The sequence below is a fragment of the Micrasema longulum genome, unplaced genomic scaffold (genome assembly GCF_059751315.1).
Source record: "Micrasema longulum isolate JH-2025_06_02 unplaced genomic scaffold, ASM5975131v1 h1tg003074l, whole genome shotgun sequence".
In the NCBI taxonomy this organism is placed as follows: domain Eukaryota; kingdom Metazoa; phylum Arthropoda; class Insecta; order Trichoptera; family Brachycentridae; genus Micrasema; species Micrasema longulum.
Window position 1 is genome coordinate 19,681 of NW_028280175.1, and position 72,089 is coordinate 91,769.

The 72,089-nt window shown below is 30.2% G+C and overlaps 5 protein-coding genes across 5 annotated transcripts; 3 read left to right on the forward strand and 2 right to left on the reverse strand.

Moving 5' to 3' along the window:
• The first annotated feature begins 6,914 nt into the window (after positions 1-6,914).
• On the forward strand, positions 6,915-12,288 carry LOC148271144 (uncharacterized). Its single transcript, XM_088241781.1, has 5 exons — positions 6,915-7,037; positions 7,995-8,421; positions 9,374-9,426; positions 9,600-9,772; positions 11,141-12,288. The coding sequence occupies exons 1-5, from the start codon at positions 7,026-7,028 to the stop codon at positions 11,220-11,222; spliced, it is 747 nt and encodes a 248-aa protein (XP_088097907.1). The 5' UTR covers positions 6,915-7,025; the 3' UTR covers positions 11,223-12,288.
• A 20,922-nt stretch (positions 12,289-33,210) lies between these two features.
• On the forward strand, positions 33,211-37,546 carry LOC148271145 (uncharacterized). Its single transcript, XM_088241779.1, has 4 exons — positions 33,211-33,284; positions 35,131-35,382; positions 36,300-36,466; positions 37,377-37,546. Exons 1-4 carry the CDS (start codon positions 33,273-33,275, stop codon positions 37,423-37,425), a joined length of 480 nt encoding a protein of 159 aa, XP_088097905.1. The 5' UTR covers positions 33,211-33,272; the 3' UTR covers positions 37,426-37,546.
• Positions 37,547-46,719: 9,173 nt separating this feature from the next.
• LOC148271146 (uncharacterized) lies at positions 46,720-54,212 on the forward strand. The gene is made up of 4 exons (XM_088241780.1): positions 46,720-46,782; positions 48,792-49,043; positions 51,060-51,226; positions 54,078-54,212. Exons 1-4 carry the CDS (start codon positions 46,771-46,773, stop codon positions 54,127-54,129), a joined length of 483 nt encoding a protein of 160 aa, XP_088097906.1. The 5' UTR covers positions 46,720-46,770; the 3' UTR covers positions 54,130-54,212.
• Positions 54,213-54,620: 408 nt separating this feature from the next.
• On the reverse strand, positions 54,621-59,133 carry LOC148271147 (cuticle protein 7-like). Its single transcript, XM_088241782.1, has 4 exons — positions 59,088-59,133; positions 57,791-57,946; positions 56,082-56,248; positions 54,621-54,831 (listed from the first exon to the last, which is right to left on the reverse strand). Exons 1-4 carry the CDS (start codon positions 59,094-59,096, stop codon positions 54,768-54,770), a joined length of 396 nt encoding a protein of 131 aa, XP_088097908.1. The 5' UTR covers positions 59,097-59,133; the 3' UTR covers positions 54,621-54,767.
• A 6,462-nt stretch (positions 59,134-65,595) lies between these two features.
• Positions 65,596-69,357, reverse strand: LOC148271148 (uncharacterized). The gene is made up of 4 exons (XM_088241778.1): positions 69,325-69,357; positions 68,690-68,857; positions 66,520-66,686; positions 65,596-65,747 (listed from the first exon to the last, which is right to left on the reverse strand). The coding sequence occupies exons 1-4, from the start codon at positions 69,334-69,336 to the stop codon at positions 65,627-65,629; spliced, it is 468 nt and encodes a 155-aa protein (XP_088097904.1). The 5' UTR covers positions 69,337-69,357; the 3' UTR covers positions 65,596-65,626.
• Positions 69,358-72,089: the final 2,732 nt, after the last annotated feature.

The window sequence follows — 72,089 nt, forward strand, 5'->3', positions numbered from 1 at the left end:
TATATTTCCTTTTAAATTTAAAAATAAATAAATAAAATGTCATAATAAAATAAAAAAACATATTAATTAAGAATAAAATGTATTTTAATGATCTTAATACGAGTGCAATTAAAAGTTTTTTTCTTGACCTACCGTTTATTGTTTTGACTGGGAAAGTGTTTGATAAAATTGACTACTTTAGTAAAAGAGTAATATTATTGACTTCAGTGTTGTCAGAAAAAGTGTAAAGAATCTCTTGGCAAATTTCCCCTTTGATACAATGCGGTAATAAATGTAATTAGCCGTTACTCGCTCATAAGGAAACTGGTCCACTATTGAACAAGACAAAATATTTGACATATTGGAGCAAAATATTGCCGGGCTTAGGTAATAATACAAACTTTATCCCTGCAAAAAACGTGCATTATAATATCCATTATATTTTATTAAAATTTTACACAGGAAAACCAACATAATTGACCATTAAGTTTAAAACAAAAACTACATGATAATTTATAGATAATCCTTAATTTATATTTATTATGTTAAGATTTAAAAAAATATTTCTATGATCAAAAAATTAATAAAATAATCGCATAAATTTTAAGTGTAAACAAACTAAGTCAACGTTGATAAAAGTTTAAGTTAGAAATATCAATAAAAATCACGCTATTTCTAAATATTAACTTGTAGGTAAAAAAAAAGATAATGCTACACTCGGTTTAGAAATGACTATTTTTAGCATAATAAATATTATTGAAAATGATCTAAAATTCCCTAAGAAACAATTGTTATGTAGGTATCATTAAAATGCTTAAAAAAAATGTAAAGTAACAATATTCTAGTACACGAATTTTTAATTATTTTATTATTATTTCCCTATTCGTACCCAATGGTGCACAGAGAAGTGCATTCGCGTATTCTAAATTGGCGTATTGCGATCATTTGACACACGAAAGTAAGACGATCCGACGTCAGTTAAAGACCAAAAACAATTAGAGTTCAAGATCACTTTTATACTTATGTTTTAAGCCAATCTCTCCAGAAATCAAACACAGGACCTCAGACGTGGTGAAAAAAGGCTCTAACAGTTATGAAGCCGACTAAGCTCGATTTATTTTTTCAATATTTTAGCAATATGTAACTACCGAGTCGAATAAAATTATATAGGGTTCTGGATGTAGTTCACATGTAATAATATTATGCTTAATCTGTACTAAAATGGAGTTATATAAATAACGATATACAAAAAGTAGTACTATTACTATAACTATTATCATCACGCTAAGTAGGGGTAGGATGAGAAGATGAACCACCACACACGTCTATCCTGTCAAATATTCCTAGTTTCTTCCAACATACATAGATACCTTCTAGCTACATATAACAGTAAAACATCTTACTTTAATGGAATAAAAAAGAGCTAGCAATAGAAATGTAATTATATCGAAAAAGATTGCAAATGAAGAGATAAAGAAAAAGTATTGATTGATTTGGTGTTTATTTTGTAGAACTCCATATTTAAACTTTTATAATATTAGAAATCAAACACTGATTTGAGTCTACTGAACACTTTAGTTTATTTTTACAATTGTAAACAATATAAAAACAAAAACTTCGTGACAATTGTTTCGCCTTGTTAGGGCATTTTCAAACGAATCTGAAGATTAGATGGATTGAATGTCCTTATATAGTTATATAATTTAAAGTACTTAAGTAGAAAATAAAAATAATCTTATGAACTATAGCAAGTACATTAATCGTAATTGAGGGAAAAACCAATAGTTAAGGGCGAGGGCGTGTTTAATAGGTAATGGGGAATTTAGGTATTTATATTTGAATTTCGGAAAAAATTAAACAAAGTATTTATTGACCTACATGAATGTATTGTGAGATAATTAATGAAGCTTTATAGTTTTATAACTTTAGATAATTGTTGTCGAAAATATATCAATAATATTATAACAGGTTGCTGTTCTTTTTAATTTAAAAATATGATCGAAATATTATGAAGAAATTTATATAAACATAAAAGTATTATTTTACAATATTTCTATTTTTAAGAATTTATATAAATGTAATTGTAACATGATTTATCTATTAATTACGCGCCATGTAAGCGTGTACATAAAGGGACAAAGTGAAGAATAACAGTCTATTAAAATATGTTTAATAGTGATAAAAATATTAGGATGGTTTGTTCATTTGTTATTTTAAAATTAGGGTTATTTAGATATATATTAATTTCTAATTGCTCAAGTATATTAAGTTTACGCCCCTTGCTGTAATGGAATTGGTTTATTTGAGATAGGAATTTTATGATTATTTTCAATAAAGTGATTGGAAAATTGAGAATCTTGTTTTTTATTTTTAAAGGATCTTATGTGTTCTGAATATCTAGTTTAGAAAGAGCGCCCAGTTTGCCCCACGTAAACTGCATTACAGTCGTTACATTCCAGTTTAGAAATTCCGTTGTTTTTCAAAATATTTAGCTTATGTTTTGAGTTTTTTAAAATAGCTCCGTTTTTATTATTTGTTTTGAAGGCTATGTTTATTTCATATTGTTTTGTTTTTATATTTTTTATGTTTGTAAAAATAAAATAAAACGTTCAGTAGACTCAAACCAGTGTTTGATTTCTAATATTATAGGTATAAAGAAAAAGTTTCAAAATAAATATATTGAGCAATTTGAAATTCACTTTTGATAATTTGAAATTTGAGGATCCTCACACATATTATAATACATGATATTAATTGTACGTTGACATCACTACATTATATTCAGTTTATAACCCTTTTTTGAAGCTACACAGTGTGACATAACAACTTAAATATATTAGTATTTACGTTTTTAATTAAAGGAAAAACACACAAACATTGTTTTTAGATCCCCGGACAGTGTTTATTACTGCAGTCGTAGTCTTGAATTGTTATTCACGATTTTATCTTTTTAAGTAACAAATGGCTTGGCCTCGGTATTCTTCTCAGTAAATCGCAATATTTTAATGCAATATTTTTTCTCGTTGAATGAATACGAATAACAACACAAGGCGTATAGGTTTGTGCGTACAACTTGATACAGTTGATGGCAAGGCGCTAAATACTCGCAGTTGATTCAGTTAGTTGTATAGTCCGTTTCGTTAGCTAGGGAGAATTTATAAAATCATTTATTTATACTTAATAAAGTTAGTTCATAACTTCTTAGGAACTAGAATTATCTTTAATATCTCGAAAACATATTTAAAATAATTAATTTGTAATATATAAAATACATAACATCGCTGCTGTTTTTATTATTATCCATATACATATATGTGTATATCATCACTGTCATACGTATTATTATATAACGCTTCAACATTCCATTTTTCGACATGTATAAATTTTCATTATTTATATTTTTCTATTATTATTTTGTATATTGTTTTCATTATTTTTTAGCATATTGTTTTAATTATTTTGCATATTGATTTGATTACCTGAATATTGTTTTAATATGTAAATAATTATTTTTGATTTATTTATCGAAGAGTCCCGACTAAACACGGAATTTTCTAACAAATCGAGACATAAAAAAAAATAATGGTGTCTATGTAAATTTGTGTATTTTGTGCATTAAATAAAAAAATTAAAAAAAAATAAATGCTTTCTATTTTTTTTTATTTCTTTAATCCCTAATAAAATTGGTTTTGAGACTCTGTTTTTCTGTTTATTGGTATTATATTTTTGTATTCCTGGTTTCATATGTATGACTTTAATGATATTTTTTATTTTATTTATCCCCTTAAATATTTTGTACAAAAATTGATACATTATATTGTATTTGTTACTTTACTGGGTGCAAGCCAATTTTTTTGTGCATTTTTTCTACATTAGAATAAACATTTCTTATGGTATAATCCTCATTGCCTTATTTTGAAGAATTTGTAAATCTTTAATTTTCTCCTCATTGCATAAAAAAATAAAAGAACAGTAATTTATGTGTGGAAATACGATTTTCTTTATAGATAAAAACACCACTCTTACATCTGTTTCTTAATCGTCCCATAAATGATTTTTAAAAGTATAAATTAAACAAAACCCATAAAGCACGATTACTAGTCCAGTTTATTTGTTTTACCTTTCTTTGGTCATATTAATATAAATTTTGGACTTAGGCAGAAATAACACAATGCGGAAAACGTAAAAATAGTATATAAATGGTATGTGATAAAGAAGATGGATGTCAATTTTGATGTGTGTAAAACTAACAATGGCGTCTGATGGCAGCAGTTTACATGATCTATATTTTCGTTTAGTAAAATTTGACAAAAAGGCTCTTCTTTCTGAGGCACTTCTTTCCCAGAACAGGAAAAAAAAGCGTACGTGGATGAAAAGTTGATGTAAGTTAAATACTAGAAATAAAACGATAATTTAGTAATTATAAAAAAATATTAAGATTATATAATAATATGTAAAATATTTTACACGAAGCAGGTTCCTTTATATTTAACAGGTTTTTTTAGTTCCACAAAGTTTGAAAACTTAAAAACGTTCCGTCTCAAAACGTTTTTTTCTTGACATTCATCTTTTATATCCTGTACCCTTCATAAAAATAATTCATTATCTTTTTCACACATTCATAAATATGTTTCATGAATAAAAATGCATAGATAGACGAAATCTCTTTTTTTGATTTGCTAGTGTTGCATAAGTTACTGCATTGGTATTCCGAATGCAGTGTATTTTGATAATTTTTGTTACGTGATTAGGCGTCTAGTCTGACGCTTTATGTTCAGTTTAGAAATAATGTAACCATAGAATAAGGAATAGTCCAGAAGGAGCGTAGAATCATATTTGAATACATTGGACTGTGTCCAATAATTCCCCCACTATGCCTCACTTTTGCCACGCGCATTTGTGATGCCGCCGTGTAATGTTGCGCGGTGGGAAAAATAAAATTTAGCACAAATGTAAGGTAAAAAAAAGCAATCTGTTAAAATACCTAAAATTTTATTGCGCACGCGGAAATGTTGATTGACACAACAGAGTAAATAAGTAAAGGGTCATTTAAAAGGCGTAATTGAATTAATGAACTTTGAACTTAAAATATAAAACAAATTTTATTTTACATAAAACGGATATTTTTATGTTATGTTAAATAACATTTTATGTTTTAAAGATAATTAATGTCTGTCAAATTTCAACGATAGAGTTCTTTAATCCGAGATCCAATTTTCATTAGTTCTCTCATTAAATAATCAAAGTAGGGTAAAAAAAATCTACCCTGGCAACACTAACGAAATGTTCATTTTGTTTCTTCGACAATCTGACAGATGAAAAAATAATTCAATTTGTAAGTAATGCATTTGTTCCATACACATTCATTTGCTAATTATACATGAAATGTGATTGCATGCTATTTTTTTACGATCCTAGCAGTATTTCTACACTTTAAAAGGACACAACACAGCATAGTTGAATTCAAATCAGGAGTTGCGTACTGAGCGACGTCTACAAAGAAAGTAATGAGTCAAAACGTAAACTTACTCATTTATGAGTAGTTTAATCGCCTTCTGTTTGATGTGCGTATGCGGTTTCTGGACTATTCTTAATTCTATGAATGTAACATTACTATGCAGAACTAACTTTAAAATCCAAATTTTATTTTTAATTCTTAATGCTTATGTGTTTAAAAAAGAATGTAATATCAATCAGAATGTTTTGCAAAACTGCAAGAAGATTTAAAAAGGATAAATATTATTTGTTTTGATACGTACTTAATGTTAAAGTTAGACCGGACGAGTGTTTTTAATTGTTTCTCTGAATAATACTGAAGAATATAAATTGTGTGGTAGTTATATAGTTCGTCTCGTGGACTACTAGTGAGTGTTTATTTATCGTGCCTGATGTCATTGGTTTGATCTCCAGCATACTCAATAAACACATTGATTACGAGTATATATGTGATTTTTCACTCCAATATTTAATGGCCCTCGGACTGGAGTAGTAAAATCGTTGATTAACTGCGATTGAAGAACCAATATATTTACCTTACGCATCATTGGTGCTGACTAGACAATGCTGATAAATTTAAAGTTTCTTATGGTAAAATAATGTAGGTATTATTATGAAGTATGATTGATATAAAACTATGGCTACGAATTTAATACAAATAGAAAAAAAGATGATCTTGCTGCAAAATTCCCTATGGGGCTGTATTGGTACACTAAACGAAGCGTATATTGATATATATTTTTTGGCTACACGAAGGTTAGATTATCAGTCTTACGCTTCAGGTCCGAGTTTAGAATTTATAAAATATTCTAGTTTTAAAAATATTGTTTTAAATAAATATTTCATATCGATTGTATTATAATTTGAACCCGAGTCCTAGACGCGAGGTCCGAGACCCGAGTAATTAACCACGATTCATACAATTTTTTTATAGTTAGGGTGAGTCAAGGACTTTTAACAAACCTCTGCATAAAGTTCACCCTTTTTTCATCTGATTCATAGGATAAAATAAATAATTGAAGCACTTAATTTATGATTTTCCATGTTTAATAACATAACTAAATCTACTTAATATCGAATTGAATGACGGATTAAATGGTTTGTCCTTTAAGGAACAGAAATACATCATTGATTTTACACAAATATTTATAGGGTAAATATTCCATGTGTAGATTTACGTTTTAAAAAAATAGATTCCGATTTAGATAACGACAATATGGTTTTCTAAATCAGAATTGAAAAGTAAAATGATTTCTTAACGAATAGACTATGATCACTAATATGGGAATAACAGAACTTTGATCTGTAACATGCAGTGAGAATTTGCACGTGTGTATTAGTTAACATTGTTCTAATACCTCCTCGTGTAGGCAGGCCGATAGGTACTTTTACAGATATTTTTTTTGCAGTATATAAGTTCATCTAGCCTGAAGCCAATCACAGTTCCACTCGATATATCAATCAAACATCGTCTTGTCATTGCTGTGGCATAACATATAGTTTAATGAATTTTTGTTGATTTCTCGTTTGCACTTAATTTATCAATTGACATGTCTTTTAAGGTGAGAAATACGTTTGCAAAAATCTGACTCATTTAAGAGAAATATAAACAAAAATAATAATGATATTTGTTTAATACTATTTTTTAAAACTGAATAACATCTGTGAATTGTATTGTTGAAATGTGTGACTTCAAATATTTTAATATTGATAGTATTTTTATACTCATTATTAAGTCACGAACATGTAGTTACTACTACAGTTTTTCTATGCTTAGAGAATAAATATAATAGAGTTTCAATTTTTTTTATTTATTTTCATCCTGATGTTGCAATGTCTTCAAATGAAATGTTATTTTTTAAAAAAACATCAGGTTTCCATATTACCACACTAATGCTTTCATATTCGCTTTCATAATAATTCCCTCGTCTTGAAACAGACAAAGCAATTGTACTTTAATAAAAGACTACTAAATGTATTTCTGGACTTTGCCACTTATGCATAGTTTACGTGACCATTTTTGATATTTCCGTGATCATATAATTTTTTTATTAAAAAATACAATAAATTAGTTAAAAATTCAAAGCGTTCAGAATTCATATCGTACACTGCACAAATATCACGAGTAGCTTTAAAAGCTCTATTACTTCTATTGAACGCGGAAAGAAGGGATGTATCGGAAATTCTCACTTTTGTCTACTTGGTATTCGATTTTGAAGGCTTGTAATCAAATAAAATAATTTATTTAACGTAAAAGCAAACACAATATCTTGAAGAACAGAAAATTTTCATTCATATAACGTATAACTTTTGCCAGTTTGTTTTACTTTTGGTGCTCATTTTAAAATTTGGCAAAAAATGGACACAGTTTATATACGAGTACTATTTTTTTTTAAAACGAAAATTTAGAACTGACCCCAATTATTTGTACTATTTGAAAAGAATAATATACAAAAAAAACAGTTTCTGGTTAAATAAATAAATCAGGTAGTTATTTTATTAAATACTTTCCCCTAAAGGTAATCGCTGTTTGCTCGGTTCTTGTGGTATCAAGGGCCACAGGGCAACTGTTTGGTGGCAATGGAGGCGGTTTCGGGAACGCGGGCGGAAGGTTCGGCGGAGGCTTAGGATCCGGATTTGGTATTGGAAATGGGGTTGGGAATGGATTTGATGGGGGGCTCGGAGGAGGAACCCGGAATACTTTTGGCCTCGGAAATACGGTCAATAGCTTCAGTGGAGACATCGGAGGAGATCTTGCCGATGATTTAGGAGGAAACCTGAATGCAGGGTTTGGAGGTCTGAACGAGGACCTAGGTGGAGGGCTGGGACAAGAGTTTGGCACAGGTGGTCGTGTAAGACTTGGTCAGAATGCCGTAGCTACTCAGAGCGTTGTTTTTGGGAATCAAAATACTCGCAGGTTCGGCACTCCAACTGGATTTGGTTTCGGTGAGTACATTATTTTATCTGTTTATTGATTATTGTAATTGATTAATTTACTATACGTATTTTATAAAATAATGTTAACCTTTAAGTCAAATAAAATATTAAATTAACTCACCTGTAGGTCTGAATTTAAAATGTAAATGCTAGATAGTTTATTTTATTTATTTAATAAATTGTCATACGAGTAAACATAAAATTATACATTTATTCAAATTTGCTTTGACTGTCTAACTAAGAACTCTGGTTATTTACCCGGTTTTAAGATAGTCAAAATATAAAAATAGTAATCAATACAAAAAAAAACATTTTTAGGAAAATAAAGTAAATATGTTGTTAAAAAAACCCTATTAAAATACAAATGAAAAAACATTGCTAAAAACAAAGTAATTACAGTAAAAAAACGTTGAAAAAAAAAATTAAAAACATAGGAAAACACGTCATTTAAACCAGCCAATTAAAGTTCATAAGCTCTGTTGATGCTGAGATTTACGTATTTTTTTCCATAAAATGTTCTCTAAATCGGTTGTGATATGTTTTTAGATGATGTTTTAGTGCAATATACATTTAAATTTCTAACAGTCTTAATGTAGGCATTTGAAGTTTAAAACTGATCATCTTACTTACTTTAAGTTGCAAATAGTCAAGACACACTGAAATTAGTATACCAATGCACTACTTTATTTACCATTAGTCACAAATAAGGGTAAAAAGTAAGAAAAATGTTACCGGAAAATAGGTTCTTCGTCTTTAGTCAATTTTCCACTGAGAAGACGATAAACTCAATAAAATACGATTTTTCTTAACTCAGGATGTTCAATAAAGTTCATCATTTTATTTGGAATTATTAATCTGTTGTGCAAATAAAGAACACATAAATTTAAATAAAGTGTAAAGAGCTAACCAATAACTCACATTATTGCGAATAATTCATGATGTATTATGCTTATCGTTTCAGGAGCAACTCCCATTGTTTCCAATCGTATATCTTCTTTCGATAATGATGATCAGGTAAGTTTTTTTCTTAAATTATTTTATTTATTTTCGGAACAATTACAGATTACCAGTAACACTTATATAAACACACAAAAACGTAGTATTACTGGGCCAATAATTAAACATAAAAAAACATACAATAAATGTAAAATAATTGGCAAAGTATTTATGTAAAATTATTTTTGCAGCATCACAGCCATCCATCCTACCACTTTAAATACTCTGTTCAGGACCGTCATACCGGAGACCAGAAGAGTCACCAGGAGGCAAGAGATGGAGACCAGGTGCGAGGAGTATACTCCCTGGTGGAGCCTGATGGCACAATCCGTCGCGTGGAATACACTGCTGATGACAGAAATGGGTGAGAACCGAAAATAATTTCGATTGTTATCATTTAAGAAAAAAACATGGGTTTTGTTTGAAAATAAAGTAATTCGCGTCTTCGTGGAAAAAGTCTGACATTTTGAATACTGTTTTATACTTCAAAATATGTTACAATGTCCACAACAAAGGGAAAAATTTTGAAAAATTAAAAACAATTGTCCGGCAAAGTGACCCATATTCTGGTTGAGAATCCGTTTTTTCTTTTGCTTATTTTTGATTTTTTAAAAATGAATAAACCTAATAATACAAAAAGGTACATGTATGACATTTCCATTAAAAAAGTACACGTAATATTCAAAAATATAAAAAACAACTTTTTTTTTCAATAAATAAAGAAATATCTGCGTTCTTATGATTTACCCAAATATTTAATTATTTTATTTATTTTGAGGGTCGTTTTCAACGAGTTGTAAATAACCCACTATTAAAAAATAAAATCAAGTTTGGGTAGAGTGAGAAGAGAAGTGATTCGAACCACAAACCTTTGGTGCGTGAGTCCAAGACACTAGCCACAGGACCATTAAACATGTTCTACATTATTTATTGTGTATGCAGATAATTGGTAGAATTCCATATTTAATTTGGTAATGTATCCAAAATAAAACAAGTTTATTGGATTGTAATTCTACTTTATTTTTTATTAAATATACAAAGGTATTGTGACGCGTTTCGTCTTGTTAGGACATTTTCAAACAAACTAACACAAACGCGTCACAATATACCCTTTGTATATTTTATAAAAAATAAAGTAGAATTACAATCCAATAAACTTGTTTTATTTTGGATACATTACCAAATTAAAAATGTTCTACATTATTTAAAATAAATATATAAATACAAAATATAAACCAAATAAATGTATCAATCATTTAGCAGTCACGGCCTTTGTTGTAGAGAAGAAGCAAGTTACCGAATATGCTTAGTATAATCATTTTTATGCTGAATATTTTGACGATGCCTAAATATAACTGAGTTTAACATTCACGAGTTTAAAAGACACAATCTATATAACATAGAACCTGTTCAAGAAAAGAATATGAAAGTCTATGCAGGGTTCATGATCTATGATATACTGATTCAACAACCACAACTCTTCAAAATTCATTTTAATTGTTGCTTTCTTTTACAAAAATCAAAGTACCAGCTGCATGTTAAGACAGGCAGAATGGTGAATGTTACATAATATGTAAAGTGATCGCTTAAACCAGTCAATAACAAGTTTTTGGCCCCGTAAATCTCTGAGAAAATTAACCGATAAACTTTCATACACCCTTTTCAAAGAGGTCCAATTCTATCTGTATTATTTATGTCTCAGTTTCGATATTACTTGTTTGTTTGCTGTTAGGTTTAATGCTGTAGTTACAAGGTCAGGTCGAGCATCCATAATCCCACCACAGCCAGCTGCACAGAGACTCCGGCTTCTCTAGTGCACATCTCAACCACTCACCGCCTGACATCGCCAGCTGCTACCATGTTTCACTTTCATAATGTCTATTGTCTCTCGATTCATTGCCCTTGAAAACAAAAGAAATTTGCTCACAATCGCGGATAACACTAACCTGGGAGATTCTTACAAGTTTTTCGCGTGAAACATTTTGCCAGTAAAATATCGCTACATCAATACAACAGTAAGTATCTACACCTTAAATTTTTTATCCGTTTTCTACTACAATAAAAACACAAAAATGGTCAATGAAGTGTATGTCATTATTATGTATTAGATTAAATGTTTTAAGAAGTACAATTAAATCGCAAATTTGACGATAACCTTCTACTGTATAAATGTAACAAACAATGTTTTCTAACTATGAATTGTAATAATTATATAAGTATCTTTTTTTCTATAAAACGTTGTGTAGAATTAATTGATTGTTAAGAAAACTTGTGTAATTCTCAAATTATGACCCATCAAATTTGACGCCGTGTCCCAGTTAAAAGCAAAATTGCAATATTTTATATTTTAACAATGAAGAAGTTGAGTGCCAATATTTTAAATGACAACGATCTTTGCTAGTATGTTCGAGTATTATGAAAGAGAATTAAAACTTATGTACAAATTACATAATAATATAGACTGAAAATTTACCAGTACAAAAGTTGCTTAAACTGTTTGATTCATAGGGAATAATACCATGTCATTTTAGTGATAATTTAATTTATGAAAAAACAACATTTTAAAAATACTATTTTTATGTATTTATTTAAAACTTATTTTTATCATCGCCATTTTTATACTAACGTAAAAAATGTTATTGTTTTTAATTACATAGTACAACGTTTATAAAAATATTTGTTTTATTATTATTATTTTTTAAATATTTTTGAACAAACAAATGATAAGTATTTTTTTTATCTAATTATATAAAGTTAAATGCAACACTGGTATCTCTATATAGTATAAGATAATGAAATATGTATATATGTTCAGCAGTGTATATATGACAAGCAAATATAAAAAAGAATAATGTAAATAAAGAATAATAAATAAGTAAAGATGTTTTTAATATTATATTTCTTATTTCTGCTGCACCTTACCTTTCCTAATAATTCCTTGATAAATATTTACGATACTTTAGAATGAAAAAAATGAACATCAAATCACTGCTCATACTTTCCCTCTCTCCTTCGAAATACTAAGATATATTTTTTTAAATATATCAGGTAAAAAGAGTACAGCGTCTTACTCCAACAACATGATTATTTCTTTATTTACACGCAAGAAAGATGATTAGTTTTTCGCTTCTGATTAAAAAGAGATTGTGATATATTTTAGCAAAAGCACTAAGTTTACTATTTCAGGTCGTTTTAGTGAGTTATTTTACCTTTGTTTTAATTTTTCAAAAATGTATAAAAGTAGGAGGGTTTCATTCTAATGTGGGTATCATTATTTTAATTGTCCAGTGATATTTGTATATGTCCAATAATATAAAATGGTATTTGAAAATAGCTTATGCACTAGAGTGCTAAATAAACAGACCGATTCAGTTTACATATCTGAGTATTATTACCCCAGGATTTACATAATATTACGGCTATACTGACAGAATGCATTAAATCAACAGCCTTTGTATATTTCAAATATTTTTAAATAAAGATGAAAGATGTTAAATTTTATGCTATGCCTAGAATAAAGATTACTCTTTCAAAGCTTAAAAAATCTAATAGAAGAAAATTGTGGGAGAAATAATGCGTTGAAAGAATAAAAAATCTTTATACTATGCGATTATTTTGGAACTTGTTTTACTGTCAGTAAAGGCTCGATATGATAAAGTTTGCGATTCATCTGGGTAGATGGCAGTAGTTTATTGTAATATGTTTGTAAACATAAGAACCCCTAATGGAATTAAATAAAACCTATTCTAATACAAATATTATAATTGACATGATTACAAAACACAAATTGAAAATGTTAATAAGTAGAATAAAATAAAAATGAGAACAATAATAAAACACAAGTGACAATTGAAATTGAGTACAAACACACATATTGAGGCCTAATTTATGCTTTAATTCAGTTTCGTTTGCTACAAAAAAATTTGATGTCCAGATCTTCTTCTTCTTCTTCTTCAGCTTTATTTACTCCACTGCTGGATAATGGCCTCTTCCAAACGTCTCCATTCCTTCCTATCACCCACTTTCATCATTCATGTTTTACCGGCAATAGAGGCAATGTCGTCGGCTCATCTTTTCTGTGTCCGGATCTAACTTAGTTAATTTCAGTCTTAGGTCCCCTCTATACCTCGATTAGTAATATCCAATCGATTTCGTTTTTCAATGAGTAAATCGCGGAGCTAAAACCACATTCCACCAAATAAGATGTGGGAAATGGTAATGATAATTTTCTGGCATGCAAAGTAATATTAGGATATTTTGTGTTAGTTTCTTCGCAAATCCATGCCATTATTCTTACATCCTGCACAGTTTCTGTGTTTTTAGATAATTATTGAAATTGTAACGGGTTTCATTCTATTTTAAGTACAATTTGGCGTGTATTTCAATTTCGTACGTCTCAGGCAGTTTTTCGTATGACCGATGAGTATTTCTCTTTATATGTGGAATGCCGACGTGTCTTATCTTTGAAGCGTGCCGCCCCACCTCTGAGGCGTTATGCCCCACCGATGGGGCGTACGCCCCACCTTGGAAAACACTGATGTAGAGGATAAGGAAGATAAGGGAGAGTAACAAATATACTAATTTAGTATTATAGTCACAATAAAACAAACTTCTACAGTACAATTGAATTTTCATTTATACGAGCTAAGTTATAGTTATGCATAGAAAAAAACTACTATACGCTTAATTTAGCTGCTAAACCCGGGCTTCTGAACGTTCTCGAGAAAACACGTTGTAAGCACGTAATTTATGTACCAATTACGTGCTAGCAACGCTTTTTCTCCCCTCAAGAGCGTACAGAATCGCATTGCTGTCTGATTGCGTTAGATTACTATTACTACTGCACACTTGAATTTTTAAAAATATTTTTTTATATATTTATTCTAGCTCTATTTACACTTTTCCGTGCATAGAGCCAATATCTTATTTAGTTCGCTGGTTGCAAAGGTATATAATTTTCTCATTTAGTTTTATATTATTATTGATTTATTTGCATGTATTTTTGGACCTGGAAAAAGTCCTTACTTTTTTAAATGTAAAATTGCATTTCTATGATTTACTTCGATAAATCATACTCAAGTAAATTAATAAATTCTGGCGTTCGCCAAATCAATATTATTAATTTGATTTAATTACTACAGAAATGTAAAAAAAAAAATCAGAAGTTTGATAATGCTTTTAACATAAAAATACGCGTATCAATTATATTAATAAATTGAAAGATGAATAATGAATTGCCATTGTAAAAACTACGCACGAGAAGTTTTGCACAATGTAAACCATAATATATGGGGAGAGACGCTAATATTTATGCATGATTTTAGTATTGCTACATTCTGATAGATGGTGCTTGCATGACGGAAAAAAAACCCAAATAAATTAGAAAGCTCAGTGCTACGGAAAGTTAGATTCAATAATTATTTTCTTAAACGTGTTAAAAATTAAAACATTTTATTGTATGGCGAAGTTTCTTGAAAGTATATGAAAAAAATATGAAAATGATTACTTTTAAAATGAACTAATTCGAACTACGCAACTAGTTCTTCCGGATCAACCAACGATGGACAATTGTGTTCTTCTTTTTAGTAAATTGGCATCCGGTTTCCGGGATGCCATTTCACTAAAAAGAAGAACTCACCGAAGAAAACTTGTAACGTCGTGGGAGGAGTAATTTCAAAATAACAAAGCTTTAAAAAACCATACAAAATAAAAAAAAACGATACGTTACAATATTTTTTTAAATTTTGGTTTATATTTGAAAATCTATTTAAAAAAAATGAATATTAAAAATCACCAAACTTCCTCATTGCATTATGTAGTTACATTAAAAAATTAACAATTACAAGAAATATAAATAAATTTACACATGGACATGGCAGTATTTCACTTTCAAGAGAACTATTAGGATATAAATTTATAGAGCTTGGATATGCTCAAAATATTTTTGATTCAATTAAATTTTCAGGTATTTTTATTATTTCAAAATATTTCAGTGGTTGAAATAGTTCAGCCGGATAATTCACCCACGTCAGAAATGGATTCCGGTCTTTAACTTTACAAATATCAACAAATGGAAGAGTTGAAATTATGTGGATGTTTAAGGATAGGCAGACAGAAATCGTCCTTCTAAAGATGGATTGCCTTTAAAAAAAACATAGACAGAATGGTGAATGTTATGCAGTGTTTTAAGTGGCCTTTCAAATCAATTATGGCGGACATCAATGAAGTGTGTTAGGATCAATATTATTTCCAATATGTACATGATGAATTTTCTGGAAAACAACATTTTAAAAATTAAGATTTAAAACGTATTTGTAAAAACGAAGCGCTACGCACCAGACTCGGACTAGGGAAGCGGCTTGGTAGGGAAGGGGTAGGAGTTTTTCCGAAGGAAGGTTAGTCTGAGACATTTGGGATTGTCTTCACTTTCAAATAATAATAATACATTTTTTAAATTAAAAAATAAGTTTCTGAAAACAAAATATTAGTGTGGTATATACATATATATGTATCTATTTAAGGATTTTTTTTATGATTCTACGGTTTACTAGGAGATAATAAAAAAGTTTTAAAACTCAATTGATCAAAATACACCCGAGTTCTAAGATTAAGTAACATTTTAAAACAACTTTATGAAATAAAAAATATATACGACAGAATTTTTAATTAAAAATAATAAATTAAACTTGTGATGTGCCTCAAATAAAACTAGTCTTTAAATAAATTATTTAAAAAAAAAATAGACGGGGGATATAAAACTTTTTTATCACCCGTCGATAGGAGGAGTGCTCTCCCAAAATTGTAGTAGTGTTCTTGTAATAGAAAAAAATTGTGTAACACTAATAACAAAGTTTTATTTTCATAACAGTTTATAATGAAGTGTTACGAAGTGAATGCTGATTCAATAAACTATATAAGTATTTGAATAAATGATTCACTTTTCAATTGTAACCATTAACTAAATCAAATATTTTTATGTTCATACTTATCGACTTTTCTACGTCTATCGGTTTTGATACGTATCCGTTTATTCGCCAAATCCATTATACACCTTTACCATAGTTGTTGCACAAAATTATAAAACCAAAAATGTGTTACCATTTAAATTGAAAAAAAAAACAAAGAAAAATTTATTGAATGCATAATTTTGAAACTGATTTACTCGTAATCAAATTGAAGAGAATGCTTTATATTTAATTTTCCGTTCAGAAATTTTGGACTTAAATTTATTGACATATTACAACAGAGATGAAGAACATTTAAGAAAAGGTAATATAGAAGTCTATTCATCTACAGGGCTTATGACCTGTCAATGGCTGGTTTAAGTGGCCACTTTACACACTGTGTAACATTAACCATTCTGCCTATATTTGAACATCTATATTCCTTCGATTCTTTCATCTGTTGATGTTTGTGAAGTTAAAGAGCTGTATGTAGTATGTAGATGAAATAATTCAATTAGATGAATCTCACCCGCATAAATAAAGGTTTCATGTTAATATAAACAGCTCCCCAGGGAGTTGAATCCAGTCCTTGTCTACAAAAATTTGGACAAACTCAAAATATTGTTGTTAAATCTATAGTCTTATAAATATCTAGCTATTATTGAATCCAAAACAAAGAAGTTCAAGTCTTAAACAAATTTGTGTAGTATTAAAAAACAAAGTATCTTAATTCAGATAGACACATATCTCGACAAAGTTGAGATATTCACCGAGTCGATCATATTTATTCAAGTCCAGAAATTTATAGGGTTTATAACACGTCATTTTATAGTTTAATCACTCAAATGACCACTCGTTTTACATATTGTAATATTTACAATTCTGCATGCCTTTAAGCATTTAACAAAATCCTTAAAGTTTTGGGAATATCAGAGATAAAGTTTAACGTTTCAGAAAAGACGGCGCTCTTCAACTATTTCTCAATGTTTGGATTTAAAAATTTCTTTCGTTCTTCTGAATTTTTGTAAATATAACATCTGGGCACCCATGCTAAAAAAAATACATGAGTATTCAATTAAAAATCATTAAGATAAAAATAATTTTAAAGACGATTTGAGATAACCCAGTTTACAAATTTCCCGGTCCTAAAAACGTTCTGGTGCGGTGCCGCGTGGTGAGATTGTTCCGAACTTTATTATCTATTTAAAAACTTAGAGTTATTTTTGACAAAACCAAACAATTGTACTCAAATTGTAAATTGAATCATGCAAAATTACCAATAATGCAACAATAAGCTTTATCATGTTTTATGTTAAGTTCACTTTATAATTTGGGGATTTTAAAAATAAATAAAATGCCAATGATATATTAATGCGTGGGATCAGTAGTGAGAGTGACTGATAAAGAAGTGGGTTGACTTTAAGTTCTTTCAACAAGCTTTAATATAATTATATTAATTTGTAGGTCAAAATATATAATATTGAACGGCCTTGTTAGTTTTTTAACCTCAGACTGGCACTCGCCGATCGTAGAAGGCATTACAAGTAACGATTACGTTAAAATATTATGCAATTGGTAAAATAATACTTGTGGGTGACTGTCTATTCGTCTATTTACCATAACAAAAACTATTGTAGGTTTTAAGTTATCCGATAGCCATAATAGGACTACTGCGGAGCTGACATATTTGTAATAATGAAAAATATATTCTTATATACTCTTGTAAAGTAATATTTTATTACTCTTGTAAAGTAATATTTTATGATTTTATTTATTAAATCATTTTGTGTTTATTGTGTTGTATTACATCCTAATTGTATCAAATATTATATGGAGGTTTTATCTGAATTCAACGAACACCCTATCTTTATTTTGAATTCATATTTCTTAACATGTAACAAGTGGAAAATTATTTTTTATTAGTAATTATGTTGAAATTTTTACGTAGCTGTTGTAACAAATAATACATTAACGTTTGAAATTTGATTGCCATTGTCAAAACCATCTTAATAATTACATCACAGCCAGCTATTTAAGTATACAATATTGAACTTTATCACGCTTTACAAGGCATCAGGTACTCTAGTCCTAGACGTCACAGATCATCACAGCTTATGTATGAACTAAGAGAAGCGGTCCTGACTCCTGACTCGTGAGGATAGTGTGCAGAAGTTGGCAGCACGTAATGGGTATAAAACAATAAGTCCAAGGCATACAAAAAAAATGCATGCATATTGGAAAATATAATTTGTCAGTAATCATTTACAATTGCTCTTCTGATTGTTATCATCATCATCATTCCCCCTTTTGTACCCAGTAGTGTATAGAGCACTGAATTGCAGCGTACCAAATGCAGCGTATTTTTACTATCGCACGAAGGTGGTCAGTCCTACGCTTCGGGTGCCAGTCCAGAAACAATGAAATATTGAATTTAAACAACCTTTAAAATCGTTATTTCACGTCCTCGAATGAGGCGAAATTATCTCCATTGGATTACCTTAAAAAAAAAAAGTATTTTAACCAATAAGAGGTGGATAAGGTCGTATGCAGAGAAAAAGTAAAAATTTCGGAAGAAGCAGTAAAAATGACTAAAAAATAAAGGTGCCGGTCACGGCAAAACCCAGTAGGTTTAATTGTGAAATTTATAAATAAAAGTGGAATGAAACTATGTACTTTTTTTATTATTATAATTAAAATGCAGATCCACCAAGAAACGTTAAAAGAAAAACTCAATATAGTAAAAGGTGCACTTGATTTTTAAAAAGAAGTTCGATTAAACATATTGACGTTTTGTTTCATGGATCGAAAGATTCGTCTACATAAACAAAGTTATTTTTAAATAAGAATATCTAATAAGATTACTGGTGGCCACTTTAAAATGTATAGTTTGTAGCTTGTATATTTTAACGTCCTTAAAGCGTTGATTACATGATTTTAGTGTTCACAGAAAATAAGAAACTTTGATTCAGTTACGACAAAAACAATAAAAACTTTTCGAATCATGTACGATAAATAAAAAATAAAATAAAAAGTACGCATTGTTGTTTGCAAACAACGTTATTTATTTTACGAAATACTTTTGTTCAAGTTTCTTTGTAAGTGTTTTGTTTATTGCGCAATGAAAAAAATCGATAGTAATCTGCGATTCTTAGGTCTTTGATAATAAAGGTACGTCTACGTGGTGGTCCATGAGAGCACGACTTGTCCGTACGTAATAAGCAGAACTGCAAGTCAATTGGTACACGCAATAAATGTGATAATAATTGAATATTTAGCTGTATTTATTACATATTTCACGGATGAATGTGCAACTTGTGACTGAAACTAGATCCTTATCAAACATTTCACAACTGGGGACCACATTGCCTAGTATTATCTATGCTGGCGCTGGCGGTGTGGTCTGAGGTTGATATTAAATTGAACAAAACAAGAATATAATCATATTTTCTTTTAAATATTTAACTTCCATTAACACGATATTTTGAAAGATGGGTGTAACGAACGAAATATCACTAATAATTTAACTACTTTGATTTTTAGTTCTTCTCACGAATTGGTGTTATTTGGGATAGAGCTTCCTGGATTTCTTCATCATTCTTGCAGTGTGCGATGTAGGTATTTCTTCATTTCTTCATCATTCATGCAGTGTGTGATGTAGGAGTATTGGTATGACTTAACTGAAATTCTTATACGGATCATGTTCTTTGATTATGAAAAGTTTGCATGTATTCTGGGTACCCATGTCTAAATCTTTGTACGCTTATTCGAGATTTTTCTCTAACGGAATTGATATCAATACTAATATTAGAATAAGAAAAAGAAAAAAGAAATATAAAAGGCTAACCTTTTTTTAAAACAAATATAAAACTGTCGAGATCAGTCATCGGCTGGGTCAACATTTACCAATTTGCCTAGGTATGTTGAAACATCCACATTTCTTCAATTATTCCAACCGTTGAAATTAATTTGTAAATTGAAAGAGCTGAAACCTTTTTACATGAGAGCGAGGTTCATCTGACTAAATTATTTCACCAACTAGGCAAATCAAAAGGTGATGTTGCCATAATTTATTTTCAAAATCAAAAATTTAAGTTTATTCTTTGATTGCTTTCCTGTTCAATTCATTACCTTCAAATCATTTTATTACTAAAATCATCATCATCATCATCATCAGCCGTCTCTTGTCCAATGTTGAACATAGGCCTCCCCTTTAGTCTCCATATTTCCCTATCCTGAGCCAACCGCATCCAACCACTTCCTGCAACTCGTCTTATGTCATCAGACCACCTTGTCTGAGGCCTGCCGACACTTCTTCTACCCGTTCTGGGTCGCCATTCCAGGACTTTTTTGGTCCATCTAGAGTCTGTGATTCTGGCTATATGACCAGCCCAGCTCCATTTCTGGTTGGCAGCCCTATGGACCACATCGGCGATCTTTGTTCTCGCTCTAATCCATGTATTGGTTTTTCTGTCTCTCAACGAAATACCCAGCATTCTCCTTTCCATGGCTCTCTGTGTCACTGATAATTTGTGTAAAATTTTTTTCGTGAACACAAAAGTTTCACAGCCATATGTCTAAAATACTTTGTCTTTATCAGTATATTCATAAATTCTCACTAAAACCATAATTTATCAATGTTTTTTTAATTTTTATATATTTATATTAATTAAGGTATTCGGTTAATGTTATTAATGTGTTTATTATATAAGTCCAGAGGGCTTTTACATTACAGATAAAAAATCAACTTCAAGCGTTGGCAAGTTAACATATAGTGAAACATACAGTAACTAAAAGTAGAAACAAAAAAAATAATACTAAGAAGCAAAGATAAATAAATGTATTGGACATAAATTATGCGATCCAGGTTGATTATAGATATAGTGAACAATGATATGTAATAGATTTGAGTGGAAAACTCCTTGATGATTTTCCGAATGTTTGCGTTTACTGTTTACCATATTGATGTGCCATATACGTTGTGTTTTTAAAAACTATTTTCATGTTTCTCATCTTATATAATATTTGTGATGATATACTTATGTGTCTGCGTCAACTAATTGCTCATCCCAACTCAACACAAGACTTATAGTCTCACGGAGTTGGGACTTATGTTTTAAATAATGTGTAATAAAAACCCATAAGCAAATAAATAACCAAAAAAACGGTCGAAAACCAAAAACATTTTGGCTGCATAAAACTTTAAAATATATTTTTCAACAATACATAAAAAAATGTTTTTTTAATTTTCTTATGGCGGGATTTTGAAAGTACGGCGTTTTGAAATTAAAAAATCTCGAGTATGATTTCCTTATTTTTTTTATCAGACTACAGCTTTAACAGAACGTTGTGGACTTTGACGCGCACAAATATATTACACGTGATTTAAAATTTATTAGAAATTATGGGAAGGATTTAAAATAATTAAGGCTTATGAATCATGCCCGTTTCACTTGTCTGTTAGTTCATATAACATTGTAAGTAGGTACAGTTTATTCAAATTTTAATTAATCTTGTCTAATATGTGCGTGAGAAGACGTCTATTTTTTGATCGACCTTAAATTAAATTCAAAAGTAATATAGATGCTCAAACGCAGGCAGAATGGTGAATGTTACATAGTTTGTAAAGTAGCCAATGACAGGCCATAAGCCCTGTTAAGGCCTAAAATTTTATATTACTTTCAATAAAATATTCTTCATTCCTCTTATTTATTTATTTTATTTCTTTTTAAATATATATTTAAAGTTTTTTTTTTAATAAGAGTTGCTTTATTATTGACCTTGCCTATAATATAAGGTTTATATTTCAAAAGTAGATTTTTCTGCAATTAAATTTCTTTAAATTTATCCAAACTGTTGGGATCAGGAGGGATATACACTAATGTGGGTCAATCAGGAACTTCTCAGCATTTGCTCACGTGGAGAGGAAACCACTTAAAACTCTTCAGGAGCCGGCCTATTGACAGTTTTCAACCGGCCTTACGTTCCACTAGAAGAGTGTTTGGCATTTTGTTCCCTACTTTGGTTTATTTTACCAATTTCCTGCACTATATTTATCATATATCATGTAAAATAAATAAATACATTAACACATTACAACAGGGATGGAGAATACCTTCCCGAGGGGGGGAAATCCAGTCTTTTGACTAAAAACATTTGGGCTAACTTAAATATTGTAAATGAATATATGTTTATAGCTAAACGTTACAACTGGGCCAGAAATTAAGATCGGCGGTGTCCGAAGTAAGTAGGAAACGATTTCACTAAAATGTCGTAACGCAAACGGCGAGTTATTTAAATCATAAGTATTTAATTAATAATTGCTTTAAACAGTTAATGTATTCGGTTGCAATACGGCACACTTGTTTATGAAACAACAGAAAGTCAAAAAGGTTTCATGTAATGTTAATAAGAGATATAGTTTGAGTAATACAAAGAGTTGGTGTTGTAGTATTTCTTAAGAAATGTAGTATAAAAGTAGTGTGTTTATATATATGTATATTTAATATTATAGTAAACATTTTCCAAATACACCGGAACCTCTTTCTATATTGTTTCGAAATAACGCAAAAAAAAAATAGAAAAAAAATAATGTACTTGAACATGTTTAATACAATGAAAGCATCCACCCCTTTCCCGAAACTGTTCATAAAGACTTGAGTCTTTCTTCAGTTTCGCATATCAATTTCTATTTTTTTAAAACTAATTAAGCGAAAATTTAATATTTCTTTACAATCAAACCGCGAAAATAACAAAACAAATAAACTTAAAAAACTTTCATTGTACCCCTTAGTACAGCATTGTCAGTTTGTGATCAATCAAATACACATGTTCAGTACAATCACCTTTTTCTAATTTTCCCGTATGACAGTGGAGGAATAGAGTGTTAGTTCCAAATTGAGACCGCGGCCGCACGCTCCAGATCCGCTTCGGAAAGGAAGAAGAACGCAGTAATACAAACAAATCAATCGACGACACGAAACCCAAATACATATAGGAAATATTAGAATAATTTGCTCTATACAACATGCACTCAAGCAACAGAAGAAAAACAATACGTATCTGTACCAAATCACAGAGGAACATCAAATTATCTAGACACTACCGGAAAAAACCTAACACAGATTCTAACATGATCCCTATCGAACTCAGGCGAAATTACTTTTCGTTATATTACTGAATTCCTCGCAAAAACCATTTTCCTAATACCAACAGTAGAAACAATTCTATGCAAAGACCTTAATCGTCCTAACAAACTCTCAGACCTTAACGCAGACGAAACGGGTCCTAGAGCATGGTCGTGGAACATGTTTAATAGTAAAATACTCTCAGATCAGTTATAATTCGTTTCCGCTTACATATATGCCCTTTCGCTCTAATGCAAGCAATATTGCGAACAATAGCGTTCCAAATTTTTGGTTTGGTTTTTATACGTTTATGATTCAAATCATTAATTGAAGAGCTTTCACACTTATAGATTACGCAGACAGGTTATAGTCTAAGCTGTCTTTTGGTTCAACAACAAACATGTAACAGACGGTTTTGGTTTGCGATTGCAATTCACGACCTGTGGTGATATTCTAAACGCTTTCGCGGCCGTAGAGAGAACTTTTGTCTTGCGTATTTTGTATGTAAATACGCGAGATAAAAGTTCTTTCTACTGCCGCGAGAGCGGTTCAGAATAGCAGCGCTGGGCCCGTATTCTAATGGGAAGTTAAGTTTATCTTCAATATCACTATATTTATTTTTATTTATATTCCCTTTACGAAAAATCTCTCATTCATTTTCAATTATTTTAAATTTTGTTTGCTATAAGTACCTAGGTAAATTATTTATAAAAATAGTTTTAATGCAAAAAATAATTTGGACTTTATTGACGTAATCAAGCATGCGTATCAATATCCCTACTTATAGGTCAAAACGAAACTCGGTTTCCAAGTTATGTTCAATTTGTTACCAAAAAATCTGAGAAATGGTACTACCAAAAGTGACAAGGGCAAAATAATAGACTGGCTATTCGATCAGGAGTTTATATATTAAAAAATGGAATATTTGTATATATAGATTTTTATAAAAGAGAATTTATAACTCAGTAATATTCTCATGGATGTTTATGTGTGTATATGTATGCTCATATGTATGTATGTGTATATATGTATGTATGGATATGTATGTGTGCATGTACGGGTATACATATGTATGGATATGGATGAGGATGTGATATAGATATTGACTTAGATATAGATATAGATTAAGATATAGATATGGATATTTTAATAAATAATGTTTTTAATAAAATGCTTTGTGCCTATTAAATATGTACACACTTCTGTTTTAAATTTTGGTACTCCGGTTCTGTATTTATTTATTTTTTATCTTAAAATTGCGTTATCATTCACTTATTTTTTGCTTTTTTTTACATCTTTCCAAATATTTTTTTGAAAGCATAAATTATATGTACTTTTTCTCTCCTTATATTTAAGTTAGTAGTAAATATTATTATACAGCTATGTAGGACTATCATATTATAAATTGTAAAGGATCTTTACCGACAAGCCATATTCATTGGCTTGGTGAGTCCTCTAAAAAACAAATAAATTTAAAAATGTTTTAAAAATAACTAAAATGTATGTAAATTATAAATAAATAAATAAAATTAAATAAATAAAAATAAAAATAGAAAAATGGTTTTATTAAAATAAAAGTGATGACAGATAGTGTTTTCTGGGTTATTATGCCGTGTTTGTGGGCTTTGTATTGCCGACGTTTCGGAGCACATTGCAGTGTCCATCTTCAGGGCTGAATGTATGAGTGTAGTTTTTAGTGTGTTTAATTGTGAGGAATTTGTACCGTGTCGCAGTCGGGCAATGTATGTGGTTAAGTGTGTGGAGTTTGTACCGTGGGCTTTGGAAGCACCGGGTACCATGAGGTTCGTAGTCGTAACCCATCATCCCTGTTTATGTTATTAGGATGCTTATATATTTCTATGGCTTCCTTTATTAAACGGGCTTGATGATTTTTGGGCTTTCCAAGGACATTTGGCTCAAATGAGAAATTATGCCCTGTTTCTATGTAGTGCTCTGCAAGAGCTGATTTATCCGGGTAGCCCAACTTGCATGCACTCTTGTGCTCTTTTATTCTTGTCATTATGTTTCTGGCAGTCTGCCCTATGTAGATTGTTTCACAGCTTTTGCAATTTAATTTATATACTCCATCTGTTTCAAGTGGGTCCCGATCTTTTACTGATTTTAGCCTACAAACACGGCATAATAACCCAGAAAAACACTATCTGTATTCTGAAGGCCGTGAAAATCTACGAACCTTAAAAGTGATGAGTTGGAAATGTGTTATGTGTTATTTTTTAAAATGATTTATTCATTCCAACTATCTCTAACTCTTCGAGACCAAACCTCCTGTGTTGAGTAGGGATACAACACAATCGAAAGTGGAAGTATTCATATTTAAAAATAAAAAAAACAAAAATTAAAGCAAAAATAAAAATTCCACGTCACTATCTGAAAACACGAAGCATTATGTGTCATACATCATATCATGTTATTCTTATTTTGCTATAAAAAAATATTCTGCATTCGATTTAAAAACATAATTTATAGTGAAACGTGCAATAAAATAATGTTTATAACAATGAAGAAGGAAGTATTCGAAGATAATGAGAAATAAATAAGTAATTTACGGTAGTAGTGTTTTCATGCAAGTACAATAAAGGAAACTGAAAGTAAAACTATTGGTGACTTTGTTTTTTCATTACAACTAGTAAACATTTAGAGCTTGAAATCATCGATACTTGGTATCCGTGAAAAACTACATAAAAACCATAAACTTTTTCTACTATTAAAGATGTTTCTACAATATTTCCGTTTAAATCATTCCAGAAAAAACATTTTCTTTCTCTTACTCAATCTTTCCTCTTTTCCTTTCTTTTTATTCCCCTTTCACATTGAAGACTATTATATTAACTAATTAATACGTATGCATGATTTTGTATCTACTTCGTATTGTTCATTATTTTTTCTCGCATACTTTTTAAAATTTCAATAATTAAACAATCAACAAACACCTTTTATTTTGTTGGTCGGTTGGAAGATGTTGCCATTTGGTAAAAAGCCCGCCAATGTGCCAAATATGTACGTACAAGAAGTTAAATATATAAATAAATATAACTGGGCCGTTACACCATGAAAATTTAACTTAAATAAGTGTTGCGTTTTAGTCAGCATGGTCAAAATGTGTTATTTCGGCATACTTTTTTCAAAAAAATTATTTCGTCCATTTTGACGAAAGCGCAACAAATAAAACTGTTAACTTCTTCAAACGGGCAAAAACGCACGTCATTATTAAAATATTGAATGGAAAATACTACTTGCTGCGCTTACGTTTTATGATTTTTATATTTTTCAAATATAATTGTATTCATTATTGCTTTAAAATTGACACTGAATCTTCTTAAAATGTGTACTTTTTTATATTTCCTTATTACGTTTAATTTTTGAGTGATTGGTAATGAATCAGATTTTTCTTCAAGCTTTGTTTAGTGAAATGCTGGGGTTTTCCTTAAAAATTGATCTCAATTATATCATAAATATTTACGTATTGAAATCAGTTTTGATTTCAAATGCGAGATTTACATAATATCACATTTGGAAGTTTCCATAAAACAGCGTTCAATATCAGGTACACTTCAATTATATCACTAAAGTACCTAGCTACATTTTGTCATTCTAAACTAAAGTAGCTGAGCTAATTTGAGAAATTAATGTATGGTAAGTATGTCTTATCGGAACCTTGTAATCGAGTTTTTTGGAACTTTGAAAGTAGGCCTTGCATATTTATTAATACTAAGGTGCATTATGATTTTCATCATAATTCAAGTTAAAAAAATTAGTTAATTTTCATATTCCACTATTCATTTATGTTTATTGATAATATTTACAGGACCTCGACTCACATGTTTTATACGTGTATGATTCATAACATTGATTTAAAAAAAATATACATATATTATTTACATGGAAATATAATTACAAAAATACACTTTAGAAAAAAACATCTTAAAATTATGCTATAAAATGAATTGGAAAAAATGCCCACAAAGACTACAGCACATATATAGCACATACAGGAAAAGAAAAGAAAAGAAAAGAAAAGAAAAGAAAAGAAAAGAAAAGAAAAGAAAAGAAAAGAAAAGAAAAGAAAAGAAAAGAAAAGAAAAGAAAAGAAAAGAAAAGAAAAGAAAAGAAAAGAAAAGAAAAGAAAAGAAAAGAAAAGAAAAGAAAAGAAAAACAAAAGAAAAACCAAATTAACATATGCTGAAATTACGAAAATATGATTTATTTGCAGTATGCATTTATTTTAAATTATATTTTTTTAATTTCGTCAAAAAATGTGTCTATCTGCTCCTTCCATGCTAATCCAAGACCTTAAAACCACTTTAAACTGTACCAGTGATTTAATGTTTTGTAATTCCTTGGTTAGAAGATTGAAGGATCTTGGACCAACATGTAAGGAGTGCCTCTGTGCAAACTTAGTTCTGCATCCTGGAACTGACTGTACACTATTAGATCTATTACTAATACGATTAAAATTATTACTAAACAATTCCATAGTATAGTGCTTTCACACTAATAGACTACGCAGACAGGGTATAGTCTAAGCTTATAACCGAGTTGCACAGTTTAAGCCCGAGCTGTGCCAGCGGGTGCCCTGCAAGACATTGGACCCTCCCAATTAATTAATAAATGTAATTAGACCGTTTCCAGCCTCCAGAAATAAAATGGAGATTTTATCATCATAATCATTCCCTTTCCACACTGAATGGTGCATAGGGCACTGCATTGGTACACCAATCGCAGCGTATCTTGATCATTTTTGTTACATGAAGGTAAGGTGATCATTCTTACGCTTCAGGTACTAGTCTAGGGACTATGAAATATTGGTAATTAGTGTAAAAACACGCTTTTAAATAATATTTCATTTCAACCATGTCGGGAATCGAACCCGAGACCTCTTGCGTAGTAGGAAAATGTGCTGATTATTACACTACGAGGTTGACTAATGTAGATTTAGCGATACACAAAAACAAAATTGAAAATCAAAAAAGATTCGAAGAATTACCTATCTTTAAAAGTCGGTTTCTTTTATTTTTGCTCTGGAATAATCTTAAAAATTCGCCGATAACTCCAAATTGCGTCGTACTAGTTTGTCTGTCAAAAACCGCCTGCGCGTTCAAAATGACCGAAAATTGACAGATTAATTAAAAAAAATAATCTAGGAAAAAAATAGGCGATTACAATAATTATGTATTTAAATTCTTATTTCAAATATTGCGCGTAATTTTCAAATCAAACTGGTGTTGTACGAAGATTTTTTTTAAATTATAGGAAACATTTATAGGTATGCCTTAAAAATACTTTAAATCGTCATCCACGTATTCTTGAGTTACATTCTTCATGGAATAAACATGTAAAATGTTCATTTCTGGTGGATTTTATTTAATGAAATTCTCAATATAGTGATGAAATATGTAAAAATTATAGATAAAATAGTATTTAATATTTATTATACTTTGTTAGTCGAGTTTTTCTACTGACATTTCTTGGTGGAACTGCATTTTAATTATAATAATAAAAATAAGTATATGGTTGTATTCCACTTTTATTTATACATTTTTACCTGTGACGGGGTTTCGTGGTGACCGACATCGACACCGAATAAAACTATATACGTATTTTTATTATTATACTTTGATTCCCTATCGATTTTTATTTAAAAAATGGAAACCGTACCGCATACACTTAGGGCCTTACTCATTAACTCGGCGTATAGTTGCGCCTAAGTATAGTGGTATAATTCGGATGGAAATACCATCCTTATTTTACCACTATAATAAGGATGGTATTCCTATCCAAATTATACCACTAGACTTCAGTGTAACTTTATGTCAAGTTTATGAGTAAGGCCCAATATTATCAAATTTTGAAGAATACATAATTTCTTATGTTGACCATATATCAGCCGTCATCAATTTCTCTAACAATTCACACCATAGATTTTATAATATAATCCCAATTTAGTATACCCATGCACACGCCGCCGCCGTGCCTATATTGCCTATATGGGAATTTTTTTGTTTTAATAAATAAAATGATATATTATGTCATAAGAAATGTACTAAAATACAAATAAAAAAAAAAAAAAAAAAATTCAATAATAATAAATACAGTCAGCATTTTCTTAAATTTGGCAATTGTTAAAAATTTCCATTGAATTCTATCATTTGCTGTATGTTTTATTGTGTTTGTTCTTTACTGTGCATCTTTTACAATTTTACATGCATTTTTCTCGATTAAACTATGTACTTTGGTAAAAAAAAATGTTACTTGCTTTGCATACTAACTTAATACAAATTCTCAATCGATCAATCACAAGTTAGAATACAAAAGTCGAATTAAATAATACCAATTATACTAGGTGATTTCGATAACTAAAATATTCAGATTTGGTATCTTATCTACTTTAAAATCGAAATATTTATTTAATTGTCCAGTATCTTTCCTCATTACCTCACCAGGCACTTAGGATTGTATTACGCTATCTAATTCGATACAGAATAAGATAGTGACATTCATGTTATTATTTTGATGTAAGTAAAGTTCCTAGGCCATATATACAAAATAAAAATAGTAGTTGTCAGAAGAAACATTAAGGCCCAATACATAAACTAGCAGACGGCTGACTCCAGATATTTTATTTATTTACATAGTCCCACATCCCGCAGTACGAATTTACAAAATGCAACTCAAACCGACGCGACGTACGGCGCCAGAACTGACAAATAAATGAACATATCGTTAGAATTATTTACATAAAAATTTATATGGATACAGGTGACTAGCGTGTCAAAATATTCCCAAAGGTTGATTGAATAAAGTGGAAATCGAATTATTTTGTAGTTATCCATTTAGAGTAGTATTTAACTTATTTTGTCAGGGATTATGAAATGATTTTTTGATAAAATGTCTGTAACAGGCGCACGGATTCTAATAAGATAAGGATAAGTTCTTGCAATTTTTTCTCATGGCATTTTTAGAAATTCAATTTGAAATTTCAATCACTTGATATTTTCTTAACTATCAGTATATGAATAATAGTTAAATCATCCGTACGTAATATTGCTTTTTATGAAATGATGGGAGGTAATTTTTTTGAACCCTAATTTATGTTTATGTTAAAATAAAAATTTATCTTCAACAACAAAGTTTTGAGTATAATAAAAAAATCAACATATACATGCAATGCAGAATGTAGAATTTTTTTATTTTAAATCACACCAATAAAGGTTTCGGCCACGTGGTGATCAAAAATCAACAGTGGAAACAGTAGAAAATATAGGTATTAAAACTATCAAATTCTATTTTGTTCGTATGATGGAATTTTTTTCAGCAGTATTATATTCCGATTTGAAAAAATAATTTAAGTCATAAATAAAATTATTTCATTAATGCTTTCTCAATTTCTAAACAATCTAGTATTGACGAACGTAGTATCTGCTAATAAAATAATGGAATTACGTTGGTGTTATTTATGTCACTTTCAACGAAAGTATAAAAATATTTTAACAATATTTTCTAAACATTTGAGAAAAATCTGATACGAAAGTGAATAAAAATAGTTGGCACTTTCATGTTAAAAAATTTCACCTGTGGAATGAGCTGTTGAGAGAAATGATTTAGTAACGACAGATATGGTAAAACTGGTTATGCTCAGAGCATGACTGACCAGTACAAATAGATCACAAATTAATTAATGCACTCATTACCACTGATTAGCACACACGCCCTCAAATTACATTTTTTGTGTTTTTAATGACCTAGTAAAATATTTTGTTGGTTATTTCGTATCACATTTGTCATTTTTTGTCTATTTGTTTTGAAACGAGAGTTGATATTGTTTTTGACTCATATTACTAAATCTTTTATTTAAAATTTAAAGAGTTATTTTTTAACTAGGCGGTTATGGGAATTTAGTTCCAGTTATGGTTATCACGTTAATCTAGTGCAATGCGCGTATTCCGGATTTTGCCTTGAGTTTTTTTTTTCATAGATTTTTTTTAAATTTTAAATTAATTAATTTAGTCCTTAAAAACAAAAGAAACAATAACAAAAAAAAACACCAGATTTTGACTAATATTTTAACTATTGCTAAACAAAGAATGTTTAATTTTCGTTTAAACCTAGTATCTATGTGTAATCAATTTTATTTAATTATTATGTACTATAAAACTTATGACTTTCACTAAATTACTAAGTACTTTAAGTCTTTAAGCTCAACATTATTCATCGTGCGCTTTATTGAAATTTGGTAAGGTATCCGAAATAAAATTATGTTATTGGATTTAATTCTACTTTTTAAAAAAAATAAACAAGCTTGTAAAATGTATTTCTTTATTTTTATTTGGGAAAAAAACAACCATTTTTACATATATTGTATACATAAAATAAGAATTTATATAAACGAAAATTGTGAAAACAGTCAATAAAAATTTCCACAGTGGTGTAAGCTATTGACTAAGTACATTATCGGTATCAAAATAAAAGCAATTAACAATTAAAAAATGTTATGCACTTAGAAGTTGCAAATAAAATAAAAATACATATATTTATATGCAGTTATAAAAATAAATTGAATAGAAACAACATAAATTTAAATTTAAAGAATAAGAAAAGAAAAAAGTTATTTAAAAATAATGTAAATGGTACAAAATATAATAATGAACATACTAGTACGTACATAGTTACTGACATCGTGATAACGGGACGTGTTTTGACGTGTTAGGACATTATCAAAAAAACGTTCTAACAAGACTAAACGCGTCGCATTATACACTCTTGTATATTTAAAAAACAAAAGTAGAATTATATCCAAAGAAAGTATTTTATTCTGGATACCTTACCAAATTTCAAAATGTAATTTTACCAATTATCTGCATACACAATAAATGCGCTCTTTATTTTTTTCGTAACCTAAAACCTACACGAGTAAGACTGTTTTTTTAGTAAATATGAGACATAAATAGTTGTCTACTTTACAAGGTATCAATCAGATTCTCCAGTTTTCTTTGTACTACAACAGGCCAGGAGGCCAAGTTACAGTGGTGAATTACAAAAATCACATTCTAATTTTTGTGTTTTCACCGGAAATCAAACTTGGAGCTTTCCGGATGGAATCGTTTTGGATGTTCATTACTGCCAGTTTTTCAGCAGTTCACATCACAAATATAGGAGGACAAATTTCAGTAACAAAGAACCCAGGGGAATATATTTTACACTTTATGCCCCGAAAAAGGGAGCGGTAGATTAACTTCGCAATAAAAATGTTTATTTAAACTTATCGATTTATTAAAATAAGGATTAAATGAAGTAGTGCCTGTCGGATGGAAATAAATATGAAACGTTTGATAGGTAAGTATTGCAAACTGCCACGCTTTGGCGTGAAACTGCAGAATCATTTATAAAGGTTAACGAAATCAGATGTTAAAAAAATACACTTCTTTGCTTGGTCAAAAAGATAAATAATTAAAAAAAATATAAAATATTTTCATATGTTGGTAGGAAATGGTTTTTTTTCCAAATTAATAAATTAAATCCCATTTTTTGTTATTAGTATTTTTTTTAATAGTTCACTCCGTAATTATTTTTTCAATTGTTCGGAATGTGATACGGTTTAAAACTTGTTATCAAGTAAGTGTCAAAAGCTTCTATAATTACATACCAATATATTACGCAAATCTCGGCTCAGTAACATGTGCCACTAGTATATAAGTTCAGATTCAGAGATATTTGTCACAGTTGATAAGAACACATACTCCAATAAACCTTGTCTTTTAACAACACATTAATAATCAAAATGTTTGGAAAGGTGAGAAATACATATTTATTTATTTTTTACTGCGCCTAAAAAAATCTGTGTATACGATTACTAAATAATCTAGAGAAATTAATATCTTACATAAGTCAATCTCCAAACCTAATACTGACTTGACTATTAAATAAAGTACTACTGTAATTTATAATCGTACAGATATGTGTAAAACAATTAAAAAATAACATGTATCATATATGTATTTATTATTGAAGGTTATCACAATAAATTCAATTTTTTTTTTTTAACTTTCCAATATTTTTAAACTTTTAAATAAATAAATTTTTAACTGAAATCTATATATCTCATTTATAAATCATATTTCTATATATGAAAATACATTTATGCGCTTTGTAGCTGCAAGACGTGTTGTAATCCTGCTTTTATTTGTAAACGATTTTAAATAAAAAAAACACCCCGTCTAAAAAAGAGCCATTACGTAAAATACGTGTAACTATGAATTAAATAGTCAATTTCGTTGTCTTATGGTAAACGCGTTCGCCTACCGTGCAACAGGTCTCGGGCCGTCACAATAGATCTTCACACTTCGCAGTGACGTCAGGAGCTTATATAGCACTGACCCCCCACTTTAAAGAATAGGTCTCGTGTTTAATTCTCGACATCATCATCATAGGCTCAACAGCCCTGGGTGGGCATTGGTTGCATCAAGGAGTCTCCTCCACTCTTGCCGGTCCACTGCCCTTCGTCTCCAGTTCCTCACTTACAATGTTGTGGTATCCGCATTGATGCAGTATATCCATCGCATTTTGGGCCTTCCTGGTCTTTGTCGTCTTTGTGGCACAGAGAGAGTTAAGCGTTTTATGGGGTTTTCGTCTTCCATTCTAATTATATTATAAAGTATAGGATTGTATAAAATATTTATTTCAATGATGGTTTTCACAAAAAAATATTTCATAGTCTCTTGGCGTAAGACAGATAATCTTTCTTTAATATAAAAAAAAACAATTGGTGCACAATTTGGCGTGGATATGGAAATTATGGTGATGATGATTAGGTTAGTAAAAGGATTAAAAATAAAACTCGTTTTTGAGAATAAGGAATATTGACGCGCATTTTTCTCAAATATATTATTTAAAAAAATTACGTGTTCACAATCGACTAAACGGCAATTTTTAATTAAAGAAACTAGTACAATTAAACTTATATGGTTCTTGCTTATTATTATGTATGCATTATACCTTTGTATATTACTTATTAGCCTCTATATTTTTTTACACATTTTTATAAAAGCAGATGGTTTTCATGCATAGGCCAATTTTTTAATATTTTAAATCAGCTTTTATTACATTTAATAAAACAACCATGAATAAACATGATTTCAAACTAAACTTCAAATACGTCCCTTTTCTTCTTCCTGGCACTGACCCAACTCTTTGCATAGGTACGCTGTTAGGGTCGGCTCTTCTCGCTCTTGGGCTGTATATTTTTCAGTTCTGGGTGTCGCTTTCATCTTCTAGGAGAATTTTGGAGCATTGAGTTATCCAGCAGTTCTTTGGTCTTCCTCTGTACGACTGTCGAGGAAGATTCACATATTTTGCCAGATTTACTGTTTGGTCTGGTGGTCTCCGTCTCATGTGCTCGTACCATCGCTGGTCTCTTTTTTCCAGCTTACTGTTAATGTCAGTTGCATCCAGGCAATCACAAATGTTTCTACGGTACTCCTGCAGGCCACCTAAGCGATCGCATTTCTCCTTTTTATAGTTGCCTAATAAAGAAATTGTTCATAAATATATTAAATGTGATCAAAGCAAACCCTAAATACATTAAATAAACATTTGCTAAAAAACGCCTTTATACGTATTAATAAATATTGATATTACAGGTATGTGTACTCTTCGCTTTGGTGGCAGCTTGCTACGCCCAACACCAGATACACCACCCCTCAGAGCACGGCCACGGTCACGCCGTGTCTTCCCAGAGTATCGTCCTGCAGCACCACGCCCCCGCGCACCACGCGCCCGCGCACTACGCCCCCGTGCACTACGCCCACGCGCCCGCTGTCGTGGCCCATCACGCCCCCGCTATCGTGGCCCATCACGCTCCCGTCCACGCGCACAAGCATGAAGAAGAATACGTGAGTAAAATTAGATAATGCGATTGCAATGCAAGAAAGGAAGAAAGGATTAAGCACACGTTCAAATTTTTACATACGTTTACATTTAAACATAAGTATTTGTTTCATTTAAATTATTTATTGACAATTCTTGATGGAATTCCATTGTAATGATGTAATAACTTAAATTTCCATATAAATTATTAATTTAAAAAATACTTGGTACACTTCCACTTATTTATTTTGACCAATTAGCGCTTTCACCTATCTAATGGGCATCTTCAGACTGGTGGTTCAAACTGGAAATATTTGTGTTTATGTTTGAAAGAAAACAGCAATAACTCAAATCTGTCAGCTGTTAATTCTTAGTTTCGCAAAAAGTTATATTTTGTTTCTCAGCTTGGCGAAAACTCACTGTAATACGATATTATTTAATTGGCCGACCAAGTTTGTGTCCCCTTTTCATACGTTTCATAAAATAAAAGCTTTTTTAGTTTTCTATTACCTTTATGACTCACGTATCTCTAGAAAAAAAATTATGTGGAAACCTCTTAAAGTACCTTACGCACTGATTGATGTTTTTACTTCTAATCGAAGTGAGACATTCTTCGTTTTGTAGTTTATGTGTTCTCATATTGCCATCGTATTGTGTATATTGGTAAATAATTCCAGGTAGATTAAATCAAAGACAACTTCACACAAATTTGAAAAAAAATAATTAAACTGATAATCTTGATCAATAAGAATAATTACATACGTAGATACATAATTCCAGTTTTAACGTATTTATTTTCATGCGAATTTTTTCATAAAATAAAATACATAGCCGAACCAACACTATTACAAAACAGTTTACCTTTGATTTTTAATTATAAGTATTGATTTATAATTGCAATGAATAGAGATATTGTGCATTACTGACAGGCATTTTTGTTTAGGGTCACCCCGCTTACAAGTTTGAGTACAGCGTATCCGACCACCACACCGGGGACATGAAGGAGCAGGCAGAGGAGAGGGACGGGGACGTGGTGAAGGGACACTATTCCCTGCTGCAGCCCGATGGTCACCTCAGGACTGTCCACTACTCTGCCGATAAGCACAGCGGGTACGACCATACGGCATTTATTACAATACATTGATAGTAAATATCTTTTTAAAAGCAGTCAATAATCTCTAACTTGAGGCTCTTACAACATTTCAACATTTCTAGCATTATATTTTGTATTTTTGTGGTGCAAAATAATATTTTCATTGCCTTAAAGAAGTTCTAACTAGTGTCGGGAAATCAGATCGCTATTGGAATTCCGAGTCTCATAACAAAAAGAAACTAGAAGGTGTGCGTCTATGTTAATATAATAAATATGTGACCACTACTGCCTTTATAAATACGGTTGTCTACTATAAAGCACTGCAAATTCCAATATATCTCAAAGTTTGTAGTTGAAATCTTCTTTTAACTACTTTCCGCACAACACAGTCTCAATAATTTATCACATAAAAGTGAGCTGTTAAATCATATTCTCTTTTGATGCCGGTCCAGAATACTATGACATATGTTGGCGAAATAACATTGATTCTGGAAAAGATTGTTCGTATTAACCAAACGCAATAAAAATCATTCTATAGAGAAAAATCACTACAACATTTTTACTAAATAAATTGGGCTGATAGACTAACCATAAGACTTATTTTAGACGGGTTGTACAGATCTACACGATACGATTAAATAAGTGTGGATCGGTTTTTATTTCACCATTAAAATTTTCAATTCCTGGAGCAGGTAGTCCGTTTTTCTAATGTGGTATAATGAACTTCTGACCTGACACAGGTTTTTCCCTTAAGAGTTTATACTGTACATGTGATTATATTTTTAACCTTTAGTAGGATAATTGTCAATTTTTAATACAAGTATACACTACTTAAAAAAATAAAAATAGAATTCTATTTTTTAATAAAAAGGATAAAAAATGCGTTAATAGAATATCACATTTCAAAGTGCCTTTTTTCATTTACAGGTTCAACGCTCAAGTGCAGTACTCCGACCATCATCATGGACACCAATAAGCCCCATTGGCTTATTAATTCAACTTTCCTTGAATTATTATGTGATATACGTTAATCTCTGATTCCGCCATTTTATTTTATTTATTTCGTCAATAAATATTTTTTGCAAATAAATTTTAAATTTTCGTTTTCTTTTATTCAAATATTGCAAATGAATTCATTTAAAGAATACTTATTTAATTAAGAAACTTAACTACCACAACTAACATTTATAAGTACAGCTTGAAGATGAAGTTAGTTTATCGAAGTTTATTCCATTTATGAAAAAATAATATACAGGTAGAATGCCACACGAATGATCGCGCAACGCTCATTTTTCTGACTCTTTTTTTGGAAAAACGAAAGAGGCAAGTTATTGATTTCCCGTTTTTCTGATATACTGTTGCATTGCTACAGTGACCAGCAAAAAATACCGTTTAATAGAATAAAAACGTGAAACTTTAATAACAATAAAAATGAAAAAAATCAAAGCACCGCACGTCGTTGTCGTAATTAAAAATGTACTAAGTTGGGATTTCACAGAAAATGGGTTGGTGAATAAAAAGTAAGTTTACTGTCAACAGTGTTCAAAATATGTTTTTATGCGCCAACACTTTTTTCATTAAAAAAAACAAATAATGAATATTGTACCAGAAATTCTTTATTGAAAATCTGAACACATGCAAAGACACTTATTTTTCGTAGGAAATAAACAGTTCAACTATAACTATCATCAAATATTAGTAACAACTATCAAATATTTGAATTTGGATCGATTCAACGTTTTAGAATTTATATAAAAAAAGGAGATTTAAATAGGCCGGTTTTTTTATGTACTGTATAATATGTATTTTTTTTGTTTTTATTCGATAAGATACAGTTTTAAAAACAGCAGTTAGTAGTTTATGCGCGTATCGTTTTCTTTTTTTTTTTTAAATATCCTTTAATAATTCTACCAATGATTTTGTATGAAGAACTTTTTGTTGTTGTTTTTTTTAAAGTTATAATTACGAAAAAAGGTTGCTGAATGACATCTTTTAACAGCATTTAAAGTTTTATAATTATTAGAAAACACCTTCCGTCTCCGGATTGACTTAAAAATTTTGAACAATTTTGGAAAAATTCCCATTATTTATCTTTTTGCAGACGCATGTCACTTGATGAAAATTTCTAATTTATAAATCAAAGATTAGTTTTAATGTATTTAAATGAGAAAAAATGCTTTAAACAGTTACATACGCAAACTGATGCTTTATCGCTAATTGCCAAAAAATAGTTTTTCCTCGGTCTGTAGCATAACACTGATAATGCTTTAATATTTTAGGTTATTTTTTTTTTCTTTTTTGGAAACCAGTTTATTAGAAGCTCAGTGATATTTTTCACAGATACACTGCTTGCATATAATATGATGATATAACATGTTCAATGCAAAAAAGACCCTTCACTTTCACCTCCATGTGTTAAAACGACTGAAAATTTTTGTTGTTCGATCGAGAATTATTGTTGGATTGTTAAATTATATTTTGCTCTCAGATTTTACAATTTTAGTAAACAATGACTTAAATTATACACGTGGTACCTGAAAAAGCATCATTTTTATTTTCAAGAGTGCAGCTACGAGTAATTTTACCAGATGCCTTTGAAAACAAGCTAACATCTCTATCAGTAAGTTTTCGTTTACTGTTTTAAGGTCATTTTAATGAGTTAATCTGGTTTCTCATTGATGAGAGTTTATCTTGACAATAAAATTAACTGCCATAGATGTCGGGAACAATTTTATTACTAGGATGACACTTGATTGAAAACCAAGTAGGAGCATATTAAACATCATACGTTGCCTAGGTGTTTGTTGGTTAAATATTCAGTCGAGATTAATGAGATGATTCTGTAATAAAATACGAACATCAGACTCAATATCGAGCAGTAATTCTGAAGCAATAGCTACTGCTGCTCTGTCGAACATTACAAACCAATCAGAAATTTTCTTGTGTGTAGGAAAATCTTTATTGGTGGCCGGCTCTTTGTTATAAGTTAGTAAAGCAGTTTTATAGATGCTCGTGATGTTAAATGTAATTGAATCTGATAAAATAGATGTTAAAAGTATTGAAAAATTCAGTATCAATGTTTTTTTATTATCAATTCGATACATGTCAATTGCGAAAAAAATCTAACGAAAGGTTTTTCCTCAAATAGTATGTTGTAATAATGTGTTGTAGAGTATTATTCATTACTTCTTCCTTGTCGTTTCTTTCCTACCTGCTGAAAATCCTCAAAAGTAGAAGCTCAACGGGTTATTTTTTTTTTTAATTACACAGAAAGGAGTTTTTATTCAATCACGGAAGGGTTATTATCTAGAAACTTTCCATTTTGCAGTCATGGTTTCACCTGTGTTTATATAATATTTTTTATTTTCAATGATCAGATAGGAAGTTCTACTTTTACACGGGCAATTTGAGGTCTCAGAAATAGGAACATTTGTTTATTTATCTACTTTTACACGACGAAATTCCAGTTAAAAGTTTTATTACTGGAACGGAATTCTTCTAGGTGTTTAGGGGGGCTATGTATAGCGTGTGAGCTCGGCAATATATGACAGTAAAATTTTTATTGTCTTTGAATTTCCTAGAGTTTTAACCATCGAAAAAAAAGAAGATTGCAAATAAAATCAACAGACAATAGAATTTTGATGTGTATTATTTTAATAGATTGTTTATAACAGAAAAATACATAGAGAAATATGCATTTTTATTTTTTGTAATAAAAACAGTCTAGTAAATTCGAATAAATAAAAATACGCTTTATATTAACAATATTAATTAAAATGCAAAAATAACATTGAATACTTGAAAAATAAATATTACTGAGTGTTACAAACATAATTTAAAAAACGGATAGCGATTAAAAGTAAAAACTATCTTTAGTTTAATTATTATAGCGATAAATACATAAACATTATAAAACAGGAGTTATACAAATACAAAAATAATATTGTAACTAGGCGGCTACCTACAAGGTTAAATTTCGAAACACCACGCAATTTCTTATCTCGGCTACGCTATGTAAAATGAAAAAAAATATTTAAATTAATAATTTCATCACGTCATGAAGTCGCCCCTGGGTAGCGCCTGCTAACGTCAATCAACAAAAACATCCTCGTTTTAATTACAATATTTCGGCTACGCCATGAATCTCTTTTTTAAAATAATTTCTCACGTCACAAAGTCGCCCCTGGGTAGCGCCTGCTAACGTCAATCAACAAAAACATCCTCGTTTTTATAACAGTATTTCGGCTACGCCATGAATTTCTTATAAAAAATGACAAAACGTCACAAAGCCACTCTCTGAGTGTCGCTACTGACATCATTTACAAAAACATAATTATTTGTGCTTTTTTCAGGTACGCAACATTTTTTTTAAATACACCTACCTAACCGATAAAATACTATTAGTAATTAAACCAAGGTGTGCTTTAAAGTTCCGTATGGCCAAATAATATTATTTATTATTAGAATATTATTGACATGTAGTTCAAGCATTGCTGCATTCACGTTGCTTTACTTCTGAGAGCTCAACTGCTATGTTTTTCTATGGTTATGTTAATGTCATCTGTCATGTATTGGCGAGCTCACAGGCTATACTTACGCCGTTTAGGGTGTCATTTTACAGGTATTTTTTAAATTAAATGATTTAACTTCTATGCAAAATAAATATATTACACAGTCGGAAAGAATGCTAATTTTTTTGTCATTTATTTTGTTTGGTTCTGTAGAAGAGTGAACAAGGTGTGAAGAACACCCCGTCTTAGGAAGAGGAAAATTTAGATAGTGTACTCTATTGCCGGGGAAAGGAGGTCGCGCCACACCACTAACCTGTAAAGATGAGGCGTGACGTGTGCTGGACCCTGGTTGCTGAAGCTGGCGGTCGTGAGACGCTGGCACAGCTTGGATGGAGCTGACAGTCTAAATAGACGCTGGCACAGATCGCTAAATATTTTTTTAAGCACTTCACTCGGTTGATGTTAGATTAAAACTACCATTTTTAATGCTACCGGCACTCACATGTATGTACGTAATTATTGTTACATGGATTACGCTATTCCTAGGGAAGGACGGGTAGGTAGATATGAATATGGATAAGATAGAAATTTTAATTCATAAAATACAACCGTAGGTGTTTTAACAATAAAATGATATTGTGGATAACGTATAAATCACATTATGCAATTTTGATATGAAATGAAAAGTTCTTGAATGCGGCCTTACCAATAAAGTGAAACATCGTATACGCCAAAAATGCTTTTTACCGAAGGACTTTTTAAACATCTAAAGGTAATTTTAAAGATATAGTTTATGCAAATATCACACTTTCAGAATTGAACTTAGTAGATACGTAGATACTTAAAATTCAAAATAAAACTTTACATACATAGAATTATAATAGTCCAGAAACATAAAACTGAAGCCGACTAAACTACTCATAAATGAGTAGTTGTACATTTTGGCTATTAGTTACTCTGTAGACGTCGCTTAGTACGCAATTTAAAGTTTTTTGTTTTTTTTTACAATATACATTAGAGGTAAAACAGAGTATTCAAATAATAAAGGATAATAACACGGCAATGAAATACATATTAAAAGTAAAAATAGTAAACGAAAAATCTCACAAAGGCATGGCCTGTTTATTTATTTATTTATTTGACACTTTATATACATATACAATAAATATACATATAAGGGCGGGCATATTGCCTTAAGGCAATTTCTTCCTACCTATCCAAACCGTTCAGTTTGAGAAAATTATAAATACATGGACATATTGAATGTTGTTCAATGTTGTTCACCACCTGTTCGTGGGTATACAAGAAAATGTTAATGAATTTTTGCTCCTATATCAAATAGACAGTTATAATATTTTTGTGTAACATAAGACAGAGAAAATAAAATATTCCGTAAAAGATTATATGGTATTTATTTTTATAGTTATGAAAAAAAGAAATAAAAAATATTAAAAAAACATAGAAAAATTCCTTATTATTAAAGGGCAACAAAATACATCATAGCAATAAAAAGTTCATACCTTTAGTTTGAATCCGGGATAGTGCGTGTTTATTAAAAGAAGGAAAATTTAAAAAGTTCGGAATCAATGAAATATTATCAGTTAAAAAAGAACTAAAAATTTTTGGGCTTATAAAATATGCATGTCTCGTTTTACAATGTGTTATTTCTAACACACGATTCTTTCTTTGACTTGATCGATTTAAATTCAATTACGCCGTGTTGTGTCGTTTTTATGTTTCAAAATACTGCTGGAATTTAAGGGGAATAAGTTGGGATCACATTTCATATGTAAGAAGCAAATTCTCAAATAATTTTATTGAGGAATTCGATTATTTTACCGTCTCTCAGATTGTTAAATAAAACAAGGCGGACATTTTTTCAGTGTTGCCAGGATAATCATTTTTTTTTACCTAGCTTTCTTTTATAATTAAACTGCATTAATTTGCCTTAATTACTAAATGATAATTTAATGGTTTTTTTTACGTTTGCTTAATACAAGTGCCTGTTTTTTTTATATTCCAATCACTAAAATATTTTTCGTGGTAAAACATAACATAAAATTGCGCAAAATTATCTTATTTTTTATGTTATGATATTATATTGTTCGCTGTTTGGCATCATAACGTGGCCGCTACACGTATTCACGCAGGTGGGATGTCGCGCAGGGGGGGTTTTGTGCGATGAGTGCAAACTTGATTCTACGCGCCTTCTGGTATATTATATTCTACAATATATATAAAACTTTTAGAACTGAACTAAGTACCAACTTAAAATTCAAAATGGAACTTGACAGAAACTATAATACTATTAACACTTCCCCCCCTTCCTTATCCTCTCTACATGCATACCCATCGTAATAAATAAATAAATAATACGCACCCCATTTACTGCAAATATATGTATATAGTTTTTTATGTTACTTTAATGCATATGTAATATTTATTTAAGACCTTTTATCGCTTCTGAGCCCATGCAGTCTTTTTTAAACGTTGAATTCTAAATAAATTGAATTGTCGGTTTTTTTTGTTTTCCAAATAAAATTAAATATAACTAAATTGGACTAGTCATTAAAAAAAGCCAACAGATGGTTGAAAGATTTTTTGTAGTATTGAGTTTATTTATTTATATTCATAAATACTATAGAAAGTGTATGTATACGTGTATATTTTAATAAAGAGCATAAAGTCCTTCGAGAATTGTATCTAGTATTTATCTTTGAAGTAATAAGAGGATGGACACAGCAAACTCCGGTGACAACTGTAATCAAGCGGAGGCGATACGGTTGGCTTGGCCATGTACTGCGGATGCCTCCTGAGAGCCTTAACCACGCTTGCCTATTTTACAAGGTTTCATCAGGTTCTCGACGTCCTGGACGTCCACTGCTGACTGTTCGTCGGCAGTTTATCTCAGAATTCATTAAAAAATACTTCTTAATTAACTATTATTATTATGAATTCATTTAAAAATAAAGTACTTCTAATGATATTTGTCGTTAGTTATAACCCTCCGACTTGTTTTTAAAATATGCACACATACGCTTAAGGCAAACAACACTTAATCTTACCCAAATACAGATACCCTCACCCTCTTATATTTACTCACGCACGCACACATTTAAGCATGTCTCATTATAATTAATGGCTATAATTTTTGTTTTGAAACTTTTCACTGGCCTGTCTTTTAACCTTTTTTTTATATGTAATAAATCTACAGTCCTTGCGTTATTATCCAATTTGCGCTTTGCGAGGTTTACAGGAGAGCAATAACAAAGCGAGATATTTTTTTAAGAAGCTATCAGATACTATAGAGTTGCCAAACATGTGTCTATTATTTTTTTGTTGTGTGCATAAGTGTCCTACACTAATATGCAAAGAAATTGACAATATTTGTGAACATAATGTTTGTTTACCCAGTAAGATAAATAAATAAAAAATATTTCAACAAACACATGTTTCAAAATATTAGGCTTTGTTTTTGCTCTCTTGTAAACCATACCGTATAGACCATCGGAAAAATGTTGGCTGTATATTTCCTGAAATAGAATAAATAATTATATATTTTTTAACATATTAGCACATGATAAGTGCTGTAGATAGAAATCATCTTTCTTAGATTAGAAAAAAAGCCAACGCTGCCAATGCCCAGAATAGGCAACTCTGTTTTCTGTGGAATAATGTTTTCCCTCTCTGTTTCAAGAATTTAAATTATATTAATAAATAACTTTTGATGAAAGACTTCCACATTGCCTGGTAAAAACACGCTACAGTTAAGATTTTATTTACCTTTCGCTGACTAAATATAATATTTGTTTAATGAGATAGTTTTCCTCTTTCATAGTAGTAGATGCTTGATTATGGAATAATCTACCCAATAATGCTAGAGACGCCTTTTTTTATTTACATTTAAATCAAGATTGAAATGTCACTATCTAAATAATTGAGTTATTTCTTTCTGCTTCTTATTTCTTTCTCATCTCCTTTCCTTCTTTCATAGTATAGTTAATTTTTTTTTTAAATTTTGTATAAAATTATAAGATTCAGTATAATTCCTTAAAGTATGTCCATGAACTTGTAACTTCCTCAAACTGAACGGTTTGGGTAGGTAGGTAGATATTGTCCTTAGGCAATATGCTCGCCCTTATATATATTGTATATGTATATAAAGTGATAAAATAAATATTAATAAATAAAAATAAATAAATAACTCTTTCCAAGTAAATTAACATCATGAGTATTGTTATCGTGAGTTAATTTTGTAATAATATGTAGTTTTAAATTTAATATTAAAACTTTTATTTATCTTTTATTTTAAACTGAAATATTGTGAGTAAATATTAAAAATTCTACGATAATACGAATGTTTTTATTACGAAAGTGGTTAGTACATGAAATGTTCCTAGGTATATTGATTTATTATTCATGTAAAACATTTTTTATCTCTCATTGAATACATTTTTCTTATTTTGTTATGTTAACCTTTTCTTTTATTTCTTTCTTATTATATTTACATTTTTTCGATCTTAATTTTAAAAGGTAATTTCGATTTTCTTTTTATTTTTTCTGTAGATGTAAATTGAAATTTTCGATTTACTTTGTTTTATTTTTTATCTTGTTTTTATTAAATTTATGAGCACACACTATTTATAAATGTTTATTGATCTTTTCTTATATTTAAAACATATTTAAGTAAATGGCTATTCTTTAATTTTATTGTAGTATTTAACTCTATTTTCTTACTTTAAAAGAAAAAATTTAAGCCATCTTTATCTGGTTTTGTTGAGTTTTATTTTTCTGTCTTCTTAATGATATTTTTCAAAGCACCAAAAACAAAATAATGTATGTAAAATTTTATACGTATACAGAATTATGTCTGTACTATTTTATTTGATAATAATTTAAAACTGATGTCTGAGCACCCGATGACAAACTATTATTTAATAGTTTTAAAATATGTTTTAATACTTTGTTTTCTTTATAACATATGTAACATATGTATGTAAAATTTTATAATTAATATTGTAATAGTGTGTGTATTTCATTAAATAAAGATTATAAAAAAAAAATCATCATACAATATTTCAAAAAAAGAAACGCTAGGGTTATTAAAGTTATGTATTCTTTTAAGTTATTTGACTACAAATAATCAAACACATATTTTTTTCTTTTTTAATCACGATTTTGGTTATCTGCAATTTATTTATTTATTTATTTCATTTTATTTGGGATTTTTACAGCTATTACATAAACAAAATAATTAGAAAAATCTTAACAATACTAAAGCCAATTAAAAAAATCCACTGTAAATATAATGACACATAATATATAAGAAAAGAAGTTTAGTAATTTTATTTGTGTGACGTTTGTATTCATGTGTATGTGAATGTGTGTATGCGTGAATGAATGAGGGAGAGGATACATGTGCGTGTGGGAATGAAAGAGGGAGAGGGTGCGTTTGTATGGGTGCGTAAGTATGAAAATAATATATTTGTTTAAAACTTGTAAATTGTATTAAAAATGGTACAATAAAGAGCTTAGTAAAAAGTTAGAAACTATTGGATAGATATAACATGTTTTTTGTAGTGTGTTGTATTTAGAGCTATTTTTTTCTCCTTTCCCCTCTTAACATTAAACTTGTTATTAATTTGGTGTCAAATGCTTCCATAATTACATTCCAATATATTACGCAAATTTCAACGCCACAATATGTGCCACTAGTATATAAGTTCAGATTTATTGATATTTGACACAGTTGATAAGAACCCATACTCCGATCAACCTTGTCTTGTAATAATAAAACAACAGTTATCAAAATGTTTGTAAAGGTATGAGTCTTTCATAATTGATATTTTTTTATATTTATATAATTATATACTTTAAAATTTTTATAAACATTTGTAGTATTTATTAAGTTTCAAATCTAATTTATTTTCATGTCAATAAAAGTTCCGACTTAACATGCACGTACAACGGTCTAGTAATATAAAAAATATAAAAATAAATAAATATAATAAATTAGCAATTGCTTGTATCTACTCACATGTTGCAATTTAATTGTTTATAAATAAATGTATAATGTGTATAATGAAAAATAACAGCACGAATTTAATGGAACGCATTTCCAATCAAATAGGGATATACGTACATATAAAAAATACGTTAAACTTTATTTCTTAAATTTTATTTTATTAAAAAAAATATTAGTGTTTGTTTTGGATTAAAAATTTAAAAACTTAACGATAAATGTGATTTTTCGATACCAGGATTTCTCAAAGGTGAAAAAGAGTATGACCGATTCATTTTTTTCGTAGAAATTAATTAAAAAAACATAGACCCCTTCCTTTAAGGTCAAACCGCATAAGAGCGTTATTGCATTTCAGTGGCGCTCCGTGACAAAATCGCGTAGTGTAGCTCAACTGTAGTGATCTTTGTTTCATCCAAAACATTAAAAATTATATTTAGTGTCACTGCGACGCGTCGCGCCTCTGCGTGTTTTAATATTTTATTTTATTTTAAACTCTCTAATGCGATTTGACCTTTAATTGTTTTTTGGCTATTAAATATTTTTATATGAAACGGTTGATCACTTGACCCATGGACACGTTGAGTTTAACGTTTAAGAAAGTTTTACACTACTAACGCGACAGAATATAAAGGTGTTCTTTAAACTCTGTCACACCCGAAACCAAGATGATCAGTATGAGCAAGAAGACATATTGGCATATTAAAAAAAAACTATTTAGAACAAAGAATAAAAAAATAAAAAATTAAACAAAACAAATGGTTGCTTACTTCTGCAGAGGAGAAGCGAAGGGAGCGCGGCCGCGCATTTTTGGCGTATCAGACTACCCCTCCCCCCTCCTTGTTTCTCCCTCGCAGAAGTCAGAAACCATTTGCTTTTTTTGATATTATATTTAAAAAAAAAAATTCCTACTAAAAATTAATTATTTATTATAATCATGTGCCAATATGTCTTCTTGCTCATACTGATCATCGTGGTTTCGGATGTGACAGGGTTTAATGAACACCCTGTATAACAGGAAATAAAAAATATTTAATTCAATATTTTTTTTTGAAAATGACAATCGTCACACTTGGATAGTAAATAATAGTTATTATCAGTTAGAAATTAGTGAAAAAAAATGTTGAAATATTCTTTATGCCTTTTCATACTTTTTTAGCGTGTAATGTATATGTAATTTTAATACGCTTTAGATTTATTTTAAACCTGTATTAGGTACATATATTTTGTTAATTTAAAAAACTTTTTCATTCTTGTAATTTTTTAACATTTGCACTCTTGTACTCGTTAAGCTTGTATATATATATATACATGTAATTTTTCAACTTTTTATATTTTTTAATTTATCTTTTCCAGATTGTATAATGAATATATCATTTTCAATTTATTTCCATATCTTGTATTATGTTTATTTTGTCATCTTTAAAACTTTTTCACACCCTTTTTATTTGTAGTGTGTCGTAATTTTTATTCTGCTTTTGTAAATAATGTTATAGTTTAAAGTATAAAAACGTCTGTAAATAAATATTATTATCTGCATGTCCCTAAATGAGTTTATTACAAAAACTCCTTGGGTATATTATATAAAATCATGTATGTTTTCAATTTAAATAAAAAAGAACTGGTCAAAAAAATCAGTGTATTTAAATTATTCCAAACTAGTTGTAATACAGTAAGTATTTCACAAATAGAGGTACGTGTTGTTATGTCATTTAACTTTTCAAAGATATTAGTTATTTATAATACACTTACTTTTGTATTAATAACTTAAAGATTGTAAAATCTATGTTTATTTCTTTAAACAAATTACAGACTTGTGTTGTCTTCGCTCTGGTGGCAGCCTGCTACGCCCAACACCAGATACACCACCCCTCAGAGCACGGCCACGGTCACGCCGTGTCTTCCCAGAGCATCGTCCTGCAGCACCACGCCCCCGCGCACCACGCGCCTGCGCACTACGCCCCCGTGCACTACGCCCATGCCCCCGCTGTCGTGGCCCATCACGCCCCCGCTATCGTGGCCCATCACGCTCCCGTCCACGCACACAAGCATGAAGAGGAATACGTGAGTAAAATGAATAATGCAGTTAAGTTGTATCGCAAGAAAAGAAGAAAGGATAAAGTACGCGTTCACATTTTTATGTATGAAAGAAAACTGTAAGAATGTAGACTGCGCGTACTCAAATCTATTTGCTGTTATTCTTCAGATTTATGTAGATACGTATTTTGTTTCAGAGCCAAAAAATGTCACTTATGACTCTATTACTATACCGTTTAATTAATTCAAGTTGGTGTCCCCTTTTCTTACGTTTTATTCAATATAAACTTTTTTAGATTAATATGCATTTTAAGAGTAATATATCTGTAGAAGAGGCACCAAGTGTTTTTTTGATTTGTAAATATTTATTTATGCTTTATTAAGTTAGTTCATAACATCTTAAGAACTAAAATAAATTTTTAATAAAATTACAATTTTTTTATCAAAAATTTTTTAAAAACATTTTTTCAAATTAATTTGAATTATTTCGATATTTTCTATCTCCTTTATTTCTTCAGGTAACTCATTGTACAGCTTCAATCCCTTGTACAATGAGTTTTGAGATTCTGTTTTTCTCCTCATTGGTAATCTCATATTTTTTTATCCCTTGTTTCATATGTATGACATTGTTGGTTAAATTTTATTATTGTTTTTATTTTATTCATCCCCTTAATTATTTTACGTATAAAAATTGCAACATTATATTTAATTTGTGCATTTTTTCTACATTAAAATAGATATTTTTTTTGAGTATAATTCTCATCGCCCTATTTTGAAGAATTTGTATTTTTTAAATTTCTCCTTCATTACATAAAAAAATAACAGAAGAACAGTAATTTATGCGGGGACATATGATTATTTTATAAATAAGAACACTACTCTTTACATCTCTTATTAGACTCTCAAACTAAGACAATTTTTTTTATGTATCGCATAATCGGAATTTTGAAATTACTCCGCCCGTGACGTTATTAGTTGTCGTCGGTGAGTTGTCCTGGCCGGTGAGTTGGGTTTCCGGAAACCAGAAATCTATCACAATAATTGTTCGATTCGGAAGAACTTGTGAAGTAGTTCGAAGAATAATAATTGATTTTGAATGACTTTTTCATGCATTTTCGAGAATCTTCGACGGAGATTTAAGGGCTCCACTTTTTACCGCGTGTAAGAAAACATTTTTTATATTCAATTTCCCGTAGCACTGAACTTTCTTATTGATCATCTTAATTTTTCATTAATTAGAACTGGATTTGGACACCAATCCGAGCGTATCTCGATCTTTTTTTGTTAAATGAAGGTAAGATAATCAGTCCTACGTTTTATGTGCCAGTTCAGGGCTTTAAAATATTCGAGTGTAAATACACATTTTTAAATAAATATTTCATGTCAACCACCTGGGAAATCGAACTTGATACCAGTTGCATGGTAGGCAAATGCGCTGACCACTACACTACAAGGCCGACAATTTTTCGTAGTATTGAACTTCCTCATTGATCATATAATACCTATATATCTTCATTTTACATATACTCAAAGTGAGGCATTTTTTTTGTAATGTAATAATTTATCTCTCTCGTTGCCTTGGTACCATTGTTTGTCATTTTATGTCGATATATAAAATCATAGATAATTTCTTTTTTTTTATATAATACGGATTATTTAAACTCACTAAAATGATTTGAGTCCAAGATAAATAATTTGAGGTTTTAAAGTATTCATTTTAATAGAAACTCATTTGACTTCATGTAAATAAAACATGGAACAAAGCTATAACATGTACATACATGGAATTCCATTGTAATGTTGTAATAACTTAAGATAATACTTAGTTTTATAAAAATTATCTTCATACTGTATAATATTCATCAGTCTGAAGATGACCCTTAGAGTGTGAAAGCGCTGATTAGTCAAAATTAGAAGTGTACCAAGTATATTTAATAAATAAATTATATGTAAATACAAGTTATTACATCAGTATTAATACTATTTTTTTAAAATAGAATTATCTCGTTCATTGTGCATTACTGACTCGGTATTTCTGTTTAGGGTCACCCCGCCTACAAGTTCCAGTACAGCGTGTCCGACCACCACACGGGGGACATGAAGGAGCAGGCGGAGGAGAGGGACGGCGACGTGGTGAAGGGACATTATTCCCTGCTGCAGCCTGACGGCCACCTTAGGACCGTCCACTACTCTGCTGATAAGCACAATGGGTACGTAATAACACATTTGATCAAAACGTTTATTTTCGATGGACCACAATTTTATCTATAATAAGTAGAACTGAACGAGCTTTTCTATCTGTGTCTTCTCCCCATTCACCTAAATCTCACATTTTCATCGTTCATTTTCTCTTTCCATCTTATTATTTAATTCAATCTTAAATTGACATCTATACTGGTTACACCCTATTCCTTGATATATCAACAAACCACTGTGATTTAATCCTTCATTGAGCAATGAGAAATTTTAGTGGATATAAGAAAAAATATTATTATCTACAAAACTAAACAAAAATATTTGTGTTTTGTATTAATGACAATACAATGACCCTATATTTTTAAAGGTTTTGTAATTTTAAAATGACTCCACCGAGGTGTTGTCGGTGAGTTATACTGCAATTTAAAAGTAGACCTCCAAAATACATTAAATGCTGAAAAAATTTAGCTACCCGGCAACCGGTAATCTATCACGACACATAACAATGCTTTGATTGATTGGTTAATTAAAGAACTTGTGATGTAGTTCAAAATAGTTTTTTTTTTTTCATAGAATTTCACAAACCTTCGCTGTACAATTATATGCTTAAGTGTTTACCGCGTGTTAGAAAACATATTTTGTAACCAATTTTCCTTAACACTGAACTTCCTCATTGGCAAAAACGCGAACACAATAATGTATTATGCATGTATCTACTTACATTAAAGGCGATATTTCATTAATATCGGAATTAATTTTTAATTTTATACGTTTAGGTGGTGTAGACCCAAACGAACCCCTTCTGTGTGAAGTTGGATAAAGATTGAGAACATTATGAGCCAATCGATCCCATGAAATGTATTTGTCTTACCAAAGGTTAAACATTTTGTATTCACCCATCGTAACAAGTAGTAAAAATATTCACCCGAATTCGTTATGCCCACTTTTCGAATTCGTACTTGAAAATCAACTCTTAATCCATTTTGAAAAACCAAATATGTGATATTTTAAAAACTGTTTACTTTAAATTCACGGTATGCGTAATTCGCAAACACCCCTATTACATTTACAGTATTTCTTACCAATAAGTTTCCAGGGTAGAAGATATTAACATGACTGTTAGTTATTATTATTATTAATAAAACTCTATTGAGAATTATATATATTATGAAATATATACTCGTAATACAAGAAAACAAAAGTTATTTTGTTTAAACGACGGACTTATTGCCACTGGCAATCTTTTATAGTCAAACGAAAAATAAATATTCGCATTTAAAAAATAAATCAATAAAATTAAAATATATGAACCCTAAAATACACTTGTAAACATTTAAATACAATTGATTTCATACGTTGTTTTTAGTAGCTTATTAATTCGAAGTAAGGAATTTTCAAAAATAAAAAAACATAAATTTATGCAACAAAAAACAATAGATATTTCGCTAAAATGTGCATACACTACACATGTGAATTTTTTTAAAACAGCTTTTTTATTTACTGAAAATCTTTATTTAATGTTAATTAAATGCTAATATTGTTGTTATTTTAACATTTGACTCTTGAGTCTGTAACGACCACATTGAAGCGTTTTGCGTCAACCATGTTAGTTGGACTCTAAATGCTCTGTAACGCTGCCTGAGCAATGAGTGAAAAGCAGCATTTAGTAGCCCTCAATATGTCGTTATCGTTGGGATCTTCATTCCTGTTTATAGATTAAAGAAGTAGGCGATGTAAGTGAGCATACCCATCAAAAAGCTCATTTTGAGGAAATATTCTGAAAAATGTAATTTTTGAGAAGATTTCGTGTAATGTATTTTGATTTACATTGATTTTGGGCGGGGTCATCTTAGACATTTATCTCTCGCCATCATGATTATTTTTTTCGTAAAAAAAAACACATATTTGTAAATTTTGGATGTATTTGCAAATACATTAAATCTAAGGATAAATTCTAGTCTAATTACGTTAAAACGAAAATTTGGCGCCTTTACTTACTATTTTTACTGCCATGCATATGGGTCGTCTTTGAATCAATGGTTGTTTTGTAATTGTAATTGTAATTTTTGGTGTTGTAAAAGTGAGCTTTTTCCTATTTGCATAAACATTCATTTCTTGATTAGCTAATAAGACAAAGTTCCAGAGTATAAATACTTTATTAAATTCTATGAAATAAGTATTAGTCTACATATTACACATTGAAAAAAATATAATATAAATATATAATATAAATATAAAATAGTTTACTTATGACGTACGTAATAAATTATGTCTTTTAGATATATATAACATTTTATATTATTGTTATCAAAAACATTTTTCACTTTGTGGTATGACATTTTACACTTCTTTGTTTATAACATTGATGAACTAGAGTTTTGAAAGCGTTTAAATTTATTTTAATTAATAATATCTCCATTGTTTATTGATTATGTGCCAACAAATTGTAGCGTATCTGTAAGTAATTAATTGGTTTTTATTTTTGCTAGTGAAATCACGATTTTTTGATTTTGTCTAGTGTCATATTTGTTATGTCGTCGGATTTTTTATGGAATTGTCTATGAATGTGTATACATCGCTGATCTGGCACCTGAAGCGTAAGACTGATCATATTAGCTTTATGTTACATTAATAATCGAATTATACTATGGTTGGTATACCAATGCAGTGTCCTATATATTCACCATCAGATGCGGATAGAAAAATGAATTAATAAATATGTATATATTCGAGTAATTGTGTAAGTATAAGAGCACGTGTAAATATACACGTACAATGTATTTTGTAATAAATTTATATATATTTTCATGCTCTCGTGATAACGCATTTTTTCATTCATTCTAATAGTAATTTACATTTTTACAGATTCAACGCCCACGTTGAATACTCCGCACCCGCTCATCATGGCCATCATTAGGAGCTGATGAGTAATATTGACTGCTCTATTTATTTTTTTGAAATAATTATGTTCCAACCATTTGTAAATATCCGACTTACGCAACTTGTATGTTAATAAATATTATTTGCATTTTATAATTCATTTTATTTTAACCAAAATAGAATATAAGAGGTTTTTTTTCGGTTTTGATTTCGCAATAACCTGTATAGGCTCTATTCATGAAGGAATTTATCAGTATGTTGTAGACCTGAACATACCTCATTTTGACCGGTTGTGGTTCCTTAATGGACTCCTGATCCTCGAATGTCAAAGCCCTGTTCAATAAAAACTTGTTTTCTATTTTTAACAGGGTTATTTTACATTGAAGAGTTTGCGTAAATCACAAAAACGCAAATGTTATTTTTTTATCATTTTTTTCCTAAGACTAAAAATTAATAAAACACATTATACATATTTTTTAAATGAATAAAATTATGTATTAACAAAACATAAACTAAATACAAATATCACAAAAAATATAATAATGTTTCCATAAGAACTGCGATGCTAACGATGGAATTGCTCGACTCAATTCAGATGATTGTTGAGTTGAACATCACGGTACTTGTATTTGCCAATATCAAGGTAGTCGGGAAGGTAGCCAATTTCATGAATGATTAGTGGTAGTGGTAGTGGTCGTTATTATGTTGCCCTCCTGTAGTTTCAACGACAGCGTTAAATCTGAAATTAAAAAAAAAAGTTTAATTAATAACATACGGACAAATAAATACATTTATTTTTTAAACATGATAATCCTAGAATCTCTTGCAAACGTCAATCGATTATACGTATAGAATTCAAATTTACAATTTGATACCGATAAACATAAATTTATTGCCAAGCCGTTTTGTTTTCAAAATATTCAACAATTTTAAAACAGCTTTTTCTAAAGAGTTTGCGTGTTCAAAACGTTTAAATTTTATTGTTGCCAAAGCTCGAATATTAATCGGTGTTTTGTTGTAGAAACGTTTATATTTATACATTAGTTTCATTGAAAAAAATTACTAATTCTAATTCATGGAAATTCGACTTTGTTTGAGTTTTAATAATTAAAAAAAAAAACAGTGTACAGGTTTTAAAAATTTCAATATAAAATGTGAACGAAAAAAAGACTAAAGTAAACGAAAATAAATACTCGTAAATATGTTTAACTTAAAAGTACGCTTTTCCTTTCAACCATATCAAATTTCATAAACATGCTCTGTTAAAATATTGTATCCCACAATAATGGTACGAGTGTAACACAACTTCATTGCATCGATAACTGTACTGGTTTAATGATTAGTACTGATTAATATGGTTTAGTTATTCTGCTAGCCAGATTTGAAAATGAACTTCGTCAACATCCTAATCAGGGACATGAATATACAACTAAACAAAGAAATAGTTTAATTCTTAATATAACTGTACTGGTTTAATTATAAGTACTAATTGTTCTAGTTTAGTTATTCTGCTTGCCAGATTTGAAGAAGAACATTGTCAACCCCCTAATGAAATAATATCTATCTTAATATTCCTCCCTTAAACACAGCATTTTATTGAAAGAGAAATACAAATCTGGCTCAAAAAAATTAGGAAAGATGAAATATTATTCCTACGTAATTGAAAAAAATATTTTAATGACGATGGAAATACGTAAATATAATTTTTAACACTGTACAGTCCTCTTTAGAACAGATTCCCCTTGTGACGAGGACTCTAAAATTAAAGTTGTATAAAGAGTATTTTTTATAATAAGTAAACATTTTTACTTAAATAAATACATATTTTTTAAAATATTTATTGAATACATAAAAGTGGACATATTAAAAAAAAATTGTATAAGTAGACAAATACAAATATTCAATTAAAAAATAATTTTATGATAAATGGGTAATAGAGATAAGTTCTACAAGTTTACTAAGGGTATTTTACAAGAATTTGATAAATACCCATTGTGTCCATCAGCCTTGTAGGAAACAGTCCTGGTGGAACCATCAGGTTGTAGGAGTGAGTACTGGCCCTCTACAGCATCACCATCTCTACTCTCCCATTGGCCTTTCTGGTCTTCTGTATGCGGGTCACTGACGGAGTATTCGAATTTGTACTTTGGGTAGGACTAAAAAAATAATTTCAATAACCGGTCATCGTAAAATCCTGGATATGAAAAATGCGTATTATTTTATCTTACGCTTTGAACAGTCGCGATTTTTCTATGATGTTTCACCTTAATATTTACTAAAATACAAAACATCTTTGACATTTTCTTATGGGCTATATTATTGCTAATATTTATTTGTTTATCTATTTACAGTATCTACTATATTTAATTTACAATTTTTGAGACATAAGTTCCAATTCCATGGAACCGAAGTCCCGTGTTAAGGTAAATATGTAAGAATAAAACAATTTCAAGCTAGGTTTATACGAGGATAATAAAATATATATAATAATATTGTTTCGACTGCGCAGAACAGGAAAATTCGGCCGTAGTTCACTAGGGATGAGGCAGGATGCGTCCTTGCACCGTTCTTATTCATCCTACTGATGAATTTTATCTTATGCAAATCAATACCACCTGATCAAGGCATAAACATGAACTCTCCCCTAAAGTTATGCGACTTGGAGTATGCAGACTAAAAAAGTGAATACAAAAAACACACAGATTATTTGCAACAAATCCTGTTCTGACCCTGATCAGCCTCTCTATAATTATGAACAGAGGATTGAGAAAGTTGACAGCTTTAAATACTTGGAAGTTCACATTACTTAAGATGAAAGCATGCATTTAGAGCTCACAACCCGCCTTGGAATTGCTGGAGCAACTTTTAACATAATGCGCGATGTCTGGAACTCTAGTCTTTACTCAGTCAAAATGAAATGCCGATGATTCAACTCTTGTATAATGTCAGTACTCCTATATGAATACAAATCCTGGCACCTTACCAAAGCTCAAAACACCAAACTTCTGAGTTTTGAGAGTAAGTGCTTGAGAAGAATATTAGGTATAAGGTGGTTCAATTTTATAACTAACATTGATGTCCGAAAACGAACCAACAACCTCTTATAACGAGCGTCTTGATAATGCGACGGTGGACCTGGCTTGGACACGTGCTGCGCATGCCTCAAGAGAACCTAAACCCAAGTTGCCTCTTTTTTAAACCTGTGGGCTCACGCCGTCCTGGAAGGCCGTCGATGACGATCTTTCGACTTTATTTGGCGGAATTAAGAAGCGCTGGATTGACGTAAAAAGAGGCGAAAATGCTGGTGGGCGATAGGGTCTCGTGGAGGCAACTGGTGATGTCTACATGCTCCACTTAAAAGCGGATATGGAAAAAAAGAAGAAGAAGAAGTATGCGGAGTACGACATGATCTAATGATTACTAATTTTAATTCTTTATTCTGTGATATCAAAACTACATGATTGACTATCAGTATTCTTGTATAAGTATATTCAAATAATGATCAACAATTTGCAGTAAATACAAAACTTATTACTTTAGGTCTTTTAGTAACTAAAACGAGAAAAAAAGAACTCGTTGAATTCAATTATGTTTTATAGCGTTGCACCTCAGCTTATCAATATTTAACATGATGCTAGATTGCCTCTACCTTTGTGCTAACCTGCACATAATGAAAATTTATAAATAAAATTGTTTACATTTTCTTCGTGATGGTGTTCATGTTGATGATGATGATCTGGAATACTCTCCTGGATTATTCTCTGGGAAGACACTGCTTGACCGTGCCCACCGTGACTATAGTGACCAATATGTCCTGAACTGCAAACTGCTACCAGGGCACTGACAACCAAAATCTAAAAATGGTTTAAATGACAAATCATGTAAACAACCTATACAGAACAGCATCAAAAGCAGTAAATAATTGACCAATATTTTCATCACTATTAAAGATAAATGAATTTATAATTTTTATCAAATACAATACTTAAAAAAAAACTTTCTTTTGCAAATGAGAATATAGAGAGAAAAAATTATATACAGACGAGGTATGTGAAAATATCAAACTTACACACGGTTTTAAAACACTGTACATAATATCTTTAACTATTTTACATTTATAAAAATATTGGAATATACCCGCCCTTATGCACACATATGTAAATCAAGTGTGTACATAAATATATATATTTTTTTATGTAAACACCATTTTTTATATTGCACACTTTCTTTTTAATAACATTCATGTAATATTTTGTGCCGTACAAAATAATAAACTTCCTTTTTTCTTTGAGTTATTTAGTATGCGGTAAATATTTTCTAAAAAGTATATTTACAAAAGTTTTTTATTTTTTATAAACGACATTTAACAAGGTATTATTTATCTAACAGTCCAAAACTTAATTAAATTGACGTAATGCTTTGGAAATGTGAAACAGTTCTCACAAAAAAATATGAATTAATGAACGAAAAAAAAATTGTTTAAATTTATTTATATAAATTTCTCTGAAATAAATTGATAATTTTAATTTTATAATTTAATAAATAATAATTTTCCTATTCCCGCCCAGTGATACATAAGATACTGCATTTGTATTTTGATTGCAGTGTTTCTGGATAAACCTTATAACATGGCAAGTGAGGTGATCAGCCTAACGCTTTAGTGCCAGTCTAGTGACAATAAAATACTGCAGTGTAGAACCACCTTTAATAGCGATACTTCTTATTCCGTTTGTCAGAAATCGATCGCGGGACTTCACGTATGATAGGCAAACGCGCTAACCACTACTTACACTACGAGGTGGACTAATCTTTACTGGATTTTTTTTTTAGGATTTTTTTCAGAGTGTGGCCACTGTCTCAAAAACGCTCATTTGCGGTTCTGGTTGTACTCGAATTTCACACACAAAACTGTTTTGTTTATTTACCCAGAAACGTAGAAAACTTCTATAAATAATTCGAAACGATTAAATAAATGTTAAAGATGTACAAACTTACAAAAATCATTTTTCTATTAAAGGTGTTCTTTCTATGAAACCTCAATAAGTACTGTGACGCTCAATTAAATTTTATTCTTTTATATGAGGAATTTAAATGAATAATTTGAGCTACGCAACTATTTTGAATAAGAAGGTTATTGAGTTCGACGAAATATGGGCTATGGGATGGGTAATGAATAATATGAAATACTTCGGTGAATGTATAATGTGGAGTGCGGTGAGGCGTAGGCAGGGTTACCATTTCAAAATATACGGATGCCTGTTCAGGGTGTCTGAAATGCCTGATTTTTTAGAAAAATATTTTAATTGAATCTTGATTTACAAACTAATTCGGTACCTATAAACAAAACAGTCGGCCTCGTGGTGTAGTGGTCAGCGCATTTGCCTACCATGCAAGAGGTCTCGGGTTTAATTCCCGACACGGTTGACGTGAAATATTTATTGAAAACATGTGTTTCTACATTAGAATATTTCATAGTCCCTAGACTGGCACCTGAAGCGTAAGTTTGATCATCTTACCCTCATGAAACAAAAATGATCAAGATACGCTGCGATTGGTTTACCGATGCAGTGTCCTATGCACCGTTTGGTGCGGAAAGGAAATGACGATCATCGTAAACAAAATAATGTGATAAATTATTTTTTTCGAATGGCGAGATTTATTCGTCGCTTTTTTTTCTAATATTTAACAGTACAAATCTTCACAATAAATTTTGAAATTTTTTTCTGTCACCAATATTGATTTTGCGGACTAAATATTTCATATGTATATTCCTTTCTTTACTAGTATTTTAACCGTAAAGTATCCGGGATGACATAAAATTTAATGTTGCGTTTAGTAAATGTTTTTTTCTACAACCGATACATCTTTTTTTTCAATAGACTAAATGTTAGTTTGAAATTCAATGATGTCTGTCTCAGAGCAATTATAGTCGCATGCTTGTCTAAACGCGGCGAAATGTGGCGAACGCCAGTCATATGGAAACTCTAGCCGTGGGTGCCTTTTCATTTCAAAATAAAAATCTTTTACGGGGTACTTAATTATTTGAATTTCTCAATTTGAAGGTTGCTAAGTGGCCACCCGTTTATTTATTTTAAAAAACAATTCAATGTTATTACAACAGAAATGGAGATCATTTTAAAGAAGGAATATGGGGCGTTTACAGGGCTTGCTGAGCAGTGGATAATATATACCTTGTCCCGGAGAAGGAAAATTTAGAGAGTGGACTGTGCTGTTCAAGGGATGTTACGCACTAACCTGCTGATGTGTCCCGGAGTGACTTGGTGCTGGTACCTTCTGGTGAAGCTGGCGGTCGTGTGACGCTGGCACAGCTTGTGTCTGGAGCTGGTGATCGGTGGCACAGCTCGGTTTCCGATAATGTTTGTAATTATTATTATTTATGCTTTATTCAGTTAGTTCATAATATTTTAAGATCTAATATATATATTTTTTAACTTTTCAATTTTTTATTAAAATTTCTTAAGAACATATTTTTGTTAAGTTAATTTTAAATAATTCAATTCCTTCTTTTTTTATTTCTTGAGGTATCTCATTGTACAGCTTCAATACCAATGAGTTTTGGTATTCTGTTTTTCTCCTCATTGTTTTTCTTTTCTTTTTTTCCTTCCTTAATTCCTTATTTTATATGCATGATATTGTTGGTTAAATTTTATTATTTGTTTCATTTTATTCATTCCCTTAATTATTTTATGTTTAACAACTGCTACATTATATTTTCTTTGTTGCTTTACTGTGGAGCAAGCCAATTTCCTTGTGCATTCTTTCTACATTAGAATACATTATTTTTTTTTGTAAAACCCTCATCGCCTTATTTTGAAGAATATGTATATTTTTATTTTCCCCTTTATTATGTAAAAAAAATAGAAGAACAGTTATTTATGTAATAAATTAATTTATTTGGAGCACATAACATAGTAAATGTCAGTTGGGTACAAATGAATAAACGTTTTGACAAGCACCCAAATGCGTGATTATTGTTGCGTGAACTTGCGTTAGGAAGATAAGAAATAAAACGGGTATTGATAAGTATAAATTTATTTGGAGAATATATGTAGATATAATGCAGATGGTTCGAACACAGCTCATGACCTGTCAATGTTTGGTTTCAGTAAAAACTTTCACACTGTGTAATATTCTCCATTCAGCCTGTGTTTAAACATTTATATTTCTTCAAGTCTTCTAAATTATAATGTTCATTCAGATTAAGATAAATCTCACCCACAATAATAAAACGTTAAGCCTTTAACTTCACAAACATAAACAGATGGAAGAATTGAAGAAATCTGGATGTTCTAGCGTAGAGTAGGCAGAACGGTAAATGTTACGGCGTACAAAATGGCCAAATGAACCAGCCAATGACTTAAGTCCTGTAGATGCCCAGACTTCCATATTCCCTTCTTTAAAACTATTTCCATGTCTGTTGCAATAATAACTACTACTTCTACTATCACGCCATTTCCCCGTAGGGGTAGGCAGAGAGAATGGACCGCCACACGCATCTATCCTGGCATACAATCCTAGCCTCTTCCACATTCATGCATCTTGTCATACATGCCCTTCGGTTCTGTCTGCTTTTGACATGACATGACCAGACTTAAGATTTTGGTATATCTGATCATGCCACGTCTTCCTTGGTCGTCCTCGTCTAACGTTGCCGTTCATTTTCGCCATATATACTTGTTTTACCATTCTTTCGTCGTCCATTCGCTAAACGTGACCAAACCATCTCAGAGACCCTTTCTTAATCTTATCAATTATACTTGTCTCAGATTTACACTCTCGCCTGATTTCATAATTTGTAACCCTGTCATACATTGATTTCCCACACATTCGTCTAAGAGATCGCATTTCAACCGCGTTCACTCGGCTTTCATCCTTCCTCTGCCAGTTCCATGTTTCACTTCCATACATAAGTGTCCGACTAAAACTCAGTGATTACTGACATATTTTTGTTAGAAATTACTGTGTTTGGTGCTCCGTTCATTTTGCTGCCCGCATTCACTCTTCTTTCAACATCTTCTTCTACTCTTCCATCTCTTGAAAACATGCTTCCAGATACACAAATTCTTCTACTTGCTCGAAACATTCGTTGTTTACATTTATAATGTACCTTAGCAATAATAATGTACCTTTATTACTCCTTAGGGAGTGAAATCATTAAATATTTGAACAAAATCTAAATATTGTTAACATTATTATAGCTCTAAAACATTTAAAGACCTAATGACGATTAAATGGTTTTCAAAATGTTTTTTTTAAATTTTTAAATAATGATTTAGATATAAATCTTGAATACTGGTCTAGATACTTGTTTAGTTTAAAGAGCTCTTTGGACAATAAACAAAATAATAAAACTAAACCAAGAAACTTCATGGACATATTTTTTTAAATCCTTTGCTCGGGAATTTTGTTTTACTATTTAATTGCTCTAAACCATGCAAAGCAAGAGTAATTCTCAAACTTGTGGAGTGAATGAAGCTTTTATTGGTAGTTCTGTTAGTAAAAATTACCCTTTTACTAATCGAATAATATGCAAACCAATTTAAATCACACGAAGTATCAAAAGTTTCTGAGAAATCGATAAATAGTACAATGATATGATTTAGAATATTTATATTTTTATCTCAACGCTTTTGAAACAGATCTGTATTATTATATTTTAATGACTTTTGTGTGGCGGTGATGTCATACGAGTCTACAAACATACAATACTTGAAATATATTTCTTATTTTTTTTAATGGTGAAGTTGTGGTTTTTGTAATCTTCAAATTGACAGTTTCACATCGGATTTTGTAAGCAAAATTTATTAGTACTATGCTGGATTTTAATACAAAAAATATTTATCGAAGAAAGAACGTGACGCCAATACAGCAATAAATCTGTGTAAGAGAGAACTCATAACAAGCAAGACAGAGTCGCTGATCTGTGGCCGATGTTTCTGTGAAAAATATTCAGTCGGTTATTGACAATGATGGGGGACGCAAGCATGTGAGATAACCGGCGTATTTATGATTTTTAATTTATTTTGCTTTACAGGAATTAATTGTGTGTTTATTTTTATATACCATGGAAAATAAATTATTAAACAGTATGTCAATGTTTTTTTTTCTAATGTCTGAACTTTAGAATATTCCGTCTTTTGCTTGTGGTAACACGATGTTATTTCACCGCGCGCAATGGAATTATTTACGATAGATTTTTAAGAGTCAAAAAAAGTGTATGTAAATACTTACCTAAACATTAAAAAAAAAAATTCAATGGAAGGTAAAAGAGTGATTCGCACTTGGTCTGATGATGCAATGTTTAAGCATCTCCGGATTCATACCAGTCTGTAAAATAATATTTATAGAATTTAAAACCGAGACATGTTTTTTGACATCTCGCATTCTCATATTATATATTCCCGCTGTTTTAGAGTTTTTTAAAGTGTTTACAATTTTTATTATTTAAGGAGTTTAAGTTTTAGGCAAATAAACGTTTTATAGTGCTGTAAAGCTATAAATTTCCAATAGTTCAAAAAACTTGGATTTGTGCAGTAAATTATTTCTTCTTTTCCACATCCGCTCCTAAGTGGAGCATGTGGATATCACCAGTTGCATCCAGGAGACCCTATCACCAGCCAGCATTTTCACCAAATTATTTACTTTTCTGTTCTTAAGAAATATTTTTAATAACCGCGTTGCAATAAATTTTATTTTTTCATTCTATTACTTTCTTATTTCGTAACACTTTGTACATCGGAGCCATAACCAAAGAACCAGTTATTATTTTCATTTTTCTATTAGTTTGTTAAATTGATTTCTACAAGTTTTTTATTCCTTTTCAAAAGTTATGTTTTTCGGTAATCTTTTCCATCTATTTCACAAAGTATCTTTAACTTTTATTCTTATTAATAAGTACGAATTTGCCCGTTTTTTTAAAAACTTTTGACAGAATTTTCTGACTACTAGAGTTTTTTTTTCTTACTAAAAGTTCTCGTACATTTCGTTATTTAAGCAGAGTGTTCAGTCTTTTCTCGCAGCTACTCCCAATCAATTTGTTGAATGTTAAGATTAATGAGTTTTTCAGGCGAGAAGAAAAAGTCTTCAGCCTGTTTCTCTTGTCTTCCATGGTTAGAGTTGTTGGGATGATGAGAGTAAGCAGATAGTGGCCCACTGTATTACTTTCATACTATTCTATTCACACTATACTATTCACACATGGCCTTAAATTAAGGCTTTCTCTGTCACAAACATATATTATATTAAATAGGTACGAAGGTTGTTACGGTCACTGTTATCAATTTGTTTATTTTTTGGGTGATACCGTGTGTGTTGGATTTGTTCCGACGTTTCTCAGTTTTGACTCAGTTTACCCTGAAGATAGCGTCTGCAATGGTAGCCTAAACGTCGGAACAAATTTAACACACATGGTATCATCCAAAAAAGAAACAAATTGAAATATTATATCATGTGATCTAGGGACGAGCAACTTCTGTTTTTTTTTTTTTTTTTTAAAAAGAAATATTTGCGTTTTTATGATTTACCCAAATATTTAATTTTGAGGGCCATTTTCAACGAGTTGTAAATAACTCACTATTAGAAAATGGAATCGAGTTGGGGTGGAGTGGGATTCGAACCACGGACCTTTGGTCCGTGAGTCGAGACACTATCCACAGGACCACAACCCGATTTAAATCCTATCCCTTAAATTAAATCCCCTTTTTCATAATCAACATATTTACATCATGCAAAACGCATAATGATATTATCTACTTTTTTTGGAGTTTATTAGTGTTAGAAATATTATATTATTTTTAAAAAATTACTCAATTTTCTCCGACCACAACAAAAATAAACTTATCCCAGCAAATACCTTTTTTTATTTTTATATTTCGATTTAAAGTTTTATTACGATTAGAACAACGACCGATTATTATACCTGTATATTACAATGGACCGGACCATGTGTGATCGTATTTACAATGTAAAAAATCTTCCGAAATGAATCATGTTTCATACATTTTGAAAGCATTTCAAAGGTAAACCAATAAACTTGGTGGAAAAGAAAATTAAAACCGTCTTTGAATCGTAAGATTATTTGGTTACCATTAAGTTGTATGATACGAATTTAAAGATTTTTATTTATCATTTTTATTACAATTATAAATTCACATACTTAAAATATAAACTAAAGTTTGGGTGAGTGATGCTTGTATATTTATGTATACGAGTATGCTAATGAAACGCAAATAAAGTGAATTTCTAGTTTTGAATATTATTTTCCTGGAAGCATTTCACATTCTTACTTCTGTTGCTTTGATTAATTTTTAAAACATAATTATTTTCTACATATTTTGTAACTGGACTCATTCAACGATGAGTGTACCATTTCAAATGTTTCTACTCACATGTTTTTGTGGGATAAGTAAAATTTTATTTGTTTATTAAATATTTTATTTGTTTTGATATATGATTATGTTATATATCAGGTCATATGGTTTATACAGGTGATAATATAACAAATTTTGAGGTGCTCAAAAGTTGTGATGGATGGCATTATTTTGAAGAAGAGCATCGTACTGATGGTAACTTTCCAAGTTCTGCAGTCCATGGTCATACTGGTTGCCGCCTGTGGTTCTCACTTCAGCTTGAAATCTACAAATTAATGTTATTAAATTTTAATTTAATTATTAAATTAAAATAAAGAAAGTTAAAACACACTGTAAACGATAGAAAGGCATTAAATTAAAAGAAAAGCAGAAATTATTTATAGATTTGAAAGAACTGTACGTTTTATATAATAATGCTTTTTTCCTCTAAATAACGTTTAAGAGGTCCAATGAAAACGGAAAATTACAGCGCAAAGCTATAAAATTTCACAATTAATAGTATTAATTGTTGAGATCTCATCGAACCCGGGACCCTGCGTGAGTAAAATATCTTAGTCATTACATGGCGGCCTCCGTGGTGTAGTGATCAAGACTCTTGACTCACACACGGAAGGTTCCGGGTTCGATTCCCGGTGAGAACACAAAAATTAAATGTGATTTTTCTTAAGCCTGGGTGTTCTGTGATGTAGTTCACCACTGTAATTGGGCTTCCTGGCCTGTTGTGATGCAAAAAAAATACAAAAAATACAAAATACATATTTGTTTTAAAGGTGGTTTAACGCTGCAGTATTTCACTGTCCATTCCTAGGCTGGTGCCTAAAATGTAAGACTGATCACCTCATCTTTATGTAACAGATGATCAAGGTACGCTGCATTTTGCGTTTTAATGTGGCGTCCTATGCTCCATTGGGTGCGGATAGGGGGATGATGATAATGAGACAAAACATATTAAGATGTTATAAGTTGTTTTTTGTACACAAAACTAGAAAAAAAAACTTAAAAACTATCTCGTTTAAGAAAAATTGAAAGACATTTACCCATTTTGCTTATCAGCGGTGTAAGAAACTGTCCTGGTGGAGCCATCAGGCTGCAGAAGGTAATACTGTCCCTCTACAGCGTCACCATCTCTACTCTCCCATTGTCCTTTCTTGTCCTCAGTATGGGGGTCATCCACGGAGTATTCGAACTTATACTTAGGATACGCCTGGAAACATATCACACTCTAATAACCCATTTGTTTCTCTCCTTATACACATACGTATTTTGAAAATATAAATAATAAATTACAATATTTGAGTTTGTCCAAATTTTTGTAGATAAAAGACTGGATTTCACCCCCTGGGGAGTCATTAAGATTAAAATATTACAACAGGGATGGATGATACCTTAAATAAGGATATCAGTCTTTTATCTACAAACATTTGGACAAACTCAAATATTTTAATAAAACCAACTGGTCCAAAAGAATTTAAAAAATTTAAAAAAAATTTCAGGCGTTGCCTAGTATGTGAAATAATTCACAACAATAAAGGTTTCAGCTCTTTAATTTCACTTAAATCAACAAATAGAAGAATTGAAGAAATATGGATGTTCAATCATAGGAAAAATGGGGAATGTTACACAGTGTGTAAAGTGGCCACTTAAACCAGACAGGTCATAAGCCCTGTAAATGCCTAGACTTCCATATTCCCTTATTTAAGGTATTCTCCACCCCTGTTGTAGTTTGTTAATATAAATGATAAATATTTATTTGCCTTTTTAATATAACTAAAAATATTTCAATCTTTATGCCACTATCGAGAATTTGTTTTAAGAGAGATAAACATAGTATGAAATATAATATAAACAGCAGAAAAATATTTATTAAAATTACTAAAACATTTATCTGAGAAAACATTTATTGATATCAATACAGATACAAATTTATTAGTAAAATTAAAAGGGAAGTTGCTTTCATAAATAAGTTCAATTGAAGTAATTTTTTTTATTTGATTTATCTGGAATACAAAAAGATGTACAGGTTTAATGTAGTAAAAGTAAAGTTTTCTTAAAACGGGTAAGAAAACTAAATAAATAAAGTAACAATTTTGTATATTTTGTTAGTAACGTAACAATGTCTTTTTTTCATGACAGACTGATGGGTACGTAGAGAGGCGGGTCGAAAAAAACAGTTTTTCAATGATCAAATTCAAACAGAACTAAAAACTTGCGTAATTGTATGGTTATTAAAGGGAAAACGCGGAAACTAATTCTACACTGAAAAAATTGTAGCGCTAAGGGCCTAAAATTTTGAAAATATGTATACACCAGAGAATTTTGATTTTTTGCTCAAAATATATGGATAACTTTTAGTATATTTTAATAAGTTCTTCATTTTGATTTCCCAAGGAAAGAAAAAAAAAAAATTTAAATACATCTTGAGTATACGCAAAAAGTAATTTTATTTTTAATTTCAGTGAAAAATTTTACCGTTTGTATTTTGTAGCTAATCGTTCATTTCACATTAACTTAATGAAATGACTAAGATCTCACCACAAGAAGGTGGCTGTCATTCGAGTTCGACCCAAATCCTATCAAGCCAACCAACCGATTGGGGTATATAGTACAAATTGTCAAATGTTATTTTGGTAAGGACGTTGTCTGAAAATCAGATTTGGTATTAAATATTGGCATAATTGATTTCGATAAAAAAGTTGGTTAAATAAAGCCATCTTCATTTTTTCATCACCATTTTATCACCATTGTTTATCTCTATTAGCAGGAAACTAAAACAATGTAGATACGTGGATGCTATTAAAAAAAAATGGTACCAATATATTTTTAGCTAAAAATTAGAATTATATGTTTTTTTTATATATTTTCAAACTTTATCCACTTCACACTAAAATTCGCGCAATGCGAGATAATTTTTTCAGAATTTTTTCGTTAGTATTCGTAAACATGCCAAATCGCAAGTTTTAAGCCCTGTTTGAATTTGATTATCGAAAAATCGCTGTTTGTTTTCAAACCGCCCTAGTACGTAAAATCTCCATAGATAAATGGGGCAAATAAATGTGACTTACATTTTATGTACTCGGAATATTAAAGTAAAATCCGCTTGCTATTCTAATAATAATAAAAAAATAATTTTCGATCGTCTAAGCATGTCGAGAAAAGCATTCATAATAATAATAATCTACGCATTATTCGTATCTTCTACACACTTACGTTTTCGTGATGTCGGTGGTGTAGGTCTCCATGGCTATAGGCATGATTATTGTGTTGGTCGGGAGTGTATACTTGCTGAATCCTTTGAGATGATACAGCTTGACCTTGACCATGATGATAACTTACTCCTGCATTACAAACTGCTAGCAAAGCACACATTGTTAAAATCTGAAAAATAATATCGTTTGAGCGTAAAATTAAAACAGTGAATAAATAAACATTAACATTATACTCATGGAATTATTTAAAGGTCTTAAAATAACTGATTATTAAATATATTTGTATGTGTAGTTTTTGCGTGTCCCGAAGGCAAGTTAGTTAGATAACAATACAAAAAAAATGTTCTTCCACAAAATTAAATCATCAAAATACAATTTTTAAGTCAGTCGTCGAAATTATGATTAAGTGTATCTAAATACTGTAGACAAATAAATGAATTCAACTGTTGAGTGATACGTTCTCTTGTCGTTATGTTTTTAAAGGCCAGACTCTAAACCCTTACACAATATAAATTTATGAGTCTATGTAGGTAATAATATTGGTCTGTTGATGCGTAGCCTTTCCCCATTTAGAAAACTAATCTGAAATTTCTTCTTTATTTGTGAATTAAAGTTTATATAAATTTAATTGTTTACTTTAGAGGACATGTTGACGATGTTTGTTGTGTTTTTGGTGATCGAATACTGTGATATAAAAACAATTTTTCCCAATTCTTATACTTTTTAATTTGTCAATAAAGTGACGAATAACAACCAGGTAATTGAAGTTTAATGTTAAAATGATTTCATTATTTTGTTAATTTGATATTCAAAATGCATATATGATCGTTAACGTCATATAAAATTTATTGTTTACTAATTAAAAGTGCATGAGGAATTTATGAAGTATGAATTAAATTTGAATGCCAATTAACGTAAAAATGTAATTGTTAAAATTTCAACGGTTTTGACGTGGATTTAGAAAGCTTAAAACTTGGAGGTAAAAATATTAAAACTTTGTATCCCAGAGCCGTGTAAACACGTGATTAAATAACCATGCGTTTTGTCCCGGTCCCGTGTTTTCACGTGATACAAAGCACAAAAAAAGGTGTGGGGCCCTGTATATGTGCGAACATTGTGGCTCTCCATAAAGGCCAATGTTGGCAAAACCATCATACAAAAATTACCAAGTTATACTTATTTCAAATAAATCTCAAAAGTTTTAATTGATTAATCTTGTCTTTTCATAATTATGACACTTTTAAGAAACCCTTCACAAAGCACGAAATTTCACAAAAATGGGCCGGGCACAGGGTAAATTCTATGTGTATTCGGCCAGTGCTCAAAGTGTTAATTACGTTAATGTCACACCTTTCTCCATAGGGTTGGCTAGTATCTTGACAATTTTATAATTACGTACATTTTGACATGTAATACGCACTTCGATTATGTCGACATTTGAAATGACAAGAATTGAGATTCATATGAAACATCAATCACAAAAAGACTATATATGTCGTCCTTGTCGTATATATTCTTACATATTCACAATTAACATCATTACAAATGCTTAACAGGTTGCAAAATAAAACCTAAAAACGTAATTTAAACCTTGTTGTGGTCCCGTGGGTGGTGTTGCCGACTTATGGATCAGAGGCTCGAGGTTCGAATCCCGCTCTACCATAGCTTAATTACCATTTTACAATAGAGAGTTATTTAAGACTCGTTGAAAATAGCTTCCGAAATTGAAATATTTGGGTAAATTATAAGAAAACAAATATTTATGTTTTTAATAAAACAAATAAAAGAACTTTGTTTTTAGCCACTAATTATAAATATAAAAAATATATATATGTTTTTCTTAAAAAAATTGGAATAAACAAAAAAAAATTTGACTCGTGACAATATTTGTCATCTATGAAAGTCATCACAAATGAGATTATAGACGCTTTAAAAAAAGTTTTATTTAATGTTAGTATTATAACCTGTTGATTAGCAATTTATTACTATTAAGTTTTTAACAATTTATATTAACTCTGTTTTTAAATCTTATCATATTCTTTCATTAATGCGTCATGTGACACACATACCCAAAATACATAATAAGGGGACTATAATATCACTTTCTTATGCGTTCAATTAAAATTATATTAAGGTACGTGTTAAATAATCAGTAATTTATTAAAACAGTTATTAAAAAATAATGAATGTTTACTAATTAGAGAATGTTTTGTATTTTTTAATTATTATCTGCGTAATCTTCATTATGACACTTCGCAATAATCCTTGTGAAATAGTTCCTGAAAATTTTGTATAAAAGAAAATGTACAGTTTCTCCCAAGTACAGTTCGCTTTTAAAAACTACAGCTATCAAAATGCTCTATAAGGTAACACCTTTATTTTTTTATTTTCAACAACCGTAAATTACAGTGATGTGCGTAAAAATATCATATAATTTATCAAACTCAACGTGAAAGGGGAATTGAAAGCAGAAGAATTTATTTCAATTAAAATAACGGTTCATTAAATTATATTTTGAAAATACCTCGTTTGTTGACAGAAAAATAGTTTTTTTAGTATGAAAGTAACCGATGGGAAAAACGTCGGTTAACAATTTAAAATGGTTTTTGGGTATGTTAACTGAATGTTTTCACTGCAATATTTAATTTAACTTCCACCCGAAGTGTCAAACTGATCAGCTTATCTTCCATATAACAAAAATGGACCAGATTCACCATACGGTAATATCACATACTACGAATACCGATAAAAATATATCAAATGGATTTAGAATAATTGACTGTATTTTTAAAATCAATATGGATATTGTAGAAAAATATTTCTGTGTATAAATTTATAAAAAAAATATGTCACTAGAAAAACACGACATGTTTGGCCTTGATAGTTGTGACGTCAAGATTTGTGACGATGTTCTAAACCAATTTGAACGATCAGAAACAAATTAACATAAATCGTGACGTATTAGGGGCGTGGCCAACGGAATGACCGTTTTTGCAGGAATTCAAAATTACAAACATTTGTTAATTGACTATCAAATTGAGACAAAAAAAAACAACATTTTTGTGTATCGTAAAATCATCGCTATGATTTCTCAAGGTTTTGTAATTTTAAAAATCTTTACAGAAACGTCCAAATTACACCACTCGTGACATCGCGAGTTCAATTTGGTGGGTGTTTCTGACTTTTTACAGTAAACTCCCGTTCAATTCTAAAAACAAATTATTTCTACCCGCTAAACGTCAAAATACGTTAAATCTTGAAAAACACGGCTATCTCGGAAACCGGGAATCTGTTGTCAGTTGCTACAACAACAGATTGGTAAACTTGTGGTCATATGGAATTTGTGGCTTTGCAAAGTAGTTTATTTTTTATTAAAACCAGGTTTATCAATTTTTGCATAC

What these genes read in the sequence shown, in the direction of transcription:
- LOC148271145 (XM_088241779.1), top strand. An exon ending in ACAAGCATGAAGAAGAATAC is followed by an intron (nt 35,383 to 36,299) that starts GTGAGTAAAATT and finishes ATTTTTGTTTAG; the next exon opens with GGTCACCCCGCTTACAAGTT. An exon ending in TCTGCCGATAAGCACAGCGG is followed by an intron (nt 36,467 to 37,376) that starts GTACGACCATAC and finishes TTTCATTTACAG; the next exon opens with GTTCAACGCTCAAGTGCAGT.
- LOC148271146 (XM_088241780.1), top strand. An exon ending in ACAAGCATGAAGAGGAATAC is followed by an intron (nt 49,044 to 51,059) that starts GTGAGTAAAATG and finishes ATTTCTGTTTAG; the next exon opens with GGTCACCCCGCCTACAAGTT. An exon ending in TCTGCTGATAAGCACAATGG is followed by an intron (nt 51,227 to 54,077) that starts GTACGTAATAAC and finishes ACATTTTTACAG; the next exon opens with ATTCAACGCCCACGTTGAAT.
- LOC148271144 (XM_088241781.1), top strand. An exon ending in TCCAACTGGATTTGGTTTCG is followed by an intron (nt 8,422 to 9,373) that starts GTGAGTACATTA and finishes TTATCGTTTCAG; the next exon opens with GAGCAACTCCCATTGTTTCC. An exon ending in ACTGCTGATGACAGAAATGG is followed by an intron (nt 9,773 to 11,140) that starts GTGAGAACCGAA and finishes GTTTGCTGTTAG; the next exon opens with GTTTAATGCTGTAGTTACAA.
- LOC148271147 (XM_088241782.1), bottom strand. An exon ending in AACACCATCACGAAGAAAAT is followed by an intron (nt 56,249 to 57,790) that starts GTAAACAATTTT and finishes TTATTTTTTTAG; the next exon opens with TCCTACCCAAAGTACAAATT. An exon ending in AAGGCTGATGGACACAATGG is followed by an intron (nt 54,832 to 56,081) that starts GTATTTATCAAA and finishes TTTTAATTTCAG; the next exon opens with ATTTAACGCTGTCGTTGAAA.
- LOC148271148 (XM_088241778.1), bottom strand. An exon ending in ACCACCGACATCACGAAAAC is followed by an intron (nt 66,687 to 68,689) that starts GTAAGTGTGTAG and finishes ATATGTTTCCAG; the next exon opens with GCGTATCCTAAGTATAAGTT. An exon ending in ACCGCTGATAAGCAAAATGG is followed by an intron (nt 65,748 to 66,519) that starts GTAAATGTCTTT and finishes ATTAATTTGTAG; the next exon opens with ATTTCAAGCTGAAGTGAGAA.